This window comes from Humulus lupulus, chromosome 9, assembly GCF_963169125.1.
Source record: "Humulus lupulus chromosome 9, drHumLupu1.1, whole genome shotgun sequence".
NCBI classification, from domain to species: domain Eukaryota; kingdom Viridiplantae; phylum Streptophyta; class Magnoliopsida; order Rosales; family Cannabaceae; genus Humulus; species Humulus lupulus.
Window position 1 is genome coordinate 17813125 of NC_084801.1, and position 72089 is coordinate 17885213.

The 72089-nt window shown below is 38.0% G+C and overlaps 2 protein-coding genes across 2 annotated transcripts; one reads left to right on the top strand and one right to left on the bottom strand.

The window, feature by feature from the left end:
* Positions 1 to 40069: 40069 nt before the first annotated feature.
* LOC133801852 (major pollen allergen Ole e 10) lies at positions 40070 to 43848 on the top strand. The gene is made up of 4 exons (XM_062240084.1): positions 40070 to 40568; positions 42436 to 42777; positions 43312 to 43342; positions 43457 to 43848. Exons 1-4 carry the CDS (start codon positions 40508 to 40510, stop codon positions 43566 to 43568), a joined length of 546 nt encoding a protein of 181 aa, XP_062096068.1. The 5' UTR covers positions 40070 to 40507; the 3' UTR covers positions 43569 to 43848.
* A 1248-nt stretch (positions 43849 to 45096) lies between these two features.
* On the bottom strand, positions 45097 to 49054 carry LOC133799480 (uncharacterized). The gene is made up of 5 exons (XM_062237493.1): positions 48117 to 49054; positions 47561 to 47894; positions 47005 to 47292; positions 45787 to 46538; positions 45097 to 45649 (listed from the first exon to the last, which is right to left on the bottom strand). Exons 1-5 carry the CDS (start codon positions 49052 to 49054, stop codon positions 45097 to 45099), a joined length of 2865 nt encoding a protein of 954 aa, XP_062093477.1.
* Between the last annotated feature and the right edge of the window lie 23035 nt (positions 49055 to 72089).

Consider the following 72089-nt stretch of genomic DNA (forward strand, 5'->3'; position numbering starts at 1 on the left):
GAAATATTTACAACTCAAAATATAATCAGAGTCGACTAAACGACAAAATTCGGGTTTTGTACAAACATCTCCCAAAAACACCCCTGGCTGTGACAGCCAGACAGACCGGACATGTACGCGCTGCTCGTCCCGCTCGCCATACTCAAGGTTGATCGACTCTCCATTTGCCTCTACTTGCACCATAGAGCACTCGTGAGCCGAAGCCCAGCAAGAAAACCGTCACAAGCAGATAATAAACGCATATAAAATCAAGCCAACACCAGGTCATACAAGTACGGCCATGCCGTCCCAGGCGCTTTACCAGGCCCTGGGTTCGCGGTCTAAACCGTAAGGATATCTCAGGTATCCCTTGGGATCTCACCCTAGCAACTCGCACTCCGCGTGCTAAACACTGCACCCGGCCCCTTGCTGTTCTCGGCCTTCGTCGTTTCCGGCCATCGTCGGTCCATCATTAATATATACACATAATATATTAAACAGATATTAAAACACACATAAATTCAGTCAAAGGGCCATGCCCCGCAACACAGTCATATAGGGTCGGGCCCTGCAACACTATCACATAGGGCCGAGCCCTGCAACACAAGCTCTATGGGAACAGTAGTTTTCTTACCTGTGTCTCGAGCTTTCTAAGCACCAATGTCCCGAGCACAGTTCCCTAGTCCGAGCCTCGCCAAAACCCTAGTCACAATGCATTAAAAATTTCATCCATCAAGTTCTAATCCACTAAATAGCTTCAAGCCATAATTCTAATCTCCGGGACCTTGAATTCTATCAATCCGGGTGATAAAATCCATCCCGAGCCTTAGCAATTAAGTTCCTAAGTCAAAACCCATAAGTCACCCTACACCTTGGGCTAGGGTCGCGGCCCAACCCCTCAAGGGTCGCGGCTAGCCTCAAAACAGAGGCTAAACACCTCCCTGGAAACACACACGGGTCGCGGCATGCTTGGCCAAGCGTCGCGGCGTGCATTAAGGCTAGTGGCCTCCCCAGGCCTTGCGTGAACACGGGCCGCGGCATGCCCCTCTTAGGGCCTCGACCCTCGCCTCCAAACCCAGAAAAACACCATTTTCCCTGCATTTCCTTCGAGCCAACACTTTCAAAGTCACCTCAACCCAACACTTAAACCCAAAATTCATACTTAAGCAACCTAAACATACCAACCAACTCAAGAACCAATTCCTACACCCATCAAGCAATCAAAACCAATCCTAGAATCCAAACCATGCACACCCTAAGAAAACCAGCAGAAATTCAAGCAATATATTTGTAATTTGAAGCTTACCCTTGCTGAATTATGTCTCTGAGTTGATCCTCTAGGTTCCAAGCTTTAATTCCCCAAGACTACCAGCCCAATTTCTTAGCTTCTAGTTAGTTTCACCAAGATTTCCTTTGATGTGCCTTAGAGAAAATAGAGAGAGAGAAGAGAAAACAACTTCAAGAGAGAGGGAAAGAAAGAGTCGGTTTCTAATTTTCTAAAGACTTCCTAGATTTTGTTTTATTTAACTTAAGCTTTAAGGTTACCTCAAGGCTTGGGATACCAAAAACATCCCCGAGGGCAAAATGGTAAAGTTCCCCCATATTCCCTCCTAAACATTCTAACCTCAAATATATCTCCAAATATTTATTTCCATAACCCGATAACCCCATAAGACATCTGATACCCGTATTACCCCTCGACTCGCCCCGAGTCGGATTCTCAACCCCGTTGTGACTTTCTGACTAACGGCTCCCTAGGACTGTCTCGGATCATGCTACATAGATATATCACAAACATATCACATTTATCACATTTATGCCCTCAACGGGCTAAAATCACAAACATTCCCCCAATATCCAAACGGAGCTCACATGCATATTTAATTCAGCTAAACATGCATCTCTATCACATATTCACATAAGCTCACATGTTATAACAATAATTCACTTATTTCCCTCCAGGCACACTAATCAAGGCCATAAGCCTTATTAGCGAATTTGGGTCGTTACAACTATCCCCTCCTTACAGAAATTTCATCCTCGAAATTAATTGAATAACTCGGGATACCACTCCCGCACCTTTGATTCTAATTCCCAAGTTGCCTCCTCAACCTTGTTGTTCCTCCACAACACTTTCACCAAGACGATGGTCTTGCTTTGCAAGACTTTGTCCTTCCGGTCGAGAATCTGAACTAGTTTCTCCTCATAAGAAAAATCTTGATCCAGCTCCAAATTCTCATAACTCAGAACGTGCGTCGAATCTAACACATACTTCTGGAGCATGGACACGTGAAACACGTCATGGACCCCTGATAAGGCTGGAGGCATTGCCAATCTGTAAGCTACCTCTCCAACCCGTTCCAGAATCTCAAAGGGGCCAACAAACCTAGGGCTTAGCTTGCCCCGAATACCAAACCTTCTCACTCCCTTCAAGGGCGAAACCCTAAGAAACACATGGTCACCAACCTGGAACTCCACACTCCTGCATTTCAGATCTGAATAACTCTTCTGGCGACTCTAGGAGGCGAGCATTCGAGCTCTAATCTTCTCAACTGCCTCATTGGTCCTCTGAACCATCTCAGGACCTAAATACCTCCTCTTACATGTCTCATCCCAATGGATAGGTGATCTGCACTTCCTCTAAAGCATCTCATACGAAGCCACTCCGATAGTCGCCTGATAGCTGTTGTTGTACGAGAACTCAATCAAAGGAAGATACTTACTCCAAGATCCCCCAAAATCTAGCACACAGGCTCGTACCATGTCCTCTAATATCTGAATCGTCCTCTTGGTCTGTCCATCTGTTTGAGGATGATAAGCAGTACTAAACCATAACTCTCTACCCATAGTCTTATGCAGACCTTCCCAGAACTTGGAAGTGAAGGTGGGGTCCCTGTCGGAAAATATCGACCTCGGAGCCCCATGCAATCGAACAATCTCCTTCACATATAGCTCAGCATACTGCTCCATAGTATAAGTCGTCCTGACTGGTAAAAAGTGGGCGGAATTGGTGTACCTATCTACATTCACCCACACTGAATCATGATGTCCCATGGTCTTTGGCAATACAACTACGAAGTCCATGGCAACATCTTCCCACTTCCACTCTAGAATCCCTAGAGGCTGCAGCAACCCTGCTGGCCTCTGATGTTTAGCCTTAACCTGCTGACAAGTTAGGCACTTGGCCACATAATCCACCACATCCCTCTTCATGCCTGACCACCAGTACAAAGCTCTCAGATCCTGGTACATCTTCGTCGTACCCAGGTGTAAGGAATAGGGAGTGGTATGCAGTTCATCCAGAATCTCTCGCCGGATATCTGCATCCATCGGAACGCAGATTCGACCCTTATACTTCAATAACCCCATCTCCGAAATAGAAAAGTCCTTAGCCACTCCGACCAAGACGTTCTCCCTGTAACCCCTCAACTGGGAATCATTCCCCTACGCCTCCTTGATCCGCTCAAGGAGCGTAGACTGAAGAGTGATGTTGGCTAACCGACCAACCACCAACTCTATACCTACTCTAGTCATCTCCTCCGCTAGTTTATCGGATATCTATCTCGAATTGAATAGCTGTTCTGGGCCCTTCCGGCTCAATGCATCAGCAACTACATTAGCCTTCCCTGGGCCCTACTGCTGCTGCTACTATTAATGCTACGGTTGCTGCTGCTGCTACTACTACTACTATAACTGCTGCTACTGCTACTCCTACTACTGCTACTACCACTACCTCTACTGCTACTGCTACTGCCACTGCTATTGCTACTACTGCTACTGCTGCTGCTGCTGCTACTGTTACTGCTGCTGCTGCTACTATTAGTGGTAGTGGTACTGCTACTGCTGCTACTACTACTGATGTTGTTGCTGCTGCTGCTACTGCTACTGCTACTGCTACTGCTACTACTACTACTACTACTACTACTACTACTACTACTACTGCGAACTACGACTACCACTACCACTTCTGATGCTGCTACTACTACTACTACTACTACTACTACTACTACTACTACTACTACTACTACTACTACTACTACTACCACTACTACTGACTACGACTACCACTACCACTACCACTACTATTGCTACTACTACCACTACTGCTACTACGACTACGACTACGACTACGACTACCACTACCACTACTACTGCTACTACTACTACTACTACTGCTGCTACTACGAATACGACTACCACTACCACTGCCGCTGCCGCTGCTACTACTGAGTACGACTACCCCTACCACTACCATTGCTGCTGCTACTGCTGCTGCTGCTACTGCTGCTGCTACTACTACTACTACTGCTACTGCTGTTGCTGTTGCTGTTATTGATGTTGTTGTTATTGCTACTGCTGTTACTGCTGCTGCTACAGCTACTGCTGCTACTGTTACTGTTACTGCTACTACTACCACTACCACCACCACTACTGCTACTACTGATGTTGCTACTACTACTACTACTGCTACTATGACTACGACTACGACTACGACTACCACTCCCGCTGCTACTACTGACTATGACTACCACTACCACTACCACTACCACTACCACTACTGCTGCTGCTGTTGCTACTGCTACTGCTGTTGCTACTATTGTTACTGTTACTGTTGCTACTGCTACTGTTGCTGCTACTGTTGTTGCTACTGCTACTGCTACTGCTACTGCTACTACTGCTACTACCACTACCACTACTACTACAATCTAGCTAAGTAAAATTCCGAGACGCTACAAGTCTCCCCTACTAAAAATAATTCCATCCTTGAGATTTACTTACCAAACATCTCGGGATACTTCTCCCTTATATATTCCTTTAATTCCCATGTGGCCTTTCTTTCTGTGCTATTGCTCCACAAGATTTTAACCATAGGGACACTTTTGGACCTTAACTCCTTAGTTCCCCGTTCTAGAATGCGTACTAGTCGTTCTTCACAACTGAAATCTTGTTTTAACTCTAGAGCCTCGTAATCGAGCACATGGGACGGATCTGATATGTATTTTCTCAACATTGACACATGAAAAACGTTATGCATTTCAGTTAATAATGGCGGTAAAGCCAACTGATATGCTACATGCCATTCTTTTTCTAATATCTCAAAAGGACCTATAAACCTTGGGCTTAACTTTCCTTTCATACTGAAACACATAATCCCATTCATCAGAGAAACCTTAAGAAAGACTTGATCGCTTACTGAAAATTCAACAGTTTGCCTCTTAGCGTCGGCATAGCTCTTCTGGCAACTTTGAGTGGCAATCATTCGTTGTCTTATCTTTTCTACTGCCCCAGTTGCTTCTCTTACAGCCTCGGGTCCTAAATATCGTCTTTCACCGACCTCATCCCAATGAACTAGTGATCGACATTTTCGCCATATAGCATCTCATAAGGTGCCATGCTTATCGTCACCTAATAACTGTTGTTGTAAGAGAATTCTATCAATGGAAGATACTTGCTCCATGATCCTGAGAAATCTAAAGCACATGCCCTCAGCATATCTTCTAATATTTGTATGATACGTTCTGACTAACCATCGGTTTAAGGGTGAAATGTTGTACTTAGTTTTAACTTGGTGCCCATTACACGCTGTAGACCTTCCCAGAACTTTGATGTAAACACTGATCCTCTGTCAGAGACTATTGTCGTTGGAACTCCATGCAGTCTCACTATCTCCGCCACGTAAAGCTCTGCGTACTGCTCAGCGTTATAAACTGCTTTCACCGGCAAGAAGTGAGCAGATTTTGTGAGCCTATCTACTATCACCCAAACAGAGTCATGTTGCTTGATGGTCCTTGGTAATCCCGTCACGAAGTCCATCGCTATATCTTCCCATTTCCATTAAAAAATCTCTAATGGTTGCAAAGTTCCAGCGGGTCTCTGATATTCAGCCTTAACTTGTTGACATGTAAGGCAATTTGCTACAAATTCTGCTATGTCTTTCTTCATTCCCGACCACCAGTACATTGTCTTGACATCATTGTACATCTTGGTCGATCTCGGGTGCAGTGAATACAGAGTAGTGTGCGCTTCCTTCATAATAGTTTCTCTTAATTCACCACTTTCGGGCACACATACTCGGTTTCTATGTCGTAGCATGCCTTCTTTTGTTAAGGAGAAATCAACATTCTCTTAGCTTTGTAGTGTTGCCTTCATCTTAAGAAGAAACTCGTCCTCTTGTTGTTTCTCCTTTATTTCCTCCATTAAAGTTGAATTGATTGTGAGGCAGCTAGTTGTCCAGTTATTAGCTCAATTCCGGACCTCTTAATATCATCTTGTAAGTGTTGAGCTATCCCCTTAAGTGTTGACAAGCTCCCGTAACTCCGCCTACTAAGTGCGTCTTCCACGGCGTTAGCCTTTCCCGGATGATACAAGATCTCACAATCATAGTCCTTTACTAACTCCAGCCACCTTCGTTGCCTCATATTGAGCTCCTTCTGCGTAAAGAAGTACTCTAGACTTTTGTGGTCCGTATAGATTTCACACTTTTCTCCGTACAGATAGTGCCTCCAAATCTTTAGAGCAAAAACCACCGCTGCCAATTCTAAGTCATGGGTCAAATACCGCTATTCATACTCCTTTAGCTGTCTTGAGGCATATGCGACCACTCTTTTGTCTTGCATCAAAACGCATCCAAGTCCCTGCTTCAACGCGTCGCAATACACTGCAAACTTTCCATTATCGTTTGGGACACATAGAACTGGGGATGATATAAGCTTGTCCTTTAACGTTTGGAAGCTTTCTTCGCACTTCTCCATCCATACAAATTTATGTTGCTTCCGCATCAAATTTTTTAAGGGTGTAGCTATTTTGGAAAACCCACAACAAATCGTCTATAATATCCTACCAATCCCAGAAAACTTCTCACCTCCGTGGGACTCTTGGGTTTGGGCCAGTCCTTCACTGCTTCGATCTTAGCTGGGTTTACTTCTGCACCATTTTTAGGCACAATGTGTCCTAGAAATGCCACCTTCTCTAGCCAGAATTCGCATTTCTTAAACTTAGCGTATAATTGATGACTTTTGAGTCATCCCAACACTAGTCGCATGTGCTCTTCATGCTCGTCTTTCATCCTTGAGTAAATCAATATGTCATCTATGAACACCACAACGAACTTATCCAGGTAGTCCTTAAATACTATGTTCATAAGATCCATGAATGCGGCAGGTGCGTTTGTTAAGCCAAAAGACATCACTAGAAACTCGTAGTGTCAATATCTAGTCTAAAAAGCCGTCTTTGAGATATCTTCTTCTCATACTCTTAGCTGATGATACCCTCACCACAAATCTATCTTTGAGAATACCATAGATCCTTGTAGTTGATAAAAAATATTGTCTATTCGAGGAAAAGGGTATTTGTTCTTGATCGTCACTTTATTTAGTTCTTGATAGTCGATGCACATCCTCATACTTCCATCATTCTTCTTGACAAAAAGCATTGGTGCTCCCCAAGGCAAATAGCTCGATCGGATGAAACCCTTGTCTAAAACCTCCTACAATTGTATTTTTAACTCCTTTAACTCGGTAGGCGCCATTATATAGGGAGCTTTCGATATTGGTGCCGTCTCAAGTGCCAATTCTATTTCAAACTCGATTTCCCTACTCGGAGGTAATCCTGGTAGATCTTCTGGAAACACCTCGGGAAATTTGCATACAATATGTACATCTTTTGGTTCGAGCTGCGTCTCTCGTGTTTTGTCCACCACACTAGCTAGAAACGCTTGGCAACCGCTATTGATTAACCATTGAGCTTTGAGAGCTGAGACTATCGGTATGCAAGTTCAGGAAACTTCTCCTTTGAAGGTGAACTGCTTTCCGCCTTCTGTTTGAAAGTTGACTGTCTACCCTTACAATCCATCGTTGCCCCATATTTTGCTAACCAGTCCATGCCTAAAATTACATCATAATCCTTAAGGTCTAACTCGATCAAATCTATTGGTAATTCTCTTCCTTTGATTCAAACTACAACGCTACGCACCCCTCTACTAGATAACATTCTTTCCCCGAGGGTAACTCTGTGACAAACTTATCTTTAAAAGGTTTGCATGGTCTATCTAAGCTATCGATCATATTCATAGAGAAAAAAGCATGCGTAGCTCCTGAATCGAATAAAACATTGCATAGTTTACTAGAGATAGTGACCTGACCTGTTACCACTATATTACTAGTTTCTGCTTCACCTCTAGTAAGAGCAAAAACTCTGGCTGGCACAAGCTTATCATCTTTCTTTTGATCCTTCAACTTTGGGCAATCCTTTTTAATGTGTCCTTCTTCTTCACAATTGAAACAACCTTTTGTCTTATATTGGCATTCTCTTGAATGCTTCCTCTTGCAGATAGAGCACTGAGGATATTCCATATACGACTTCTTATTCCCGTAACTTTCTAATGCATCTTATTCTTCTTGTCGACCTTTTGATTTTGACCACCGTCATGTTTTCATTTGTGGTCATTCTGTTCATTGTTATTCCTTTTGGCATCCCACTTGGTGCACCTTCCTTCCAGATTCTTTCTTCAGCATTCTCAGCTTCCAAGGCTACCTCTAATGTTCCCGCATAAGTGGTTATTCCCCTAATCAACTTTATGTCACGAGCTATCATTGGTTTCAGTCCCTTCACGAATCTTTGAATTCTTAGCATCTCAGTGGGTACCATGTCTGCCGTGCACTTAGCCAGCCTATCAAACTTCCTGGCATATTTTGTCACAGTTGAATTCCCTTGAGTAAGCGCAATGAATTCGTCCACCCTTATGGCTAGAATCGCAGGACTGTAATACTTCTTGACACCTGGATAAACTCATCCCATGTCATAACGTTCACATCTCTAGTCTGCTTCATTATATCCCACCAGATGCGGGCATCTTTCTTTATCAAGCTTGAAGCGCATGAGACTCGATCTTTGTTTCCTAGCCGCATATGTTATAGAATGGACTCCACTGATCGAAGCCATTCTTCTGCTTCTATTGGGTCAGATCTGCCATCAAAGTTTGGCGGTTGCTGCTTTATAAAGCGTTCATACACTGCCTCGTAGCGAGGTTCTGCCATCTACAGTAATTGTGCTAGGGGGATGACTTGCTGTGCCATTTGTTGTTGTTGCCCTGAGTTAAGTTGGAACTCTTCTTCCCTTCTCCTTAGCTTTTCCATAAGGCGGGCATTTTCTCTTTCCAAATTTATTCGAGTAGCAGCAACTGCCGATTCTTCCACTACATTGGGTGCTTCTGGTACTCCTGGGGCTGCTGTAAATTCTTCATATGTGGGGGTGGTGGCTACTCCTCTTCCTTGCCCCCTTCCCCTTCCTCGACCTCTGCCTCGGCCTCTACCTTGGCCATTTAGTCTTTCAGATCTTCTTGGTTCCTACTCCATGTCTCTTTTCTATTTTCCCCAAAAAGGAAAAGTTTGAAAAAGCTAAGACAATCAAAACAAGTAGAGGCTACAACTTAGCCTATTGTACTACTGTCTATTAGGTCCATCTATGTAACGCCCTGGATAACCAAGACTGTTACACTGTGTGTTTAAAATAGTGCAAGACTTGCTAACCAAGTCATTTAAATAAAAATGTGAATCTAAAGACATACACAGGTTAGGTTTAGAAAATTTTGGTTTTAAACGAATAATTTTCATTAAAATAAATGTTTGGTACATGGGATACCAAATCAGGGTTTAAATAACATAATGACAGAGTTTCCAAGTCACCAAATAATCAAGCCACTCTAATGGAAAAATGCACGTTTTAGGTTTCCGTCCCTGTACAATCCCTTGACCGTGGCAGCCGAGCAGCTGACAGTGTACACCTCGCCCCCAGAGCTCTCCAACTCATGGTCAACTCATCTTACCCTTGCCTTTACCTGCACCACGCAGCACTCGTGAGCCAAGGCCCAACAAGAAAACTATAACATCATAGCACAATCAATATCGATAACCAAATAGATCACAGAGCATAACCAAATGATTTACAAGACATTAATAAATTATCTAGCAAGTCATAATATTCACTTAATCAAGAACACCAGTTGACAAACCAATGATCCAACATCCAGATACTCAGCATATCATATACATCAAGCTAACAACAGTACACATGTCATGCAATAACTAGGGTCGACACCCTTAGGCCGCACCCTCTGTAATAATCCACTATCTTTGGCTCACTTAGGCCAAGCCCAGTGTTATATCCACTGACTCCGACCAGCTTAACCGAGCTCAGTGATTAATAAGCTGTCCTCAGCTACCAGTGGCTCAGCCGCACCCTGTGTGCAAGTGTTGATTTCGGCACTCTTAGGTCGTTTATCACATGTCCCCATGGCATAATACCAATTCAAGGAACAAATCTCAAATTCAAATTCAAATCTCAAAGACGCAAGCAATCTCAAAATGGAGGAGAACAAACTTTAGAACATAAGCAGTGATCAAACTGGTTTCTTGGCCTTCCATTGTAGAGTCCAATAACTTTACTTAGCTAGTTAGATAGTAATAATAATAGCTAGTAATAGTTGTAGTATTTTTATGACTGTGGATTTTGGTTCAAGGCGGGATTTAGTTGGACACTCGTAGTAATACTTGTAGATTTTCTAAGTTTAACCTATAGTTTAAGAATATTAATTATAACCTAAGGTTTGATTAATATGACTGATTATGGAGATGATAATTATTATACTATAAGGTTTAGGTAGACCCAATAAGATATTAACACTTGTCATGTGTGTGTTTAATAAGAAATTAAGAATTTTTTAGAAATAAGTTTATTAAGAGTAATATTTGAACATCCTAAGGTCTGCCAGCAGCTTTGAAATCGTTAAAGGGCTTAGTCAAGGCTGTTTACTCAATTCAAATTAGGCTGAAAAAGTGTAATTACGTGTATAATATTTCAGCGTATGCCGATATATCGCAGCTCTAGGGGGCAATATATCACCATACGGGGATACGAAAAACACGTAGCTTTGCACGACCACCTCGACGAGCCTCGGGAGCATCAGTACAGGCGATATATCGGCTGTGGTGCATGGTTTTCAAATGATTTTGAAACAGAGCTCATTTTAATCCTTAACCTCTTGATAAGTCCAGAATCTTTCTGACTGAGTCTTCAGCCTCTGCTGAACGATTATTCAAATATTTTTCAATTAAAAATCCATTATTTTATTCAAGCTGAATAAAGATCTTTTCATTCTTGAACTCTATAAATAGGACCTAGTACCCAGCCATTTCTTCATTCATCAAGCTGAGTTTAGAGTCTACAAGCTGCTAGGTTACTTTAGAGTGTTAAACATTTGGGTTGGGGTTATAATCTTTATCATTATAAGCTTAGTAAACACTTGGGAAGTAAGGTTTATAGTATATTTTGGTTCGAGGTGTAGTTCGGTCATAGAAGCATTCAAGGTATTCCTAATTCTAGTTCCTTTCTGTATTGTTCTTATAGTTTTTCTACTCAAATCCTAACTCGTATTCTCTATTCTTGGTTAGGCATCTAAGATCTTGAACGTAAGATTCTTGTTGGTAAGTATTATTTCGATGGTGTAGTTATTATTTTCATCTCTTTTCCTTAGTATACTTACCTCTCTATTATGGTTTTTAGGAGTGTTCCAAAGTCTCGATCTTGTTCTCATATCCCGGTATTTTTGGTAAGGAAAATATAGGTTAGATTTGTATGCTTTTATGATTTTGATATATGTTTATGTTATAAGTATGTTATGTTTATAGTTGTTTTAGTATAAGGATTGTTTAGATAACAATCGCATAATTTGTTTAGATAACAAATAAATAACTTGTTTAGATAACAAGTCCCAATAGTAGATTCCTTGGGCATATGATTGTTTAGATAACAGGCCCATAAATTTATATGACTTGTTTAGATAACTAGCCACGTAAATTTATGGGCATATGATTGCTTAGCTAGCAAGTCCCAAGAAGTATGATGGCCATTATAATACATGTTGTATTTATATAGTTATATGATTATAGTTTACAGTTTATAGTTTATGTGTATGTATGTGTTTCATGCTTGTAGTATATTTTCCTTGTTGGGCATTAGTCTCATTACCTTATGTTTTATATGTGCAGGAAAATAGTTTTGGCGGCGGGAAGGTTCTTGGCAGCTTGGGGATGTGTATTGAGGGAGAATGGAGTCAGTGGACTGCGCGTACAATTCGAGGATGAAGTTGTTTAAGTCTTTCAATCATATTTTCTATGTATTTTTCCGCATCTGAGTTGTATTGAATTTTAAGTTTTAAGTTATGTTACGCTTTATTTACAAAACAATGGGATCCCATGTCCTACTTATGAATTTTTATGTATTTTTACTTTACATTTTTTAAATAAAGTTATTTCATATGTACGTTTTCTTAAGATTAGTATAGTAGTTTATTAATGGTCCAAAGTCTATAATAGTTGGGTCGTTACATCCATAGCTGTGGCTTTCATGAAGGCATCAATCTCAGAATCTGGTTTAATTCCAGCTGCTTTTTCCCGTCTAGACAACTCTACCAGCAAGTTATACCTTGTACCAACTCCTAAGCACCTCCCCGAAAAATCCAAAGTTTCATGGACTGTAATCTCACCATAGTGAAGGTCATGTTGACTAATATAAGAAAAGGTTCTCTAAGGTACAAACTCTTCAAATTCATGGCCACAGTATGTCACTTTTCTAGATACTTGTTTGTCAAAGTCAAACCCAAGTTATCAGTATAGACGTAATAACCGAACTTGTAAACATTTTAATACATCAGACTAGTATTAAGAGAAGAGCACAAACCCTTAAATCATCATCAAGTTTTGCAGCAAGTGCTTTTAGTAATGTTGTTTTTTCAGATCCAGGCGGACCAAGAAGTAAAGTCAACCTGAAAATAAATCAATTTGAGTTATATAGCATTTCAAGGAGTTTAGATGAAAATTAGTAGAAGTTACCAATGAACATACCTTGAAGGTCTTGCTATACCACTCACACCTTGGGGTATCTTAACCACTCTTTTCTTTGATGGATTGAGTCCAATCATTCCAATGATTCCCTATTCAAATGGGATTATAGGTTAAAGAACTGAGAATTTACACTAAGAAATTAAGAGTAAAAAAATAGAGTTATTGGTATGAGCTGAAATATTTGAAGTTACCTCAATCATGTTAAGACTGGAATTCAACAGAGTTGGAAGAGCTCTAGTTCCTACATATGCATCTCCCTCAATTGACAAATTCTGGAATCTAACTTCAACCTTAGGAATCTCAATCCCAACCCTGTTTTTTTCATAAACAAATATATCACGTTATGGATTTTTAAGATCTGGGACTGGGACATCAATACAAACACTTGTTAAACTCAAAACTAATTTTCGTTTTCGTTTTCGTTTTCGTTTTCGTTTTCCTTTTTCATTCATTTTCTCATAAACCAAACAGTCAATAACCAATTACCTGTCATTTCTGGCCCTGAGTCTCTCCAAAAACTTCTCATTATCATCCTCAACAACTTTCAAAATACTCTCCATTAACTGCTTCTTGTTCTGGCTACCAAGCTTAGTAACATTAACCTCTTCAAGCATAAACCTCCCATTACTCGTCACCAGAGTCAACATCCCTCTCCTCATCCTATCATAAGTCGGCAACTACTCTATGACCGCCCACCGCAACTCCTCCTCATCGTTCTCATGCGTCGACTGCCACCTGCTCCGCTGGAACACGTCCGGCGTGTTCCACATTTCCCTCACATTGGTTGACCGCTAGCTACTACCCTGGCTGCTCGACTGCCAAGTCAAATCGTCCGCCATGGTAATATAGCTCGATCAAACTCAATCTAATCTTATCAACACCAATGTTAATCTTCTTCTTCTTATGTACACTGTTTGATTCTAAAAAAAGAAAGAGATTTATTTTGAGATGTGAATGAAAGCTTTGTTTATAAGAGAAAGACAAAAGCGAAGTAAGCTATAATATATAGACAAGAAGAAGAAGAATATACAAAACGTATGTGTCAGAGCTAACTATTTTTTCAAATCTCATAACATTCTAGAGAATCCCAACACAAAAATATGATTCAAAGAAGAAGAAAATCAAATCTAAACATTTATTTTAATATAGAAAAATCTAATTAATATATACATTTATCAAACTACCTCTCTTTCTTTCTTCTCAACCCTTTCTCTGCAAATTAACCAACCCTCAAACTTCAACCTAGCTCTAAGCTTCAAACCCAGCCCCGTTTCCAGCCTCGCATCGTCGACCACACCACATCCCCGTCGCTAGCCACGCATTGTTGAGCATGTCGAGCCTCCACATCGCAAAGTCCCCAGAAGCCTCCGTCAGTATACCTGCACGAGAAAGGGGTATGTGAGAGCAAGGAAGAAAGAGATGAGAGTTATGAGAGAGTGCGACTGAGGGAATTGGGAGAATGAGGGAATTTTTTCATCTGATGTGAGAGAAAGAATTGAGAGAGAATGAGAAATTTTTGGCGCTCTAGTTTATAGAGCATAACATTACAGAGCAAAATTTCGAAACAAAATATGGGAATAAGAAACTTTGAAAATTTCGAAAGCCCCATTTTTCTTGTTTCCTCCATTTTAAAATTTACTTTACCGCTTTTTAACTTTTTAGCTTACCTATTATAATACTTTTCCAATTAGCTTATAATTATGTATTATAGAAAGAGGTATTTGGTGTAGTGGGGATAGGGTAAGTCCCAAACATGTTTGAGCTTCTCCCGCACTTCTCCGTTGTGGCCAAGTTGCGCATCGGCATTGGACTAGGGAATAGTTTCAGGATTACTTACATCTGATTGACATCTATCTTCACCGCCCAAGGAGACAGTTACCTCCTCAGGGCTTTATACCCATAGACCATGTGACATCCTTTAATGCCAACTGGTTTTGCCAATATGGCACCAACTTGAGTTGTGAGATGGGAGACACGGTTAGACACCTCCAATGCTTGCACCAAGACATAGCTTATGGTGGGATTCTGAGAAGCCTTTAGTACTGTTTTATGTTTTCATTTTGGAATTTGTGCTAACAATTTCTTTGTCCTTGCAAATCGCATGGTGCAAGCTGATATTGCCCGATCAGCCCTAAGGTTAGGTGCACCCCCAAGCTCCTCGGCTGCTGGAGAATCATCGAACCCTCGAGAGGAACCTGACTACTCCCCGTCAGCTAAGAGGCAAAGGGCTTCCATTCCTCTCGCGGGGGTTCCCACGGCAGACTTGCCCCCAGTCTTGGAGGTTTCTTCCTCCTTCGAGGCTGGTAAAGAGGTCCAAGGCTCGGATCACAGGAGTTGGATTCTCGCCCTCGACTCCTGGTATAACCTAAGAGGTATGAGGGGGACATGCTGGAGCAATACCAGGCGATGCTCCAACATTTTTATGCGATGATGGTGGAAGGTAATAGACTTTTTCATGATATTGCGAAATGTTTACTGCTTCGACCTGGCCATTCGCCTGTGGATGGGCCACAAAGGAAAAGCTTTTATGATTCCGTTATTTGTGCAGAAATGTGTGAACAAGTCGCTATCGAATTGGGTCCCATTATCTGACACAATCTTCCTGGGCATCCCGTATCTAAAAATGATATTTTTTATTACAAAATCTATGACTTTGTTAGAGGTGATAGTAGCTAAGGGTTCGGCTTCGGTCCACTTCGTAAGATAATCAACGGTGACTACAATGTATTTTACTCCAACCTTTTCGGTTGGCAAGGAGCCTATGAGGTCGATTCCCCATACCACGAATGTCCATGGGGAGCTCATCATGGTAAGCTCAGTGGGTGGGGCTCGCGGTATTGAAGTGAACCATTGGAACTTATCACAATGCTTAACGTACGCAAATGAGTCTGTCTTGACTGTAGGCCAGAAATATCCTTGCCTAATCACCTTTTTTGACAGATTATGCCCCCCAGTGTGGTATCCGCAAAATCCTTCATGGATTTCTTCTAAAATCTTCTTTGCCTCGGGGGGAGTTACACACCTAAGTAGTGGCATAGAGTATCCCTTTATGTACAACTTTCCTTGCAAGATGGTATATCTTGGAATTTCGTACATAAGTTTTCTAGCTTCGTTCCGGTCGGATGGGAGATTTCTGATTTCAAGGTAGTCAACTATCGAGGTCATCCCGGTGGGTTGCGAGTCAATCATGTTGACATTTTCTTCCTCGAGCTTAGCTATGCTCATGGTTGGTAGGAACTCGACTGGAACCACGTTGAGCGTGTCGGCTTCCTTGGTCGTGGAGACCCTAGCCAATGCGTCCGCATTTGAATTTCGCTCCCATGGAACTTGTTCTATAGCGTAGAACTCAAATTCCCCAAATGCTGCCTTAACTTTCTCCAGATAGGCTGCCATTTTTATGCCACAAGCCTGATATTCACCTAGAACTTTGTTAACAACCAACTGGGAGTCACTATAGCAGTGGATGGCCTTTGCCTTGAGCTCGGAGGCTATCCAAAGACATGCCAATAGCTCTTCATACTCAACCTCGTTATTCGAGGCCTCAAAGCCAAACCTTAACGTTGAATGTAAGTGATTTCCTATCGAGGTGATCAAAATGATTCCTTCCCCTGACCCATTTTCATTAGAGGACCCATCGACGTAAAGTCTCCATTGCTCACACGCTAGGGTTACGATTCCTCGTTAGAGATTCTTGTACATTCGACAATGAAGTCTGCCAAAGCCTGCTTTTTTATCGTTGTTCTAGGATGATAGGTGATCTCGAACTGTCTGAGTTTGATAACCCATTTTAATAATCTCCTGGAGGCTTCAGGCTTGGATAATAGTTTCCTTAATGGCTGATCAATTAATACATGTATAGGATGCGCTTGGAAATAGGGTGGCAGTTTTCGAGATGCGTGCATTAGGTATAAAGCCAGATTTTCCATTAATGGGTATCTCGATTCTTCCCCGAGCAACATTTTGTTGACATAGTAAACGAGTTTTTGCACCTTCTTATCCTCCCGAACAAGTATTGCACTGATGGCATGCTCGGTCGTGGCGAGGTATAAGTACAAGACTTCCCCTGTTATTGGCTTAGACAAGATTGGTGGTTCAGCGAGACGTTTCTTAAGATCTTGAAACGCGAGTTCACACTCGTTCAAACACTCAAATTTCTTGCCCCCTCTCAAAAGATTAAATAATGGTAGGCACCGGTCTGTTGATTTTGAGAGGAACCTACTAAAAGCCGCTATTCGTCCAGTTAGGCTCTGGACATCTTTATGTTTTCGAGGTGAGGGCATGTCAATTGACATCTTAATTTTTTTGAGATTACTCTCTATACCCCGAGCATTCACTATGTATCTAAGAAACTTTCCCAAGGACACTCGGAATGAGAATTTCAGCGGGTTAAGTCTCATATTGTACTTTCGGAGCACAGCGAAGCATTCAGCGAGATCGTCCACATGGTTACAGTTATGTTTGTACTTGACTAGCATATCATCCACATAAACTTCCATGTTATTCCCTATTTTCTCATGAACATCCTATTCGCCAGTCTTTGGTATGTGGCTCCTGCGTTCTTGAGCCCGAAAGACATTAAATTATAGCAATACAAACCTTTATCGGTCATGAATCTCGTGTGTTCCTGGTCTAGCGCATGCATGGCTATATGGTTATATCCAGAGTGAGCATCTATGAATGACATGATGCCATGACCCGCAGTGGCTTCTACGAGCTGATCGATTCGAGGTAAGGGAAAGCAATCCTTGGGACATGCTTTATTGAAATCCGAATAAAAAATGCAAGTTCGCCACTTTCCATTGGGCTTCGGAACCAGTACAGGATTGGCTATCCAATAAGGGTAAAAGGCATATTGGATAAACCGATTTGCCTTCAGCCTTTCAACCTCCTCTTTTAGGGCCTTCTTCCTATCATCGTCCAGTAGCCTCTTTTTTTGTTGTTTCGGAGGGAAGCTCTTATCTATGTTGAGTGCATGGCTTATAACACACGGACTGATCCCTATTATATCTTAGGGACCATGCAAACACATCTTGGTTCTCTCAAAAAGGTTCTTTCCTATTTTCACCACTCTCGTGTATCTTTCTTATCAAGCTTTATTTCTTCAAGCTCCTCTCTTGGTCCGAGATCGTCCCTTTCTTCTTCTACTCTAGGGTCGTTCTCTTCTTCGATTTCGAAGATAGCTCCACTTACTTCCCCCATAACAACAAGTGCTTGTGCACTTGTTTGGTTCTTCCCTCTCGTGGAAATGCTATAACATTCCCGTGCAACGAGCTGGTCTCCCTTCAGTGTCCCAATGCCACTAGATGTCGAGAACTTGATAGCCAAATGTCTGACACACGACACTGCCCCCAGCCCAATCAAGGCTGGTCTCCCAAGGAGTACATTGTAGGCAGACGGGGTGTCCACCACTATGAACTCCATCATCTTGGTCACCAAGACTGGATAGTCTCCCAAGGTTACCAGGAGCTCAATGGATCCCGTGCTGGCAATCCCTTCTGCCTGAAAATCCATACAATGTCGTTGCACAGGCTTTCAAATCTCGAATTATAAGTCCTATCTTTTCTAGAGTGGCCTTATAAAGGATATTAACGGAGCTCTCGTTATCAACTAGGACTCTGCACACCCTTTTATTGGTGAGCTGAAGTGTGATGACCAGAGAGTTGTTGTGGGGAAATTGAACATGCGAAGCATCTTCTTCTGTAAAAGTAATGGGTTGAGATTCAACCCTTTGTTGCTTTGGAGCTCGCAGTTCAGGTTCGTAGGGAGACCCGTCTCCTATCTTGAGCTCGTTCACATATCTATTTTGGGCATTTCTACCCATCCCAGTAAAGTGTGGTCCTCCAGAGATGGTTACCACATCCTCCCTATCTATTAGGGGAGGTCGATCATCCTCCCTTGCCTGTGAGGTGGTATTCTACTGGGTGGGCTACGTAGAAGCTGCCCTTTGTCCAGCCGACGCTTGAGTCAGATTTCAGTTTCTTACGTATTGTCCGAAGTACCCTCTCAAGATCAGGCTTTTGATCTCGTCCTTTAGCTGTCGGCACTCATCGGTGGTATGTCCGACGTCCCTATGGAACCTGCAATACTTGTTGGTGTCTCTCTTTGATTTCTGATTTCGCATTGGGTCAGGCCGCCTAAACGGGACCTGATTCTCATTTGCGACAAAGATATTCTCTCGAGTTTCAGTGAGCTTGGTGTAAACCGTATAAATGGAGAAATACTTGTCTCCCTTCTTCTTTTTCCCCCTTCCGTATAAGTGGTATACAATCATACCATAGGCTCACCCAGTTGTTGTCTAACATTGGTCAAGGTTTAGGCCGAGGGCCTGATGCCTACCATGGCCTTGAATTGTTTCTTAAATTCTTTTTCCAATTGATCCGAAGATGAGATCGAATGTCTTCTGAATTTATCGAACCCATTTTTTGCTAGTCCCGTCAAAGTTGTTGGAAATAGCATGCATATGAGCTCGTAGTCAACGTTGCTGGCACGCATGATAGTGTTAAATGTGCTCAGATGGTTGTACAGGTCTAAGTTCCCGTCAAAAGGAGCTACATGTGGTATCTTGAACCCGTAAGGGAATGGTGTGTTTGATATATGTGGAGCAAAAGGCTCGAGCTCCTCATTGGGTCCTTGTTCCTTTCATCTTGAAGGAGTCTGAACGCTCTTTCAAGCTGATTAATTCTCTCCTGGACCAAGTCCACTGGAGGTTGAGCCTATGCTAGGGATAACTAGTTATTGCATATACAAACTCCAGCCCATACCCTGGTATAGGGTTATACTAGTTCCCATATACTGGTTGCACCGGTTCTTTCGGCTATTTAGATGTACCCGTAAATCAGGGTTCGAAGGATTAGCCTGCCCCCGGTTCTGGTTCAGATGATCCTAAAGATCAAGATTATTGTCATACTTTCCAATATTCCTGGATTCAATATTATATATGCTTACGGACCTAGTGAGGTCCAAAATCCCATTCATAAAACTAACATTTCTTTCTGTTTTAGGGGTTCGATGGTTGCGAGGTGGATCTTCCACCGACCTTCTTGCCCCAATTACCTGTGATCTCAACAGGTGACTTCCTGCTGGTTGGGCTGGCCTATGTCCTCGAGCTTCCTCTCACTCGCCCCCGTGTCCAGGTCGAGCTCGACAGTTCCTATCTCGGCTGCCACTCTGAGAAGGTCTTTGTGGTGCATGCTCTCCCGTCTAGTTCCTATTAGGAGTCGGGTGAGGTGCTTCTCGGACCGGTGATGGGTACCTTATGGGAGACAGAGGATGCCTTATAGGTGATGATGGGGGCCTCCCATTATTGGGCCTGGAAGGTCCATAATTGGCCTGAACTGGCTCCGGGTTATTTCTAACAAGTTCAGGATTAGTGCTCCGAGCTGCTGGGGGAGCTCGGTTATTCCCTGTTCTTGTAGTTGCACTCACCGTCGAAATACCAACAGTATTAGCTTGAGTAATCCTCCCAGGGCGATTATCGCCAGTGTTTGCCCTAGGCCTTGGCTAGGTCTATTCGACATTTTTGGCGGTCGTACTCCTGCAGGGACGCCCTCTAGGCCTCCAGGGAGGCGCCTGGACCTCGACAGCCTGCCTAGCCAGTTCTTCATTTCGTCATGTGGCTTCGGCAAATTGTTGGCGCAGCTTGCAATTCTCTAGTTCCACAATGGGTATGTACCTCTCAGGATTATAAGAGAGGTCCTCGTCAAGCCCAGGGGTTGAAGCAGGTGGCCCCCTAGAGTTAGATGATGCACTCCCCTTGTTTGGGCCGTGGTTGGCCATCGGTTGTTTCCCAGGCCTTCGGGGATAATTCTCAGTTTGAGAAGTTTGTTCCTCAGGTATTTGGGGCAATGGTCGCCCACCACCTCCTGGGTTGTTTGTGGCGACCATTGATGCAATGCAAGAGGTTTCTGATTAAACAATACAGAGATTTGTTTAATGCTCTCAATGAAATCACCAAACTGTTGATGCCGTTTTTCGTCAACTTAAATTTGAAGAGCACTAAACAATATTTTAAAAAAATAGAAGAACACAAGAGCTTTAATGTGGTTCAGTAGTTAAAATTTGTCTAGTCCATAAGTCAATATTATTGATCTTGATACTCTCTCAAAGATTTTTTAGAGCAATTTAGCAGAGTATTCCCAATACAATTTTGTGTGTGAGTACAAATGAAAAATACCAGGCTATTTATAGGCCTGGTTATCAGAATATCCTCCCTTGATTCCGGGAATTTACAACTAATTATTCAAATTTGAAATAAATGTAAATAAATACATTAAATACATAATATCTCATGATAATTAGGATTTAATAACGGATAATGCCAAATCCCTAAGGAATAGGGATTTCCTCAATAGTTGTTGTGTGCAAAACGTGTTGTTGATCTCGAATGCAAGGTTAACACGCTTTCGAGGTCGACATAATTTCGAGCTTGTTATTCCAGTCATCCTCTTCCTCAGCTGGTGGTTTAATCAAACATCGGCTTTCGGGGACCAATGCCCTCGAGCCTTCAACCAAGGCTCGAATAATACCCATAAGCCTCAGAGAAGATTCTTTCTTTCGAGCTTAAAATTTAAGCTCGAGTTTTTCAACTTGTGCTCAACCGCTTACAACAGCAGGCCAGGATTCATGCATATTTATACAAGTGTTCAACCAATACTTGTTAGTTTTGAGCTTACGCTTTACGAGCCTACATTTCGAGGCTCATTTATTCATCCTCGAAATTTGGATGTAACATAATTAAATTATAACTTAATTTATTTGTCAAAGATTTAGTATTGCAAAAAAATATATTTCTATTTTCAATTAAACTTAAAAAATAATCTATTTTATTTTCTGTTCTTTTTATTTAAAATAAAATTATCACTTAATATATAATGTGTAACGCCCTACCTCCGTAGAGTCGTTACTAAGTGAGTTTTAAACGTGCATTTAACTCGCTAATCGAGGTTTTTAGGTCAAAAGTGTAATTAAATCATAAACAGTGAAATAAACTTTGAAAATAATTTCATTTACTACAAATCGTTAAGTGATTGACACTTGGGATCCCAAGATACTGTTTAGAAATATTTACGACATATAATTTACAAGTTTGAGTCGACAAGACGACAAAATCTAAGTTTTAATACAACCATCTCCCAAAACCACTGGTCGTGGCAGCCAGGCAGGCCAAACATGTACACGCCGCTTCACGCTCTCCATACTCATGGTTGGTTAACTCTCCTCTTGCCCTTACCTGCACCACAGAGCACCCGTGAGCCGAAGCCCAGCAAGAAAACCCTCACAAGCAGATAACATATGCACAACAAACACTTAGCATATAATCAGGCCACCAATGGGCTAAACACATACGGCCATGCCGTCCCAGGCGCTTTACCAGGCCCTGGGTTCGCGGTCCACACCGTGAGGATATCCCAGGTATCCTATAAGGTTTCACCCTGGCAACTTGCACTCCGCGTGCTCAACGCTGCTCCCGGCCCCTTGCCGTACTCGGCCTAGCACCCAACGTGCCCAACGCCGTTCCCGGCCCCTACCGACCTCGGCCTGCGCCGTTCCCGGCTCTCGCCGAACATTCATTTAATCGCATTCATAGCCTAACAAACATATACTGAATACTAACAAATTCAATCAAAGGATTACGCCCTGCAATTCAGACATATTGGGCTCAGCCCTGCATACAAGCTCTATGGGAACAGTGGTTCCTTACCTGTATCCCGAGCTTTCTGATGCACCAAGGCCGCGAGCACGGTCCTCTAACCCGAGCCTCTCCAGAGACCTAGTCACAACACATATAAAACATCCTTTAATACTAACCAATCAAAAACCACTTCCCACACTCTCGGAATCCCCAAACTCCTAAAACAATTCATCGGAAACATCCCCCGAACCCCCAGAGCAAAAGCTCAAAATTGCAAAATCCCATGTCTTGAAAATAGCCTAGCGCCGCGGCGCTGCCCTAGAGGGTCGCGGTGCCCAGCAAGTCAGAGAGCACTTCCCCTTCCCAGAAACAGCCTCGCGCCGCGGCGCCCAAGAACAGGGCCGCGGCGATCCTTCGCGAACCCAGAATTCTGGGTTTTCTCTTACATTTTCCCCGAGCCAATACACTCCCAAATCAACCCCAAAGCATACCTAAGTCCCAAATTTAATTCAAAACCCCACAAAGACCCTCTAACAACTCAGAAACACCAACAACAAGCCTAAACACACAATCAAATCCCCAATTCACAAATTGGCTTAAAACTTCATGAAACTTAAGCTAATAAACCAGAAACTTGAATCACAGCAGCTAATACATAACAGAGATGCATAAAACCCTTACCTCAAGTAGAAATTCGCCCCTGAGCCTTCTTCAAGTCCAACTCCAAGCAAATCCCTCTTATTCCCAAACTGAACCTAAGCAAGCTTCATCCCCAAGAATCCACCAAACAACCACACAATTCAATTCTCAAACCATGATATTCATAGCTGAATTCCACAACATAATCACATAAAAATTCCCTTACCTCAATATGCAAAACAATCCTCTAGGTTTTCTGACCTCAATTCCTTTCTTGATTCCATAGAAATTCAGAAGCTCCTCTCCTTCCCTTCTGTTTTCTCTAGTTTCCTCTAGAGTTTTCCAACACAATATTCAGACTATACTTAAGTAAAATAACGTAAATGATTCTTCCTCAGCCAAATTCATCTATATCCCAGCCAAATTACTATCCTATCCTCCCATGGTTATCCTCTCCTAACTAAACCTCAAGGGCACTCTTGTCATTTCACTTATATTACAATTCTACCATTTTCCATCTAAACTTGTTACTCTCAGCAGTTACTAATGGTTACTCAGGTTACCTAATCACCAATAACCATTAGCCACAAATTCTCAACTCAACTCACGAAATTCCCCAGAGTACCCCTTGTTAACCCAAGATATGTTTCCAAGAGGGGGGGTGAATTGGAAATTTAAACTAATTTCGGAAATTTAAAACTTAATATGCCAAATTATGCAATAAATCAAATTTATCAAGTATAAGCAAATAATATGGCAATCAAATAGATATAGCAAATAGTTAAACTTGTAATGTAAAGAGTTGAAGGTTAAGAAATCGCAAACTCTCGAATTTTACAAGGTTCGGTAGAACTAAGCCACCTACGTCCTTGGTCTTCAAAGCTAAGGACCTAGCTTTGAGTTCAACTATCGAGCCAAGTTAGCGGGCTTGACTAACCCTTACAACCGGGAATTTTTCACCAAGGTATTTCCAAACCTCTTACAATAGTTTTCCACCACCAAGGACTATCAACCTCTTTTTCGGATTGTTGAAGTGCCAATCTCACTCTAACCGGGTTGTTTACAAAACCGGTGCCAACCTCACCTCAATTTCAATATGGGAATGTGTTTGATATTACAAGCAAAAATCACTCTAGAAGTATGATAGTACAATGAGAAACCTAGAGTGATTAGCAAGCACACTTAGAAGAAATAAATACAAATTTTGGCTCAAGTGTGTGAATATGTGTTTGGATGAGTTAAACTTTGAAAGCTCTTTGAAATCAATGGATTTGGTTTGGTATATGTAATAAATGCTCAGCCAACCACCAATTTGAAGTAAAAGACGAGTTTATATAGAGTTTGGGAAAAAACTAGCCGTTTATAGCCGTTAGGGATTAATTTGCGAAGCTGTCTGCCGCGAACCGGAAGTCCGGATGAGGGAACCGGAATTCCGGTTGCCCATCCGGAATTCCGGATGGCAAACAGAGAGCAAAAACAGTTTTAAGCCTATTTTCCCATTTTTCAATTCTTTATAACTTTTAGCTCGTTTATCCGATTTCAAAAATTCCAATTGCGTTACGACCGTATCGGGATGTATTTTCTTAAAAGTGAATTTAGGATAATTATTTCTTATTTTAAAAAATCACCATTTTTTAGTGCGTGAGTGAGCCAAATTCTATACTTATGACTTAAAGTATACTTGCAATCACTTTACAAGACTAAGAAATGAAGTTAAACCTTTATCTTGAGTTTCTTGAGTCTTGAAGTCCAATTCGGGTCGTTTCCGGAAAACTTGGTAAAATGACCATTTTGCCCTTGGTCATAATTTTGACTTTGAAGTGCTAATTCACTTTAGTTTTTGCTATAAAATCAACAAATCATTAGTAACAAATAATAATCAAATATTTGTTAATCATCAAAACAAGGAGACTTAAGAGTTTGGGTCAACAATCTCCCCCTTTTTGATGATATCAAATATTTGATTATTTTACAAGGGAAAGAAGATATTTTTAAATATGAATATTAGATTAGCTCCCCCTTAATGTGTGCAAGGATAAAAGAAATTTACCTTTTAGTTTTACTTTGCATGATTTTGTAAACTCCCCCTCAATATATCACTTAAGTTCAAATAACATTGTTAGTCTTAGATATTGAGGTTTTGCCAAATATTAAAAAATAATCCTATCACTTCTCCCCCTTTTGATTCATCAAAAAGGATGGCAAAGGAATTCACAAAATAAATTATAAACAAACATAGATTAAATAGTTTAAGCATTCATACATAAGGCATAAAGCCATGCAAACACATAAGTACATAGAAAAATAAAATAAAACATAAAGGAATGCAAGACTAGAAAAACATGCAAATGCCTATGATGGTGGCCCCCCAAACCGCCTCATGTAGGCCCTCATCTCCTCCATTTCATTACGAACATCTTGGAAGCCTTGTGCCATGTCACTCCGCAGGTTGGTAAATTGAGTGTTCATGTCGGTGTGAAGACGAGCAAAGGCTTCCTCAAGGTTGAATTGAGATGCTTGAGGCATTGGAGCTTCTTCTTCATCGGCTTGCTCCTCGTCTTCACTTTCGCTTGCGGGTAGCCCAAAGCTCTCCTCTTCTTCACTTTCGTCGCCTACTTCAAGGCCCTCTTGCCTTCTTTGGCCTCTTTTGGGAGTGAAGACCCACTTATTGTTGATAAGAGCATACCCTAAGCTTGTGAAAGATTTAGGACCGAGCTTATCCCCTTCGGTAGGATCAACCTTCTTTTCACCCGAGAGGGGAACTCCTAAGAGAGGTAGGAGGTAGCTAAGGAGAAAGCCAAATGGGAGGGACTTAACCATGTTGGGTTTATTCACATCAACAATAAATCGAAGAATAAGATGCCCTAGGTTGATTCGTGCTTTTTTGGTGAGGATAAGGTATAAAATGAATATATCGATGTTGTTGACCTCATCCTTATGACCACTTCTAGGAGCAAGATTGTTGATGATAAAAAGTTGGAGAATTTTGGCTTCTAAAGTAAGATTGTGAAACTTTGGTTTGATGAAAATGGGGCCTTCTCCACAAAGGACTCTAGAACACTCATTCATAGCAAAAAGTTCATCATTCTTAAGAGTGGTTTTTGGTTCTAGCAAGAGTCCCTCATTTGGTGCTCCTAGCAAGTTATTGAGAGATTCTACATTAATTTCAAAGGGGACATCTCCAATAGTGCCTCTAACTCCTAGGGGTGCATGGTTAGGTTTGATGCAAGCATAGAAGGCTCTAACCAACCTAGGGTACATGGGTGTCTTAATATTGATAAATGATTTCCACCCTAACATTTCAAAGTGATAACTGAATTTGACACAAGCTAGGCTTGGAAGGTCACAAAACTTACCTTTGATAATAGGCCTAGAGGAGAAAGCTTCATGGAACCTATTGAAGTCCTCTTGGTTGTAGAAGAGAGTGGGTTCATTTCTGCCTTTAGCCCTTTTCTCCCTGATTTGTTCAGCATTGAGAACCCTCTTGCTCTTCCTTGGGTTGGATGATGAGGCCATTGAAGGGAAAACAAGAAAAGAAAGAGAGTTTTGGAGAGAAATGGATGATGAAGTGAGGGTTTGAGGGAGTGATTTTTGAGAGGAAAGAGAGAGGAGGCTTGTATTTTAGGGTGTAGAGTCAGAATGGGGAAAAAGAGTCGTGGGTAGGGTTTTTATTTTGAACAAAATGCATTTAAAAAAGGCAAAAAAAAAAAACTGAAGGGCTGCTGTCAGGCGCCAACCGGAATTCCGGTTGGTCTGTGCACAGCCAACCGGAATTCCGGTTGGTGCACCAGCCCAGCCCACTTTTCGAAAAAGTGCCCAAAAACTTTGTTTTTAACCCAATTGACTCCAAACTTTTTCTAACACCTAAAATATGAGAAAATGAACATGCTCAAACAAGAAAATCTGAAAAATGTTGAAAAATGACGATTTACGGTAAGTTTTAAAAAAGAATTCAAGAAAGCCAAAAACCTACCAAAAACGAAATCTGTTCAACCAAATTGAAAAATTCTTTTTCCAGCAGTTTAATAATATTAAATATGAGGTGTGTGAAGTGACGGAATCGAAAAATATTGAAAATTGAGAATTTTGGGTAGATTTTTCGAAAAATGCCTTAAAAGGCCTTGAAAATGAGAAATCTACCAAAAATGAGTTGTATGCATCCAAATCGAAAAATTCTTTTTGCAACACCTCCATAATGTTAAATGTGAGATGTGGGAAGTTACGGTTTTGAAAAATGATGAAAATTGAGCATTTTGGGTAGATTTTTCGAAAAATGCCTTAAAAAGGCCTTGAAAAGTAGAAGTCTACCAAAAATGAGTTTTATGCAACCAAATCGAAAAATTATTTTTGCAATAGTTCAAATGTGTTAAATGTGAGGTGCTCAAACTGACGGATTTGAAAAATGTTGAAAATTGAGTAAGTTTGGCGAAAAACACTCATTTAGGCAAAAACTAACAAATTTTCAATACTTAGCATACCTAAAAATTGTTCAAAGAGTAATTCAAGCATAGAAACCCTATAGGCATACTAGATAGACTTATTTAGACAAGTTTAAACACATAAACACATATACTAGGCACATATGCAAAAATTCACATATTTACTCAATCAAAAATGAGTTCAAAGTTCACCAAAGATTCATATCATGACCTATAATTTGTTATCCTCAAAGACATATATCTAATAGGTCAAGTGTTATAAGATTTTGCTTATTTATGCATAGAATCATATTATAGTGAGAGTATACATGCATAAGTAAGTAAGGAGAGATATGATATTCAAGTAGCTAGTAAACCTTAAATTTCATTTATGTTGGTCATTCCTAGCTCTCTTCTAATAAAACTAAATCTCTCATCACTAAGAGGCTTGGTGAAAATATCCGCTAGTTGGAAATTGGTGCTCACAAAATCTAGCATAATGTCTCCTCTTTGGATATGGTCTCTAAGGAAGTGGTGCCTTATATCAATATGCTTGGCTCTAGAATGCAAGATTGGATTCTTAGAGAGGTTAATGGCACTAGTATTGTCACACTTTATGGGTGTACATTCAAAATCAACATCAAAATCCTTAAGAGTTTGTTTCATCCAAAGTATTTGAGCACAACAACTACCGGCGGCTATGTATTCGGCTTCGGTTGTGGATAGGGCTACCGAGTTTTGTTTCTTGCTAAACCATGACACTAAAGAGTTTCCTAGAAAGTGACATGTTCCACTAGTACTTTTCCTATCCGACTTACAACCGGCAAAGTCCGCATCCGAGTAACTAATGATTTCAAAGTTTGAGTTCTTGGGATACCAAAGTCCTAGATTCATTGTGCCTATCAAGTATCTAAAGATTCTCTTAACGGCACTTAAGTGGGATTCCTTGGGACATGATTGGTACCTAGCACATAGACCAACACTAAACAAAATATCGGGTCTACTAGCGGTTAAATATAATAATGAGCCAATCATACCTCGATACTTGGTGATGTCAACATCCTTACCACTTTCATCCTTGTCCATCTTTATGGAGGTGCTCATAGGGGTTTTCATGGACTTTGCATTGGCCAAGTCAAACTTTTGAAGTAGATCCTTGATATACTTGGATTGACTTATGAAGATTCCATTCTTTTGTTGCTTTATTTGAAGTCCAAGGAAAAAGTTGAGCTCTCCCATCATGCTCATCTCGAATTCACTATGCATACACTTTGAAAATTCTTCACAAAGAACATCATTAGTAGCACCAAAAATAATATCATCAACATAGATTTGTACTATAATAATGTCTTTTGATTTTCTTTTAATAAAAAGTGTATTATCCGCTTTTCCCATTGAAAAACCATTTGAGATAAGAAAAGTGCTTAAACGATCATACCAAGCTCTAGGAGCTTGCTTTAAACCATATAATGCTTTCTTTAATTTGTAAACATGGTTAGGGTGTTTGTGATCTTGAAAACCGGGGGGTTGAGAGACATAAACCTCTTCCATAATGTATCCATTTAAGAAAGCGCTTTTAACATCCATTTGATACAAGACAAAATTCTTGTGGCATGCAAAAGCTAATAACATTCTTATGGACTCAAGTCTTGCTACCGGGGCAAAGGTCTCCTCATAATCAATTCCTTCTTCTTGATTGTAACCTTGGGCCACTAATCTAGCCTTGTTACGCACAATGACCCCATGCTCATCTACCTTATTTCTATAGACCCATTTTGTTCCAATCATCGATTGGTGTGACGGTCTTGGAACTAACTCCCAAACATCATTTCTAATAAATTGATTTATTTCTTCTTGCATAGCTAGAAGCCAAGATTCATCGAACTCGGCCTCTTTAAAATTCTTTGGTTCAATTTGAGAAATAAAAGCAATGAAATTACATAAGTTTCTAAGGGAGCTTCTAGTTGTGACTCCTTGTGAAGGATCACCTAGAATTTGGTCTATAGGATGAGCACTTTTGAACTTCCACTCATGAGGAAGGTTAGAATCCATACCTTTGCTTTCATTTACCTTTTCCTCGGGTAGTTCCTCTTTGGGAGTTTGTGATGGAGCGTTAGATGATTCTCCAATGTCAAGCTTTTGAACCTCTTCTCCCAAACCTACAACATCATCATCTACACTTTTGCTTGTAGGAGGGTTAGACTCATCAAATGCAACATGAATAGATTCTTCAACAACATTAGTTCTTTTGTTATAAATTCTATAAGCTTTACTATGTGTTGAATAACCTATAAAAATTCCAACATCGGATTTTGCATCAAATTTTCCAAGGTTGTCCTTGGTGTTCAAAATATAGCATTTACATCCAAAAACTCTAAAATATCCAATGTTGGGTTTTCTCCCTTTCCAAAGCTCATAAGGGGTTTTATTCATGTTAGGCCTAATGAAAACACGGTTCAAAATATAACAAGAAGTATTAACGGCCTCGGCCCAAAAATATTTAGGTAATGAGATTTCATTGAGCATTGACCTAGCCATTTCTTGAATTGTTCTATTCTTCCTTTCGACAACTCCATTTTGTTGTGGAGTTCTTGGAGCCGAAAAGTTATGGTTAAAACCATGTTCATCACAAAACAATTCTAAAGCATCATTGTCAAACTCTCCACCATGATCACTCCTAATGGAGGTGATTGAATACCCTTTTTCATTTTGCACACTCTTACAAAATTTAACTAGATTTTCCAAAACATCATTTTTGAGTTTCAAAAATATAACCCATGTAAATCTAGAAAAATCATCAACAATCACAAATGCATAGTATTTACCACCTAGACTAGCAATTCTTGAAGGACCAAATAAATCAATATGAAGCAATTGCAAAGGTCTAGAGGTTGAAATCTCTTTCTTGGAATGAAAAGATGTTTTAATTTGTTTTCCAAATTGGCATGCATCACAAAGTTTATCTTTAACAAAAGGAATAGATGGCAAACCAACAACAAGATCTTTTCTAACCAACTTTGAAATAGAATCCATACTAGCATGTCCTAATCTTCTATGCCACAACCAAGAATTATCATTCATAACGGTTAAACATTTATTTTTGCTATCAAAGGAATCAACATCAATAACATAAACATTATCCTTCCTTTCTCCAACAAAAATAACTTCATTGGTTGAAGCATTTTCAATGGAGCATTTTGAGGATTAAAAAACAACACGAAAATCTTTATCACATAGTTGACTAATACTAAGTAAATTATGTTTAAGGTTATCAACAAGAAGCACATTTTTAATACATGGAGAGTATATGTTACCGATATCACCAATGCCCAAGATTTTTCCTTTTGAATTGTCTCCAAAAGTGACAAAGCCACTTTCCTTGCTCTTAAAACTCGAAAATCTTGATGGGTCACCGGTCATATGCTTGGAACAACCACTATCCAAGAACCACAAGCTTTTGCTCTTCCTTGTTGATTCCTACAAAAATAAAATCATTTGTTGGCCTTTGGTACCCAAACAACTTTGGGTCCTTTCTTGTTAGTTTTGGAACCCTTTGGTACCCATTTGGTCTTGCCTAGATATGCATATCTCTTTACATGACAATATGAAATAGTATGACCATCTTGGTTACAATATGTGCATGTAAAGTGTGGTAGGCTAGTTGGTTTTACAAAGAAGTTTCTCAAAAAATTTTGTTTCCTACTAGGATCATATCCAATACCACTTTTTCCAAAACCACAAGATTGACTCCCTAGCATAAGTTCATAGCCTTCTTTACCTTTTGTAAAAGTATATATGTCATTCTTAAGGCTTTTTATGTTATCATGCAATTTTCCAATTTCTTTCTTATAAGAGGAGCAAGTAGTACATTGAGATTTAGTTAAGAGTTCTTTTTCATTTAATTTCAAAATCTCAATTTCTTTTAATAGCATGTTGGTCTTTTCTCTAAGAGTTTGGTTTTTAACAAGCAATTTTCCAAAATCATTAAATAGATCCTTAAATGAACTAGACAACTCATCATATGGTATTTCTAAGTTATCATCATCATTTTCACTATCATAATCACTTTGGCTAGAAATGCTTACCCCATCATCAAGAGCCATCATGCACATGTTAGCTACTTCATTCTTCTCCTCATTGTCGGAGTCCTCCTCATCACTATTTAGCCAATCCGCCAACATTGCCCTTCCTTTGTATTTATTTTTCTTTCTCATTGGGCAATCCATCTTCATGTGACCGGGCTTCTTGCATTCGAAGCAAATTGGTGGATCATCTTTGCTCCTTCTTTCTTTTTCTTTTGAATCACTTCCTCTTTGTGGCTTCTTCCCAAAGTTCTTCTTGAATTTCATGAACTTTTTGTACTTCTTTGTGAAGAGTGCCAAGTCCTCCATGTCGCTACACATGCTATCCTCATCGTCCTCACTAATGGCACGGGAGGAGGAAGACTTGAATGCAATAGTCTTCTTTTTCTTCTCAACTTCCTCTTCATCTTGTGCACTCATGAAAATTTCATGGTTCATGAGTGAGCCAATTAGTTCTTCCAAAGGAAGTGTTGAGAGATCCTTGGCTTCTTGAATGGCAATCACTTTTCCTTGATAGGCTTTGGTGAGACTTCTCAAAATCTTGGTCACCATCTCCTTTTGTGAAAGTACCTTGCCAAGAGAATTCAAACCATTAGTGATAGTAGTGAAACGAGTATACATGTTAGCAATAGTTTCATCCGCTTTCATCTTAAAGTTCTCATATTGAGTAGAATAAATTTGAATTTTAGTTTCCTTCATAGCATTTGTTCCTTGATGAGTGACTTCAAGCATTTTCCACATATCATAAGCGGTAGAGGCTTGTTCAATATTTTTGAACACATCTCTATCCAATCCACATATAAGTGCATATTTAGCTTTAGCATTCTTAGAAAGCATTTTCTTATCTTCTTCGTCATATGCCTCATATGTCTTAATAACTTCTTTATCATTAATGACATGTTTAGGAATGTAAGGACCATTAGACACTATATGCCACAAATCATAATCGATAGATTGAAGATATGTTTCCATCCTAATTTTCCAATAGGGAAAGTCTACTCCATTAAAGAATGGTGCTCTAGTTGTGCTTAGACCTTCTAACATGTTATTTTGTGAATTACTTGGAAACGCCATGCTCTAGATTGTAAAATCTAATCAATTAAATGAGCCCTTGCTCTGATACCAATTGTTAACCCAAGATATGTTTCCAAGAGGGGGGGTGAATTGGAAATTTAAACTAATTTCGGAAATTTAAAACTTAATATGCCAAATTATGCAATAAATCAAATTTATCAAGTATAAGCAAATAATATGGCAATCAAATAGATATAGCAAATAGTTAAACTTGTAATGTAAAGAGTTGAAGGTTAAGAAATCGCAAACTCTCGAATTTTACAAGGTTCGGTAGAACTAAGCCACCTACGTCCTTGGTCTTCAAAGCTAAGGACCTAGCTTTGAGTTCAACTATCGAGCCAAGTTAGCGGGCTTGACTAACCCTTACAACCGGGAATTTTTCACCAAGGTATTTCCAAACCTCTTACAATAGTTTTCCACCACCAAGGACTATCAACCTCTTTTTCGGATTGTTGAAGTGCCAATCTCACTCTAACCGGGTTGTTTACAAAACCGGTGCCAACCTCACCTCAATTTCAATATGGGAATGTGTTTGATATTACAAGCAAAAATCACTCTAGAAGTATGATAATACAATGAGAAACCTAGAGTGATTAGCAAGCACACTTAGAAGAAATAAATACAAATTTTGGCTCAAGTGTGTGAATATGTGTTTGGATGAGTTAAACTTTGAAAGCTCTTTGAAATCAATGGATTTGGTTTGGTATATGTAATAAATGCTCAGCCAACCACCAATTTGAAGTAAAAGACGAGTTTATATAGAGTTTGGGAAAAAACTAGCCGTTTATAGCCGTTAGGGATTAATTTGCGAAGCTGTCTGCCGCGAACCGGAAGTCCGGATGAGGGAACCGGAATTCCGGTTGGAAGCAACCGGAATTCCGGTTGCCCATCCGGAATTCCGGATGGCAAACAGAGAGCAAAAACAGTTTTAAGCCTATTTTCCCATTTTTCAATTCTTTATAACTTTTAGCTCGTTTATCCGATTTCAAAAATTCCAATTGCGTTACGACCGTATCGGGATGTATTTTCTTAAAAGTGAATTTAGGATAATTATTTCTTATTTTAAAAAATCACCATTTTTTAGTGCGTGAGTGAGCCAAATTCTATACTTATGACTTAAAGTATACTTGCAATCACTTTACAAGACTAAGAAATGAAGTTAAACCTTTATCTTGAGTTTCTTGAGTCTTGAAGTCCAATTCGGGTCGTTTCCGGAAAACTTGGTAAAATGACCATTTTGCCCTTGGTCATAATTTTGACTTTGAAGTGCTAATTCACTTTAGTTTTTGCTATAAAATCAACAAATCATTAGTAACAAATAATAATCAAATATTTGTTAATCATCAAAACAAGGAGACTTAAGAGTTTGGGTCAACACCCCTAGGCTCCTCCCGAGCCGGGTGTGAAATCCCGTTGTGACTTTTGAGTTATCTAGCTCTCTAGGACCGTCTCGGCACGTGCATTACATTATTATCACCACACTCACGTGGTACAAATCACATAATACAATTATCACTTTTATGCCCTCAACGGGCTAAAATTACCAATTTACCCTTAACATGCGAACGGGGCCCACATGCATATTTATACCACCTAAACATGCATTCTAATCACATATTCATTTAAATTCATATATTAGCATATTAATTCACTTATTGCCCTCCAAGCACGCTAATCAAGGTCCTAAACCTCATTAGCAACTTGGGGTGTTACATAATGGGTATTTAATATGTATGATTGATTGAGCATAATTGTAACACCCTAATTTCTCATAAATTATCGAGAACACAGCGTTGGGTCATAATCATAAACATTGCTCTTTTATTGAATAAAACTTAAAATAAAATATATGGATCCATGGTTTTACAAAAATAAAATAACTGTCTTTATATAAAAATGAGCAACATTAAATAAAACTTTAAAAGAAAACATTCTTTAATAAAAATAAATAAATAGGCCCGCTTGATCTTCCTCGACTATATGGTCCCCACGAGTACATCACGAAGCTCCTAGGTCCCACTTGCCACCTACCTTTCTATCATCAATTTTCTGTATAACAACATCATAAGGGGTGAGCTTCTAAGCCCAGTAAGGAAAATACAAACAAAAGTTAGTCATATAATCATTTAATCAACATATCCTAAATTACACATGTGTCATAACAAAAACTTATTTATACTAATCATATCACAGCACAAAACCATAGGTCATATAATAGCCTAAGTCATAATCATAGTCATAAGTCATAATCGTAACTATAGGTCATAGATCATAATAACAAGTCAGATATAATTAAAAGATAAGTACTTATATAGGGGGTGGCAATTAAGCCCTGGACAAAAGTCAGTCATACACCGGACATCAACTTAGGTCCGTCATAAAATTTTGGCAACCAAGCCTACCGAACATAAGTCAATCATACGTCATTGGACACCTTAGGTGACACACTTACCCCATTTATTGTACCCGAAATGTTAGGTCATACAAAACATAAACTAGATCATAAACTAAACTACCTAATTTTCCTTGCCAAAAACCGGAATATTGGGGACAAGAGTGAGATTGAAAACTCCTAAAACCAAACATAAGAAACCATAAGTCATCTAAAGAAAAGAAGATGAAAAGAAAATTTAAACCATCAAGATAGTAACTTACCGAAGACCTTAAGTTTCAAGAAACTCAAACACCTAACCAAAATTCATTATAACGAATTAGTATTTGAAAAAAAAATAAAAAAATAAAAAGAATAATGGAAATGGACTAAGCCTGAAGATTAATGGTACCTTAGTTAACTTAGAGCTTCGATCTATACCTCAAACATCGAAATCACACGAAAGCTTACTTTCCAAGTGTTTAGAAAAGCTTTAGATTGAAAAATTTTAACCCCCAAACCCTGGTGTTTCTCTCTAGAACGAACTTAGCAGCTTGGAGGCTCTGAACTGTGCTTGAAAGATGATGAAAATGGTTGAGTGAATGGTCCTATTTATAGAGTTCAAGGAGTGAAACTAACTCCCATTTCAATGAATAAATAAATGATTAAAAATAACATTTTTCGCTCAACAGATGCCCAGAACTCAGTAAAAAATGATCAGGAACGAGTCAAAGTTGTTGAGGGTGGTTTCTAGTTCAGGATTCTACGAAAATTAAAAAATGGCCACTGGAACTGATTATCGCCTCCCCTAGGCGATATATCTCCCCTACATATGCCCCGAGCTTCTGTGGTTTCGTTCGTGGGGAAGTCGACATGTTTTCTGTATCAATCGTAGGCGATATATCGGCATACGCTGATATTTCAAACACGTTTTTGCACACTTTCAGCACACTTGAAGTTTGTTTAAACCACTTTGACTGAGTAAAACGTAATCCTAACAGCTGCTGGAAGGTTCTAGACCTTCTAGATCTATCCTTTATTAATTTATTCATCTAAAATGCTTAAATCCTTAATAAACATACATGTAACAAGTGTCACGTTCTTAATTATTCTATCTAATCCTTAGGTTATAATAAATAATATTTCTAGGACCAGCTATATTAAACAAACCTTATGTTAAAATTAATATTTCTAAATCATAGATTAAACATATAAAATTCATAACTATCTCTACGAGTTTTCAACTAAATCCCGGCTTGAACCAATAACCACGAAAACTAAAATAGTAAGCTACTACTACTACTATCTAGCTAAGTATAATTCCAAGACGCTACAATAATACATATTCTATATCTATAATAACATATATAAAAGAGTAAAAAGAACTAAATTTTTATATATATTAAATAATAAATGTATAAATAATGTTATTTATTATATAATTAAATTTATTACTTAATTTATAATAAATATTTAAATATGTAACTCTTTATATATGTTATAAACTATCAAATTATAACTTAATTTATTTCTCAAAGATTTAGTATTGCAAAACATATAAACATATTTTTATTTTCAATCAAACTTATAAAATAATCTATTTTATTTTCTATTCTTTTTATTTAAAATCAAACTATACTTAATATATAATGGGCATTTTTTCCTTATATACAACAAAAGTAAAGAATTTACTATAATAATATCACATATATTATTTACAAAAGTATATACAATATATACCATTTTATTAAACATAATTATATAAACACCATCCCACCTATTAAGCCACCTTCCTAATTTATTTATATATATATAACTTCCCATATTTAACGTTATAGGAATTTAATTAATAAATCAAATAGTAATTATATAATATACAAACTATTATCTCAATTAAATGAGATATTACAACCAATTGGCGACTAATTCTTTGAAATTTGAATAACAATTTTCAGAAAAATAAAAGAAATAAAATTGTTTAATATGATAAACTAATATAGTGAAAAAATAAACAATTCAATAAAAAAAATAAACATAAAAATATTCATTATAAAAGTACACATTGAACAATGAATTAACAAAAACATTTATATAACTATAACATGCTATTCTAATGTATTCTTTTATTTATTCTCTTTATTTACAAATGTTTTAAAAAATAGGACAACTATGTATAATTATAACCTACTCATCTAACTATAATATTTTTATTTATTTTTTCTATAGCATGATAAAAATAAATGAAAACGGTGTTTAATAATAGCGTTATTGTCATATATGTTGCTATTTATTTTATTAAAACGAGATACACAAATATAATAACTATATACATTTACTACAATAATATTTGAGAAGATCATTGTATTTATAAAAAGTAAACTAAACATAAACATAACAATTTATAATGAAGGTTGATATCAACAAATTTTAAAAACCACTTCTACCAATTTAAAGCAAAAAATAACAATTAAAAAATAATTTTTTTATAGTATGATATATTCATTTAACATTGACAAAATAAACATTATTTTTTTAAAAATAAACATAAACTTAATAGTATATTCATAGCAAGAAAAATCCATAACAATAAATATAATAATAATTATATATTCATAAAAGGAAAAAAAATTAACATACAAAACAATCCAAAAAATTAAAAATGACATTATTGGAGATTGAAAATAAGGGCTTGGTATGAAGGAAGATCGGGGAGGAAGGCACATATGGCTCTACTTGACGCGGCTATAAAGAAGTAGTATTCACATATAGATGGTTGGATATTAAAGAGAATAAGGGATAGGAGACGGGTGGTTGGCCATATATTGAAGAGAACATGGGTGGTCGGAGATTAAATGGAGATGAAATAGTAGCAAAAGTGCTTCTCGGATCAAAGAAAATGAAAAGGAGGATGAAACAATAGCAATATTTGTTGCCATTCATTTTGTGCTTCAAAAATAGCAAGAAAGGAAACTAATCATTAAAAAAAGGATTTTGAAATCAGTGGAGTAAAAAAGGAAGTTATTATATCAAAGAAATAAAACTAACTCGGCCTATTACATGTGATATCATTATATTAAATGTGATATCATTATATTAAATATGAAACAAAAATAAAATTACAAACCAAAAAAGGTTACTGCTACTAAATATTTTAATTATTGGTTAAAATATGTATAGATTAATGTAAATAAAATTTAGTGTATTAATATTGTATATATAAAATATTATGTAATAACTAGAACTGTAAATACGGGCGGGGCTTTTGAGCACGGCACGAAACCGGCACGAGCCCGGGAGGCACGAGCACGACACGGCACGAAAAAATATGGGCTTGGGCCAGGCACGGCACGAAAAAATATGGGCTCGGGCCAGGCACGGCACGACACGGGCTTAGCACGGCACGGCACGACAAGCCCGAAGGCACGACACGAAAGCACGAACAAACTAGCCCGAAAGCACGACACGATAAAAAACCCGATATTTTGACATTAATAATCATAATAAATTTTTATTTGTCAATAATTAATAAATTAAAATGATAATATATGTCTTATTTTTTTCAATGTTTATATTTTTATAATTATATTAATTTATTTTAATATTTGTTAGATAAATTTTTAGCATTTATTAGGAGGTATTAAAATTCTAATAATTATCTTTGATATAATTTTGTGTAAAATATTGTTAAAAAGTATATAAAAATATCTAAAATTATAATTTAAACAAAGAAATGTATTTGATTTGGTGGTAAGTCCATTGATGGTGAAAGAGGAGGTGGAGGGTTCAATTCTCCATCCTCACATTTTTTGGCAAAAAAAAAGTGGGCCCAAATTTGGGCCCGAATATAAAAAGTGGGCCGGCCTGACTTGGGCCCGGCACGAGCACGGCACGAATTGAATATGGGCCCGGCCCGAATTTACCGGAGGCACGAAAAATGTGGGCCAGGCCGGGCGGCCCATATTTACAGCTCTAGTAATAACTAATATAAATTTACCATATATGGGTATTTAAATATGTATGATTAATGTGTCAAATATATATATATATATATATATATATAAAAGAGTGGAGTCAACTAAACTATTTGTGAAATTATTATTTTCTCCTTTAGTTACTATTTATTAGTAAAGTTATTTTGATATTTTGACTCTAATATTAACATAACTATAATTAAATATAATGTATATTTATATATATGATTGATTAACTATATTTAAAATATATATTAATTAAATGATGCACATATAAGTAATATTATTTATTATAGTAAAATTTATCATTAATATATAATGTGTATTAAAAAATATGAATGATTGATTATAAATGATCCATATATATATGACACTATATTTTCTTTTAATAAAAAAGAATTTAAATTTGAATAATCATATACATTATTCAATTTTTATTCTTATAATATTAAATAAAATAAATAATATATTCATTTGATACTATTTGTTTTAACGAAATAAAACTTTAGTATCCTAATAAAAATAACTAGTGATTATTATTGAGAATTATCTGGAATTACCTAGTAATAATATAAATAATGAAATTAAATTGCTTTTTCACTCAATTTTAAGTGGAATAATAATTCCATCAGCGTAATAAGATTTCTATTCCAAAATCATTTCCCACTTGATTTTACTAAACAAACAATGAAATGGAATATTTCATTCTATTCTATTCCTTTTCATTCAAACACTATCTAAATCTAATTAATTTTTTTATTGTGAATGATTGACTCTGGTCGTATCTTTATGTTTTAAAAAAAAAACTTGAATATACATATTTATATAATTTCTTTTATGAAATTTAGGAAAAATTTGTTGTATTTGTTTTTTCCTCCAAAATTATTCTATAGCAAAATCCAAGTAAAAGGTGAGAAGTAAAATAAAGAGGTGGAATATATCGTGATATATTGAGAGAGAAGCAAAGCCGAAAGATTGGTTCTTTTCTTTGAAAACCCAACCAACTTCTTAATAAAGCCTCAATACATGTAAATATTTCGAATTTTTTTTCAAATAAAACTCTGAAAATGTAAAGAAAGAAAAAAAAAAACTTCACCTCTCTCTATAGACTGCCAAAGCGATCAGTAGTAGTACATAGCTTCTGAAACATACATCATCACTCTCTTGAAAACTCAAAAAAGAAAGAAAAACTAAAAATAAAAGTGAAAAAGAAGTTTTATTTCTCTTCAAGGAACTTCAGATTCTTGAAACTCTCTTCTCATATATACTCAACTCTCTTCTCACATTACATCTCTCTCTCCCTTGGTACCAAAGAAAAAGTGTGTTTAAGTTTAAGTTAGAGGTAAAAGATAGTGTATTATTTTGTTCTAAGTATAGTTTGTTAGTTGGAATAAGTAGAGAAAGTATTAAAGGTCTCATCTTTTGCCTTCTTGGAGAGCCAAAATGAGAAAGAACTACTTGCTATGGTTTTTGCTCTGCGTTTTGGTCATGAATAGCTATCTGGGTATGTCTCTTTTCACTTTTTTATTTATGATTTTTTTATTTTATTTTTTGTGTTTAAATAATGTTTTGGACTTTGGAATATATGTTTTAGTGTTTGAATATGGCTCTGTTTATTGGTTTATTTTGGTGGATCTTCTTATTCAGAAGCTGACACTGTCAGGGTTAAGAGGGTTTTGCTCTTCTATGTTTTTTTGTTTAAAAACAAAATACAGAGGAAAATAAGTGTTTTTTATTATTATTTTTAGATAGGGAAGGAAAATATTATCAATATATTTATTATGAAGTTGAGATGAACTCTTCATCTTAGAACTATACCTTGTCTTCAAGCTTGTTCTTCTCACTAATTTAGTATTAATGTAAATCTTTCTTCCCTAGAAGAGTATGATATGGAGTATTGGTGCTTAGAGATTAATGAGAATGAGGTTTAAAAAAGGGTTTTTTTTTGTATTAAAAAAAATTAAAAGAAGTTTATTTAGCCATTTATTTTACAGCGTATATATATTTATATAATATATATAAATCGTATGCAATGTCATTTTGTTCTGTGTTACATTCATAATAATGAGAAGCTGATCTAAGAACTTGTCATGGCATGATATTATTAAACAATAAAATGATTTCCATTAACTTCTTCTTCTTCTTCTTCTTCTTATTTTTTTATATATATTTATTTTTTATTATTTAAACTTTAAAGATCAACATTTGTAGGATAGTCACAAATTATCAGATTTAATACCACCAACCCAAATTTTTTGCCAAAGTTCATTGTTTGATAGCTGATTAAAGCCAATGTTGTACTTGTAAGGTCAGGTCCTACTAGATGTTCCTAGCTTTAATACTATATGCTATTTTTAGTTCTTATTTCCATTTTGCTGATTTAGATATGTCTATGTACAAAGATTGATAAAATTGTTTTGCCTCATTGAATAGGTTGTTTGACTTATTTTCCCTCTCTTTTCAATTATGACACTATCTACCCACTTTTTCTAATGTGAAAAACAAAAATATATAGTTGTATTATACATCACTTCATATATTCTCATAGTACATTGCTCATATACACGTTAATATATATTTCCTCCATAAATTATATCTTATGGCTAGTCACCTTTCGAATTGTCCTATGATAGGAGAATATAAAAATTATAAAATACAAAGTCCACTTTACTTCTTAAGTACTCCTGACTGGATGCTATATATTAATGGAATCAAATTAATTAACTTATATGCATACGTTAGGCATCACTAAAATGTATCAAAAGTACATTTAAAACAGTGAAAAAGTCCAACATTTGTATAGTATAAAGAAATATACCATAATCTTGTTCTATGCTTTCCTTTTCTTTTTAAATAGTTGTCTAGTTGATGAATCAACATAAACCATATATGTCAGTGTTTAGATTCATCTTGACTACTTTTCAACTATGTCATATTTTAAAACTTAGTTTTGCCAGGTGAATTCGCCGAGTGACTTGTGTTCATGCGGTTTTTTGGTAACTATTTTTTGTACTTAACCAACCGAAGCCGAATAATTTGTGTTCCTAATAAAAATTGAAATGCATTGTTAAATTTCTTTTTCTTTTTATAAAGAAGTGATTGAATCATCGTAAGATTGAAAAAAAATACAAAGTAGTAGAGGGATTGCATCCATTTAAAAAGGTCCATTGTTTAGCCAAAGGGCATATAAAGTTAAAATATGTGTAGCTACAAAACAAAAACACTTATATATGTGTCTTGGAAATTTAGACAATAAGCTTCTAAAATACACCCAAAAAAGTAATTCCAAGCAATTAGTTATTATTATAGTGATGAAACATCTTCTATTTTCCCAATGAACAATTATGTTTATTGTTTATGAATTTTTGTAGTTGTGACAAAAGGAAGTGTGGTGGTGCAAGAGAAGGCAGATGCAGCCATGCCAATAACTACATTATCACCACCAGAAGGCAACACAACATTTCTTGATGGCATAACATGGTGTGTGGCCCATGCTGGGGTCTCTCAAATTGATCTGCAGAATGCATTGGATTGGGCCTGTGGGCTTGGAATGGCTGATTGTAAGCCCATCCAAGAGGGGGGCCCATGTTATCAACCAGACAATCTTGTCTCTCATGCTTCCTATGCTTTCAATAACTATTATCAACAAAATGGGAATTCTGATATTGCTTGCAATTTTGGTGGAACTGCTGTTTTAACCAAAAACAATCCAAGTAAGCTAAGCCTTCACGCTTTTTCTATTCATATTATAAATTGTTTAATAATAGATCCAATGAGATTTACTTTTTATATCTTTTTTTAGGTGGTTTTCTTCAAGTATATAAATAAATAATGAAGTAGGCTATACTTGGTTGAACTATTCTTTTGTTTTATTACTTTTTTTTTTTTGGGCTGGAACTTTTGTTTTATTACTTAGAAAAGTAGTTTTTTGATTTCATTAAAAAAGTTAAGACTCCATTGCTCTCCCACTTATAAAAAAGCAAGAAAGTACCATTTGAAACTTTATGTGATATCTTGTTACTTTCCATGAACAACTTAAGATGCACTTTATGGAATATATATAATTGGAATTATGACTCAATTTTGTTCTCATTGAAAAAAAATATATATATATAGCATATTAGTAACATTATTGTTAAGTTAAAAAGAATGGTATATCAAACAAATAAGGAAAAAGTAAAAATAACTTTGCAATATATGGTTATATATAAACACTGATTTAGCTTTATTATCATGTATTACTACAGGTTATGGAAAATGCAACTATGCAGGACCAGGGTAATGGGCCAAATATAGCATTTTCTTTTTCATGTTAGTTGTTTTATTTTGAATTATTTTTTCCTTTTTTTTATATATATTAATCAAAAGAGAATATTGTTGATGTGTTTTCAGATCTGTAAGTTCAACCTCAGCACCCTCACTTTTCATTTTGAAGAACTCTCAGAGCTTTGTTTGGTGGAAACTTGCAGGGACACTTCTATTGCTTTTGTATTTGGGAAGGTAACATCCTTTGGGAAAAGAAAAAAGAACCAAAAAAAAAACACAATGTTGGGATCCAATCCAAGCATCTGATCTGATCATTAGAGATTATTGTGATTTTTGTATTTGGGATTTGCCAAGTTATACCTTTGCTCTAGGTTTAGGAATCTAAATATAGCTATGCAAATCTCACCTTTTCTTTATTTTATTTTTGTAATCTCTTGCACTTTATTTTGTCAAGGAGTTGTAATAATGCATCTCCTCCTTATTTATATAAATATATATGTTAGCCCTAGTTGTTTAAATCTAGCTGTGATTATCTATATGTATATTTAATATAATTCATTATCTCTTTTTTTTTTTTTTTAAAAAATAGTAATTAACTCTATAGTTATAATTTATTTATTTATTTTTGTGCCAACAAAAAAAATTGTGATTAATTGTGATGGTATTTTTGTAGTTAATTGTAGTGAATAAAATGTGACAACAAAACCCAACAAGCTTTTGATTAGTTATTGACATTCATTGCACGTTTGAATTACTTACTAATTTCTTGCCATGGAACTGGTAGATAATTCCTGCAATCAAACAGTTCCAGCAAAAAGAAACAACCCAGAATACAGCAGAATGGTTGAAATGTAATGAAATTGCATTAAGTCTCAATAGGACACTAGGAATTCAAGAGCCTAGCCTCTCCCAAGTTTCTGGTTACACAATCCACATCTTATACACGTCATGTTCTCTCCTTATATTCTAGTTCCCAGCTTGGAATCTTACACCTCCCCTCACCATAATTTCCCGCTGCCCCTCATCCCAGCTTTGTTCCCATGTTTCCTAGCATAAACAAAAGTTATTGGTGGCCTATCAATACCCCCGCTAGAAGTTTCACCTTGTCCTCACTGGTCTTGAATCACCGAAAAATCTTCCCAAGTGGCTTCAAAATCTGGCAAATTACTCCACTTGATGAGCACTTGTGGGGACTCCGTATGTGTGCCTGGCCGAACCTCCAAGAGCTCCTCCGGCTCCAGCAGCCACTCCAAATCATTCGTTAATCCAGGAGGAATTGAGCTAGCCTGCTGATTGGGTCCCAATGCCCTCCTAAGTACTGAAACGTGAAAAACTGGGTGTATTGCGGCATCTTGGGGCAATTTTAAACGATAGGCAACAGCTCCAATTCGTGCCATGATTGCAAACGGACCAAAATACCTGGGAGAAAGTTTCTCATTCAACCGTTTAGCCACCGAACGTTGTCTATACGGTCTTAGCTTCACATACACCATGTCCCCAACTTCAAAAGTGACATCCCTCCTCTTTTTATCCGCTTGGGCCTTCATTTTCTGCTGGGCACGATGTAAATTCAGTTTTAACAGTTCCAAAATGTCATCCCGTTCCATTAAATTTTGTTCCACTACCGGTACTCTAGTGATGCCATGCTCAAATCTAATTAAAGGAGGAGGATCCCTGTGATACAAGACCCGAAAAGGAGTCATTCCAGTGGCTGTATGATAGGAAGTATTGTACCAGAATTCAGCCCATGGCAGCCATTTTGCCCACTAGTTGGGTTTGGAGCTTACAAAACAACGAAGGTACGTCTCTACACAGCGGTTAACCACCTCCGTTTGCCCATCGGATTGTGGATGATAAGCTGTACTTTGCTTCAATGCAGTCCCTTGGAGCCGAAACAACTCTTTCCAAAACAAGCTGAGGAAAATTTTATCTCTATCCGACACAATGGATCTTGGGATCCCATGAAGTTTGACCACTTCCTTGACAAAAACAGCCGCCACCGATGCTGCTGAATATGGGTGTCTCAAGTGAATAAAATGACCATACTTGCTCAACCTATCCACCACCACAAGAATAGAGTCAAACCCATTCGACAATGGTAACCCCTCTATGAAATCCATTAAAATGTCCTCCCAAACTTGTTCCGGAATGGGTAATGGTTGCAATAAACTCGCTGGCGATTGAGCTAAATATTTGTTTTGTTGGCATACCGCACACTCCAATACGTATTTCTGCACATCCTTTCTCATTCCCTTCCAATATAGATCCGCCACCAACCTTTGGAATGTTTTAAAGACCCCCGAATGCCCACCTATCTTGCTGCCATGATACTCATTTAATAACAGTGGAATAAAAGGGGACGAAGATGGTAAGACTAACCTGCCCCTAAACTTGAGACAACCTTGTACCCATGAAAACCCACCACACGACTTGCCCATTGACAGCTCCTCAATCACCTTAGCTTCACCTTAGCTAAAAAAGGATCTGTGGCCACGTGTGCTTGTAAATCCGGTATGGAAATAAGATGTGGGACTGAGATGGCAGCAAGAGTAACGTCCCCTTGTAATCTAGATAAGGCATCCGCCGCCTTGTTTTCCAAACCCGGACGGTATTGGATCTCAAAATCGTACCCAAGGAGCTTGGTGAGCCATTTTTGGTGCTCCAAAGCCACAAGCCGCTGCTCTAACAGAAACTTCAAACTCTTTTGATCCGTTCGCACCACAAACCTCCTCCCAAGTAAATAAGGACGCCATTTAAGTATAGCCAACACGATAGCCATCAATTCCCTCTCATAGACTGATTTAAGACAGTCCCTAGCGGATAATACATGGCTGTAAAAAGCGATTGGCCTCCCATTTTGCATCAATACCGCTCCCAATCCACTACCCGAAGCATCGGCTTCCACCACAAATGGTGCAGAAAAATTTGGCAGCGCCAAAACCGGGGTCGAACACATGGCTTTCTTCAGCTGGAAAAACGCCTCTTGTGCCTCTATTGTCCACCCAAAAACGTCTTTTTTCAGCTGGTCCGTCAATGGCTTTGCTATCCGTCCATAACCTTGCACAAACTTCCGATAATAACCTGTTAAACCCAAGAATCCCCGCAGCTCCCTAATATTTTTTGGAATGGGCCAATCCTCCATAGCTGCCAACTTATTTGGGTCAGCTGCCACGCCGTTTCCTGAAATTACATGACCCAAATATTCCACCTGTTTTTGAGCAAATAAACACTTCTTTTAGTTGGCATAAAGTGTATGTTGCTGCAGTCTCTCCAAAACTAAAGAAAGGTGGTGAGCATGGTCCTCCATGGAAGAGCTGTAAACCAAAATATCGTCAAAAAAAACCAGCACAAACTTGTGTAAAAAGTCACGAAAAACCTGATGCATCAACGCTTGGAAGGTGGCTGGAGCGTTTGTCAACCCAAACGGCATGACAAGAAATTTGTAATGTCCCTCATGTGTACGAAAGGCCGTTTTCTAGATATCCCTTGCTGCCACCCGGATTTGATGGTATCCCGACTTCAAATCTAACTTCGAAAACACTTGTGCTCCATGGAGTTCATCCAACAGCTCATCAATGACGGGTATTGGGAACTTATCCGCCACCATTTCTCTATTCAAAGCCTGATAATCAACGCAAAACCTCCAGCTAATCCTTCTTTTTAACTAGAAGAACCGGGTTCGAAAAAGGGCTAGTACTTGGCCTAATAATCCCTGCTTGTAACATCTCCATAACCAACCTTTCTATCTCATCTTTTTGGGCTTGAGCGTACCGATATGGCCTCACCGACACCGGCTCCGTTCCCGCTTTAAGTACTATGGCATGTTCCCTTCCTCGGCTTGGAGGCAGCCCTTGTGGTGACCCAAAGACAGCAGCAAAACGCTGTAAAACAGCGGTAATTTGGGCGGGTTGAATACCATTATTCACGTCCTCTTCCTTAGATAACACCCCAAAATCCTTGTGCTTCTTTTTCAATTGAAAGTATCATCGCCTTCAACGAAATCGGTGACTTACATAGGCTTGGATCACCTTGCAAAGTTATCCACGTTCCCGCCATTTCAAACTTCATAATCATGGTTCTCCAATTAACTTGCATGTTGCCCAACGTCTCCAACCACTTAATACCCAATATCACATCAGCTCCCCCTAACTCGCGTGGCAGAAAATCTGTGATTACCCGCAACGCCCCTAGATCCAACTCCACTTGCGCACATATACCCTCCGTTCTTACTTTTCCACCCGTGCCCAACAATACTCCATAACAAGTGGTGGTTGTAATAGGAAGGCCCGCTGCTGAAACAACATCCATGGAGATGAAATTGTGGGTTGCCCCACTGTCGATGAGAACCGTAACTGGCCGCTGCCCTATATGCCCTGCCAACTTCATTGTGTGCGCCGATGATATACCTACCAGTGAATTAAGTGATAAGGTAGCTAAGGTTTCCTCAGTGACCACCGTTTCTTTCGACTCCGGCGAGGGTGGAGGGGACTCCTCTGTAAGTGGAACATCTTCCTCATCTGATAATAACAACACTTGCAATGCCCGCTGATCACATTCATGCCCTCTGAAAAAAAATTTGTCACACTTAAAACAAATGCCTCGGGCCCGTTTCTCCTGATATTCTGCTTCTGTGAGGCGGCGAAACGCCGGAGTTTTGCTCTGCTGACCGGCGCCGTACGCCGGAGAAGCTGCGCGTGGCTAAGGATGCGAAGTCGTGGACGAGGGAGCTGTAAACGTGGTTTGCTGGGTGCGTGAAAGAACATGGGCATTTCGAATCTGGGCCGACTGTCCATGAGCAGTCTTCTGTGAACTGGGCCGAAAAAATGGGCCTGAATAAAAGAGTTGCTGCCCTTCTTCTACTCTCTGGGCGGTGTCCATGATGTGGGCTAACCCAATAGGCTGAAGGACGTGAAGAGCAGCCTTGATCTCATCCTTGAGGCCACGCATGAAGCTTCCTTCCAGAATGTGTTCCGGGACGTCGAGGACCCGAGCGGCAAGCATTTCCCACCTGACCCGATACTCCTTCACTGTAGTGGTCTGGTTAATGGATAGCAATTCTTCAGATATGGAGCCAACTGGAGATTCCCGGAACCGTTGTAATATCAACCTCTTCAATGATGCCCAAGATGTAATCGGTCGGCGATGATGTTCCCACTGGAACAATGTCAAAGCATCCCCCTCCAGAGCCACAATAGCCGATTCTAACTGAAGCTGCTCAGTCATCCTCATCAACAAAAAATAGCGTTCCACTCTAGATATCCATCCATCGAGTTGCTCTCCCGAAAATAGGGGCAGCTCCATCCTCACAAGCCGAAAATCATGGCCTGTGTTGATTTCCCCAAACGAAGATACCCGCTGCATCGAAGGTGGCGGTGGTGCCGATCCCGTGGCCGGCGGAATACTCCTGGCCGCCGAAACTGGAGGAATCTGTTCAGCTGGGCTTTCCTCCAAACTCCGCGGAACGTGTTGGTCGGTACTCCCCGTTGCTGCAGCTGGCGTATGTTGCCCCTGGGTTCGCAATAAAGTCGCTAGATGAGTGACAAGATAATCCATCTTCTTCTCCATTACTGGCAACCTCTGCATCTCTTGTTTCAGCAGATCAAGTTCTTTAGGAAATTGCTGAAACTCAGATTTGGCTTCCTGTAATTCTCGGTAAACCTCTGATTGAATCTCCTCCATCTTCCCTTCTATCGATTCCAATTGCAAATCCTTCTTTGGTGCCATACGGATCGTAGTGCTCTGATACCACTATTGGTAGATAATTCCTGCAATCAAACAGATCCAGCAAAAAGAAACAACCCAGAATACAACAGAATTGCACAAAATGGTCGAAATGTAATGAAATTGCATTAAGTCTCAATAGGACACTAGGAATTCGAGAGCCTAGCCTCTCCCAAGTTTCTGGTTACACAATCCACACCTTATACACGTCATGTTCTCTCCTTATATTCTAGTTCCCAGCTTGGAATCCTACACCTCCCCTCACCATAATTTCCCTCATATAACTAACTATTCGCTGCCCCTCATCCCAGCTTTGTTCCCATGTTTCCTAGCATAAACAAAAGTTATTGGTGGCCTATCAGGAACTTGACTCTAACTCCATTTCAAAAATATATATATCTAACTCTATATTGAGATTAAATTGAAACAAGCACTAATTATTAAGGTAATATTTATTACAATATTAATATTATAATATAAAAGTATTTCATCTCATATCTCTTTTATATAAAAAAAAGTTGGCAAATAACGAAATTTTTTTGTTTTAACAGTTTGTTTTATTAATTTTAACAAAATATATTAAATACCTAATGAAATATACATTTAAAATTAATTAAAATAGATATTTATTAATTATATTAATATAAATTCAAATATTATGATTATAAATATAAATAATATAAAACTGCATATTTAATAATTATATTAATATAAGTTCAAATGTTATAAAATATCATTATTATGATAATATATAATACAAGACTAGATATTTAATCATTATATTAATATAAATTCAAATGTTATAAAATATTATTACTAGAATAATATACAATCTTAATTTTTTACTAATTATATTAATATGAATTCAAATATTATAAAATATTATTATTATAATATAATGTTTAAAACAAGACAAGATATTTAATACCTATATTAATATAAATTTAAATATTATAAAATATCATTATAATAATAATATATAATACATAATCTTAATTTTTATTAAAAAAAATTATTATTTATATTTTAAAAAAAACATGTTATTTTCTTAACATTAATCTTCTATAAAAAATAAACAAGCTTATTCTCCAATCATTTAGGTGTAATTTGAATAATATCATAAATATTTTGTACCTTAAATAAAGTAGTTTGTGTTATAAAAGGTTATCATATTATATATTTATTTTTAAAAAAAACCATAAACAATGTTTTGGTTTAATTTTTCTTTTATTGTGTTTATGTCATTTTTTATATATAATATTGTTTATTTATTTGAAATTTGTATGACAATTATACAAATTTAATAAAAATAATTAAAAAAATTTTAAATAAAACTTAGCAAATATGCATTGCACGTTGCTTGTAAATTTTATTGGTTTTAACGGTTTATTTTGTTAACTTTAACATAATATTTCAAATATTTAACGAAATATACTTTTAAAGCTAATTAAAAATAGATATTTATTAATTATATTAATATAAATTTAAATGTTATAAAATATTATATTATAATAGTATTTAATACAAGACTAGATGTTTATTAATTGTATTAATAAAAATTTAAATGTTATAAAATTTTATTATTATAATAATATATAATACAAGACTAGATTAAATTCAAATAGTATAAAATATCATTATTATAATAACATTTAATACAAAACTAAATATTTAATAATTATATTAATATAAATTCAAATGTTATAAAATACTATAATTATAATAATATATTATACATAATAAATACATTATATATAAATGTCGTGTATGTACAAATAGTATGACTACATAACTAAATAAGAAATTAGAATAACATTTATCTTCTGTCAAGAATAAACAAGTTTATTCTTCAATAAATGAAATGTGATTTAAATAATATCATGAATGTTTTGTATCTTAAATATGTCATTCTTTTATATATAATATTTTTTAATTACTTAAAATTTATTTGACAATCATAAAAACATAATGAAAATAATTAATAAATTTTGTCAATAAAACTAAGCAAACGTGAATTTTACATTGCTTGTGATTAGTTATTTATATATATATATAGGGAGCGACTACAACGCATCTTTTTTTTTTTGCAACAGCGGTGCATCATTTTTCTATTTCAGCACCTGAATAGTTATAATCCCAATTTTTTTTTATATGATGGTGTACATTATAGCTATCTAGAACATCCTACAAATTTTCAAGAAATTATGAATAAATTATGGTACCGAAACATGGCTTAAACTGTTTGTTGCACACATGCTTGTTTTTTTGTATACGCGTGTAAAATTTGACAGTTTGAACTCTGTTTTCGGTTTTGTAAACTATTCAGAATTTCTTAAAAATTTGTAGGATATTCTAAATACCTACAATGTACACCGCCATATAAAAAAAATTGGAATTATATCTATCCAGGTGTCGAAAATAGAAAAAGAATGCACCAGTAAAGAATCCACCAGTATTGCAAAAAAAATAATGCGTTGTAGTCGTTCTTTATATTATATATAATAATTTATTGATAATGAGAATTAAAAGAAAACACTAAATAGTTGATCTTGCTGTAATGATTTATATAATACGTGTCATGTTCTAATCCGCGATGATACTATTATTTTTATTATATTTAAGCTTTATTTATTTTATTAATTTTTTTATAGGTGTACATAAAAGAAAGAAAAATACTAGTTTGGTCTATGTGTTTTATCTGAATGCTTTATTGATCCATGTGTTTTGTTAAGTGATAATTCAAATCATTGGTTTTACAAAACGGATCAAACTAATACCATGAGTCTAATTTTGGTAAAATATTTTTTTAATATAACTAAAATACCCTCAAATTTATAATTAATTAAATAATTTAAAATAGAAAATAACTTAAATTTATTTTAAAATAAAAATTTAGGAAACGACTACAATACATTCATTTTTTTTACAACACCGGTGCATCATTTTTCTATTTTCGGCACCTGGATAGATGTAATTCAAATTTTTTTTTATATGATGGTGTACATTGTAGCTATCTAGAACATCATACAAATTTTCAATAAATTCCAAATAAATTATGGTACCGAAAATATGGTTCAAACAGCTTGTTGCACTAGTGCTTATTTTTTGTATACGAGTGTAAAAGTCAACTGTTTGAACCTTGTATTTCGACACTGTAAATTTAGAATTTCAAATTTGCAGAGTGTCTTAAATAATTACAATGTACACTATCATATAAAAAAATTTGAAAAAAAATTATCGAGGCGTAGAAAACACAAACTGGCTGCACCAATGTTCTCAAAAAAGTAGATGCTCTGTAGTATCTCCCTTAAAATTTATTACTTAACTAAAAAATTAAAAATAATTTTAGTTTTAAAAGTAAAATTATGATATAAAGTTAAGAAAAAAACTAAAACTAGACCTTTCTAAAATATAAAAACAAATTAATCAAAAACCATAAAATTATGGTTTGTTTTTGCCCTTTGTTTTATGGTTTTGTTCATGTGTTTTATGGGTTGTTTCATGTTTTTACTGGTACTTCTGGTTTTGTTCATGTGTTTTCTGGGTATTTCTCATATTTTTCTGGGTTTATCTCAACTGAGTTTATGTGAAAATTTATGTATAAAATTGGGTATAGAAGAAAGAAAAATGATTCGATTTCATATACAGGTTTTGATTCTTAATTTGTGATGATGGTGAAATTTTTTGTTTACAAATTTGGGTTTCCAAGAAGAATGAACTCAAGAACAAAAATATAATTTGATTTAAGTTGATTTTGGTTTGATTTATGTTCTTTTTTTAATTTTGGATTTGTGTTATTTTAATTTTTAAAAAAAAGTTATTTTGAATTATGTAGTTAATTTTAAAATAATTTAATTTAATTTTTATTATTTAATTAACTATAAATTTAAGAGTATTTTAGTTATATTAAAAAATTATTTGACTAAAATCATTCTTAAAGTATCATTTTAATTCGTTTTGTAAAATAAAATTTTTGAATTATTATTTAACAAAATACAGAATGAAGTTCATCAAGGATTTGAGCAAAGCAGAGAGACTATATTAATATTTTCCCATAAAAGATATATTTATTTATGGGAATTTACTCATTTGATACCCTATATCTTTGCAAAGTATCATTTTGGTATCCTCTGTTTTCAATAATATTCATATGGTACTCTATATTTTAAAATTATACATATTTGATATCCTATACTCAGATTTGATAGATAAAATTTTGTCAATATTATCAAACTGTCATTAGTTATATGTAATTAAGTAATTAAATTTAAATTTTGGACCTTATATAATTGATTAAATTGATAAAATTTTTATTAATTAAATTTGAGTTTAGGGTACCAAATATGTATGATTTTAAAATACAGGGTACTAAATATATACGATTTCAAAATACTGAGTACCAAATGAATATTATTATAAACACAGAGTACCAAAATAATACTTTACAAAAAAAACACAAAGTACCAAATAAGTAACTCTCCTTTATTTATTTATATATGATAAGATGTAGTAACGAGATATTGGTTATATTTCGAGATATTGAAAGAGATGATATAATAAAACTATTCAAAGTCAAAGGAAAACGATCCATTTAAAAAAAAAAAAAAAGTCAAAGTAAAACGATTTATTTATCTATTTAGAGATAAAAATAAAAAAAAGTTGCCTAGTGTTGAAACCGACTTGAATGAATGACCGTGATATGATATGTACATGAAGTTAGAAACGGTGCATAAATAAAAGTGAAAAGAGAAAAAAAATATAGTTGGGTCTCCTCTTTTATGGGGTTGGAGTGGAGTGTTGTTGGGCAGTGTTTTTCTGATCAATTAAGGTGTCAGCTCCTTAGAACTTCAAACCCTCCCTTCGATTCATTGCACTTCATCTCGTACCAAATTGGATTATTTTTTATTTATTCGAAGGCAATATATGTATTTGGTACTTTATATTTTTACAAAGTATTATTTTTGTATCTTTTATTTTTAATAATGCTATATGGTATTTTATATTTTAAAATCGTACATATTTGGTACCCTAAATTCAGATTTGATAGATAAAATTTTATCAATTTAATCAAACTGCTGTCAATTCTGTAAGTTGCAAATTTTTTATTATATTGACAAAATTTTATCTATCAAATCTGAATTTAGGATACCAAATATGTACGATTTTAAAATACAGGGTACCATATGAGCATTATTGAAAACAGAAGGTAACAAAATGATATTTTGCAAAAACACAAAGTACCAAATGAGTATATTCCCTTCTTTTTAACTTATTGCAAACCCGTCAAAATTTAATAAATAAATAAATAATTTAGCATAAATACTCCCTCAATTTCATCTTGTTTAACAATTTAGACAAATGATTAGATTTTTCTATATGTGAAAATATTTATGTATATATAATACTTATAAAAATATCAAAATTATTTATAAAAAATTTGTAATTTTATTAAAAATTAACTAAAAAGAATCAATTGATATTATTTTTTCTACTCAATTTGATTGTCAGAAATAATTTATTTTTTCTTAATGAATTGCCTAACAACAAAAAACTCAAAAGGATATTTATATTAGAAAACCAAATAAGACACATGCAAATTTATCTTGGTTCGGAGTTCGGACCAATTCGGTCTTATTTCAATCTAAATCTAAAATTTTCTTATACACAATTTTAAAATCAATATTATGTTCAAAATCGGTCTTTAAAACTTAAGATAATAATAATTATTAATCCTCGATAAAAATGTGTCGGTATTAATTTTAATTATATGTGGATTTTTTATTTTAAAGTGTAGAATTTCCACCAATTTATTTTATTTAAAAAGATTAATTGCTAAAAATAATTTATAAACATAATTACTAAAAGTGAAATTTTATAGATTGTTTATGGATTCATAACCGGTACTTTTTTTTTTAAGAATCCAGTCGAGTACCACTACAATAGTTGAAGGAAAACTTGCTCCTTATGCTTCTTAATAGCCGGTAATTTTTTTTTATGACAGTTAAAAAACATCACATTTATATGCCTTCTACTATTTTGTGGTGAAAAAAACCCCTTTCATCAAATTTCCATCTCTCTCTAATTCTAGTTTTTTCTCTATTCTCAAAATCCCCAATGGTATAGTACAAAATCCCCAATTTTTATCCCAAATTCGAGTACCTCATCGCCCAGACTTTCCCCCTTTTCTTCTTTAAGGTCGTTGTCAACCTCATTGTCTTCTTGATGGAAAACACATGTAGGTAGATTTGTTTTCTTTTCTTTTTTAGTTTTGATTTCTTTAACGACAAGATTAAGCAATTTATGAAGATGGGGACGGTTTTTAATGCTTTTTGTTTTTTAGATTTCCATTAAAATAAATTAAAGGAATTTTTGATAAGATCGAAGAATGGGTTTGAAAAGCCTGGGTTTTCTTCTAGGTTTGGGAGGGATAACAATGCTTTAACGATAGGTTAGCAATGGTTTAACGACGCCCATCAGTATCAAAGAACAATAGATATGTTAGTGATAGGGTAGAATTACAGCAGCGATGGGATAACGATGAGGGAATTCGTTAGTGGGTTGAACTTGGTTAGCAAAGGGTTAGCGATGGTTTAGTGATGAGAGAACAATGGTAAGAATCGTGAGCGGGTTGAGCTGAGTTAGCAATGGGTTAGCAATTGTATAGCGATGCTAAATGGGACTATGAATGAATAGGTTGTTAGCAATGGCTTAACAACAGGTTAGCGATGCTGAATTGGATAATGAATGAATTAGGTTGTTAGCGATGGGTTGTTTAGATTTGAGCAAGTTAATAGCGATGGGTTGGCGATGCTATAACGATGGTTTAGGTTAGAAATGAACAATTTATTAGCGATGAGATAACGATGGTTCAAATTATTAGTGAGTTGGGATGTGTTAGCAATGGGTTAGCGATGACACAACGATGGTTCGAATTATTAGAGAGTTGTGATGCGTTAGCGATGGGTTAACGATGCTTACGCTTTAGGCGTTAAATGAAATTATGGTTAGCGATGCTTACGCTTTAGGCATTAAATGAAATTGTGGTTAGTGATGGGTTAGCGATGGGATAACGATGGTGGTTGTCTTTATGACTAACGATGCGTTAACAATGGAATTGCGATGGTGTTAACATTTTTAAAATTTTGTGTTTTTGTAGTTTTTTTATTGGATATCTAATTTGAATGGTTTTTTTGTATTTTTTATTTTATATATGGCACCTAAAGTAAAACGTCTGATGCTCAATATCCCTATAGATGGGCATTATGTCGATCGTGTTCCTTACAAGGGTACGGGAAGGTTGTAAAAAATAAAGGAAAAGTTTGAGAAGCATGGATTGTTGGCTAGAGCGAACGAGTCTATGTTTGGATAGTTTTTCATCGCGCCTAAAGTCGAATTCTCGGGGGTGATGATGCATGATAACTCTACAAAATAGAGTTATTTTATCATATTTTATATACTAATTGTTTCTTAGTTCTTGAGTTTTTAATTGATTTGTTAAGTTTTTAAGTAATTTTGAATTTATTGGGTTTATTTTGATTTTATATATTGTTGTGTGTTTTTATAGTTATTTTGTTGTAAAATGTTGTAGTTAATTATTTAAATTATTGTTGTTTAGTTTGAGGTAAAAAAAAAGTTGTATTATTGAACTTAAATGTTAAATATAAATTAAGTTATAATTAATTTTTCAAAGAATTAACTTGATTTATTTTATAATTGAAAATATTTAATTATGATTTAATTTATGTTTATTTTGTGAGAATTTGTTGCATTTTTACTCTTGAAAAGAAATAGAAATGAAGGAAAATGTGGCATTTTCAAGGAAAAGAAAGGAAAAAAATGGCATTTTTCCAAGTGCCTTGCTGAAGACTCAGCCTAGCACTCCAGCCCACTAGGCCCCGCCCGTTCCTAGCTGCCCTCTCCCAGCCCTGGGCCGCACCTACCCAGGCCCACTCGTTCCTGAAGTGCCTCCAGCCACCCGAGGTCATGCACTCCTTCAGCCCTTGCACCCCACGGGAAACAAGTCACCTTCTTTCCTCTCCAAGCCTAGCACCCTTCCTCAGCCAGGCCCAACCGAGTCTAACATCACCTCACAGCCAACCCACCAAGCCACCAACAATTTCCCTTGAGCCCATCATTTGTACCTTTGTCCCCTATGTCCAAAAATGCTACCTTTTTTACCCAATTTTTTTATATATTTCACCACAACATCATCATTATACCTTACAATTTACCTCTACATACCATATTTACTTTATTTAATTAATTTAATCAATTTAAGTTGATTATTTTAATGCTCTCATTTTGGCTATAAATATGGAATTTCAATACCATTTTAGGTTGCTTAATTTTTTGTTACCATCTTCTTTTCTACCATTTTCTCTCTACCATTCTCTCTTCTATTTTGGAGTTTTTCAAGAGCATTTTCACGTATGTATTTTATTTATTTTGTAATATCTATTCTAGTTATGTGCTTCTAATCTTTTTCATAAAATTATTAAGATCATGAAGCAACTTGTAACTAGATAATGTTTATGTTGTATGTTGAATTCCCTTGTAATGCAACAAAGTTTATGAATTCTTCTTCTTCATATATGTCTTTCATCTTTAATATCTCATATTTTGGATTGTTTGATAATATTGCACTTTGTTCATCATTTTTGCAAAACATAATATTCTTTGTGTAAGATGTGTCATTAAATTGTACACATCCAATGCTTAGAACAAAAATATTATGTTTTGCCTTATAAATAATGTTATTTGAGTTTTTTTTGTTTCATTAGGTTGATTCACATTAAATACTTTGAAATTATACTTTTTTGAAAAGTGAAGAAAAATCCAATATTTTTATAAATAGACTTAAAATTATAAATCTATTTGGAAAATGATAGTTTGACTTATTTTAACTATCACTAAAACTTGAGAATCAATATACTAATAAGTATTATTAAACTTACATTTTGTGGATTCTAGTATCTTAATAATCTTTCATTTTAACACTTATTTTCAAATCATTATTGGTTTATTTTCATTATCTTAAATAGCTTTATTTTAAATATTTTATTTTATGTTCATGACATTAAATCTCATCAATCTTTGGAACTAGGTTAGACTTTATTAATTTTGGTTTAAAATAGTTTTCTTTTTTATTTTAGACAACTCCTTTGGGTTCGATCTCGTGCTTACACAAGCAGTATATTTCATATACGATTCGTGCGCTTGCGAGTTATAAATTTTTAAAACATACCCGTTTTTGGTCCATCAAGTTTTTGGCACCGTTTCCGGGGAGTTGCAAGAAAAGAAACGAAATTTGTTTCAAGGTTAGTGAAATCTTCTACTAGTTATTTTAATTTTTGCACTTAAAAAAACTATATAAAGAAATATATATTTATATCAAAACTAAAAAAAAAAGATAAAAAGAAAATTTGGGACGGTTTTACCACCCATAAAAAAAACTCACTTATATAGTTATTTTTATTGTTTTTTTAGTTGACAACACTTGTGCCTCCTTTCTATCTTTTGAATTTTTATAGTTGACAACACTTGTGCCTCCTAGCTTTTGTGTTATTATTATTTTTATTATTATTGTTATTTTGTGATAGTCGATGGCATTTGTGCCTCCTAATTTTTTATTTTATTATATTATTATTAGTTGATGGCACTTGTGCCTCATAAATTTTGTTTTAATTGTCATTTACAAAAAATAGTTTGTCATTTAGTTTTTACCATATGAATCATTTTAATTATAGTTGGAATTCTGAGTACAACTATTATGCACAATCTAATTTAAATTATGGAGAAACTAATGATATGCATGAATCCCTTGATATCCCTTTTACCCCCGCCTATAATCCAACTTTTCATGGAGTCATACCCAGTCTCCAATAAATCAAGGGCATGAATTCAACATGCATAATCAAAGTCATGCCCAATCTGACCTATCATATCCCATTCAACAAGAAACGAGCCCATCTTTAGAGGATACCCTACAACAATTCATGCAATCAACCTACCAAATCTTACAAGCCCAATCTTAGTCAATCTAAAAAATTGAGACAATAGTAGGGAAACTTGCAACTGTTACGGAGTCGGAAAAACAAGTTTATCCCAACCAAACCATTCTCAATCCAAATAGTCAAATTGAAAATGAAAAGGAGAATGAAGTTGTTGAAGAACTTGTAATATGCATCCAACCCCCTAATGAAACAAAAAAGTTGGATGAAATAATTCTTGAAGCTCATGAGGAAAATGAAAAAGATATAATTATATCTCACGAGCCCATAAATGAACAAATTTGTATATTTACTCAAAATGAAAAGGAGTCTAATATATATGTATATGTAATTTTCTTATTTTATTGATATTCCATTAAAATTGCATATTTCTAATTTTCTTGTAGGTGTGATGTTATCAATTATTATTTATGGAATTTGCATCAAAGTTGTAACTCACCCTACAAATGAAATTCTACACCATCGATTGGGTGTAGGTTAAAAGAAAAAAAATTATAGTCGAGCTAAAGACTATAAACTAAAGTGCTTTGTGGGAGGTAATCCATACTTTCATGTTTCATTTTATATTTCACTTTTGTTGTGTGTTTTGTTTCATGTTTTTTTTTCTTCAAAAGTTTGAAGGAAACTTCTTGCCCAAAAAGAAAAGAAGAGAAGAAAACAAAGGAGCCAAATCAAGGAAGCATACATCCAAGGGAGTAGTTCTTAACTTTTTCCATTTGATTACTCATTGAGGACAATGTTTCATTTAAGTTTGGGGGTAGTGTGTATGTGTTTTTCTTGGTGTTTATGCATGTTTTTTTTTTCATTTGTTGTAAAATTCAAAAAAAAAAGGTGATATATTTTTTTTAATTATTTTACAGTTCTCTTAAAAATATGAATAGTTCTTAAGCTTTGTTTTTAATTATTGAGTCAAGTTCTCTAAGTTTTTTTTTTTTTATATATATTTTTCATAATAGAACACTTCTATTTCTTATAAGTTTATATGAAAAATAATAGTGCTCAAATCTTCTTAGAAATCAAGATTGATTATTTGATAAACTTAATCTGTATTTGTTATACCCAAAAATTGGAGATCAATAACGTGGCAATAGAGGTGACAAATGGCAGTACATGGTCCGTAAAAGACACATTAAATAGTCAATAAATACATTGACTCCTCAGAGTTGTGATACAGTGGCCCGTAGACTGACGAAGAATTTGGACTGCTTGAAAGATGTCATAACCAAGCCAAGTGCACCTTGGTCCAAGGAAAGCTAAGGAAAGTGCATCCTAGGAGGCTAAGGAGAATGCATCCTAGGAGAGCTAAGGAGAGTGCATCCTAGGAGACCCTAAGGAGAGTGCATCCTAGGAGACCCCAATTCGAGGAGAACTCAAGAGAGTGTTCCTAGGAGGCCCCAAGGATTTGGTCCGAGGAGAAACATGGCATGCTAGAGGAGAGTGCCATGTTAGAGGAGAGAAATGCATGTCCTACCACCATGCACGTCCGACCAACAAATGTTTGTCCTACCACCATGCACATGTTCGACCAGCACTTGCATGGGTGGTCAGTAGGAGGTGGATCAACTAGCTAGAGGAGACTAAGTCAAGATTCCCAGAAAAAACTTCAACAAGATATGCGGGAATCTCTCATTCTTCCCACAAATGGGGGATTTGTTACATTTTAAATATTGAATGTTTCTTTGTAATTTAAATATAATAAAATATCCCGGTTCTAAGGGATACCGTATGTATGACCCTAAGCCTATAAATAGAGGGCTTATGGGATGAGAGAGGGGCTTCTTCTGCTTCTTCTTTCTAGAGAGAGAAATTTGGGTCTGAGTATTCTAGAGAGAGAAAGTGCTGATATTGGAAAGAACTCTTGTATTTTTGCAATTTGTACTGAAGAAACTCAGTTGGCTCAGTCCATCTAATCTTGAGTATGGATCTATAAATCACAACTCTAAGTGGATTAGGCTATTACCGACAATCGGGGCTGAACCACTATAAAAATCTCTTGTGTTATTTACTTTTTGTTCATAAACTGTCTGTGTTATCTAAATTCTCTTGAAGGCTATATCGTTTTTGACGTTCTCACGTCGTTGGCTAAAAACATAGTCAACAATATTCATAAATTTTTTTAGAACTATTATCTTTGAGCAATTCTTGATGAAATACTTAAGATATCACCAATAAAAATATATATTGTGTTTTTAATTTTCTTTTGCTTGAGGACTAACAAAACTTTAAGTTTGGGGGTGTGATAATTCTATAAAATAGAGTTATTTTACCATATTTTATATGCTAATTGTTGCTTAGTTCTTGAGTTTTTAATTGATTTGTTGAGTTTTTAAGTAATTTTGAATTTATTGGGTTTATTTTGATTTTAAATATTTTTGTGTGTTTTTATAGTTATTTTATCGTAAAATGTTGTAGTTAATTATTTGAATTATTGTTGTTTAGTTTGAGGTAAAAAAATATTGTATTATTGAACTTAAATGTTAAATATAAATTAAGTTATAATTATTATTTTCAAAGAATTAACTTGATTTATTTTATAATTAAAAATATTTAATTATGATTTAATTTATGTTTATTTTGTAGATAATTTGTTGCATTTTTACTCTTGAAAATAAATAAAAATGAAGGAAAATGTGTCATTTTCAAGGAAAAGAAAGGGAAAATATGGCATTTTTCCAAGTGCCTTGCTGAAGACTTGGCCCAGCACTCCAGCCCGTTCCCAGTTGCCCTTTCCCAGCCCTAGGCCGCACCTGCCCAGGCCCACTCATTCCTGAAGTGCCTCCAGCCACCTGAGCCCGTGCACTCCTTCAGCCCTTGCACCCCACGGGCCACAAGCCACCTTCTTTCCTCTCCAAACCCATCACCCTTCCTCAGCCAGGCCCAACCGAGCCCTGCATCACCTCACAGCCAACCCACCAAGCCACCAACAATTTCCCTTGAGCCCATCATTTGTACCTTTGCCTCCTATGTCCAAAAATGCCACATTTTTTGTTAGAAATATTATAGCGGAGAAGAACAAAATATATATTAATATATTTAATTGAAGAACAAAAATGAAAAAAAAAGGGTAGTATAATATATTTTCTATGAATTTATTGGATTACAAATAGGAAGAATAAACCAAAGCTGAGGCACGCGAAACACACTTTCCTTAAAGCAGATTTGCCCCCTCTACCTGAACGGTGCTAGAGAATTCGTGAGCAACCACTTCCCAGGATACAACAGCTATCAAGCAGGACGAATGAATCACTGCGTCTGCTTAGGCAAACTCAAAACAAACATTCCATCCATCACTAGAAAATATTACAGAGTGATTTGCTGAATCATTACCATTTTAGGCATCAATTTCTCATTCACTCAATTTTTTTCAACATTTTTTACCCAATTTTTCCACATATTTCACCACAACATCATCATTACATCCTATAATTTACCTCTGCATACCACATTTACTTTATTTAATCAATTTAATTAATTTAAGTTGATTATTTTAATACTCTCATTTTGGCTATAAATATGGAATTTCAATACCATTTTAGGGTGCTTAATTTTTTGTTACCATCTTCTTTTCTACAATTTTCTCTCTACCATTCTCTCTTCCATTTTGGAGTTTTTCAAGAGCATTTTCAAGTATGTATTTTATTTATTTTGTAATATCTATTCTAGTTATGTGCTTCTAATCTTTTTCATAAAATTATTAAGATCATGATGAAGCAACTTGTAACTAGATAATATTTATGTTGTATGTTGATTTCCCTTGTAATGCAACAAAGTTTTTGAATTCTTCTTCATATATGTCTTTCATCTTTAATATCTCATATTTTGGATTGTTTGATAATATTGCACTTTGTTCTTCATTGTTGACGCGGTTCTTTGGCAACAGATAATTAAGAAATGAAGAGAAAGGGATTAGTGCTAAATGTGAACCGAAACAGATATAAGATCTTGGAAAAAGAAAGAGGTGACACAAGACACGTTTTTTAAGTGGTTCAAAGGTTAAAATCCTTCTACTCCACTAGTCTGTATTATTGCTCTATACTGGATATTTGATTACAGGCCTTTTTTTTACAATAGGGAATCCAACCCTTATTAAGTCCCAGGGTCTCCATATTTATAAGAGAAGGCACCTGGGAGTTGGTAAGAAGGTCATCCCGTGACCTTCTTATCTATCACATCAACTCTTGTGACATTCATGATTAATTCCAAAACCTGACACATAAGTATGGTCAAATCAATAGGTAAGGAGATAATGGGCTGCACGGCCCAACCTAGTCGTGGGTGTCTGAATACGCACGTTCCTGCTGCGTGTTCAAGAAGTCAGGGGCATATCAGACACGTGATGTCTGATATATGCACGTTTACCTTGCGTGTGTTGACTTTACAAAGGGTCATAGCCTCCATACTCTGTTCGTACCGCGAGCTGGATACTTAACTCGACCATAGGCCTTCAGAATCCGGGGTCGAATCTTGGGCAATCTTGGCGAACCCTTGAGTTTCCTCGATCTAAGGAGGTACGACCTAATGACATAAGCTCCGGTCTGTGGGATGTCCACGAGATAATTATGATTAGGCTGCAGCTCGACTCGCTAACCAGCCCGTGGGAAAAACAGGCGTACATCTGCCCCCGAAGCCCCTGCTCGTGGTATGCCACGCCGGGTAAGACCACAGTAGGGGCTTTTAGGCTTCCCCATGAACTCTTCATATTCCCCCTCTTACGCAGGCGCCTGATACGTGGAATATCGTGGTTGGTGACGGTACATCTTACGAGAACCGCATTTAATGGCCTAGCCTATGCCCAGCCGTCATTTCGTATTTTGAGTGGAGAGCCTCGGATCCCTCACCAGGGCCATCCAACGGCCCTCTACACGTGACCCTTCACATATATAAAAAGGGGGTGGCCACCCTACGAATGGGCCACCCTTTCATTTGAAATTTTTCCGAATTTCTCTTCTTCTTCTCTCTTCATCTCAGACGAAAAAAAAAACCCTCTTCTCTGTGACTGTTATACTCAGCGTTCAAGAGGCTCAGACGCAAGGATTTCTTCAAAGCTTTGGAAGCCGATACTCCGACGAAGCTTTCACCCAGGCAATACCTCCATCCACCCCCCAGTCAAACACTGTAAGTTTCCTGACCATGTGTGTTTTGAAAATATATTTCACTGTAGCTTAGGTAAATATTTTACTGTAGCCGCATGCATGGTATTATTGGGTTTTTTGGATATGGAGGGTGAAAGCCCCTTTTTAGGCTAGGGTATCTTTGCTGTAGGAAATCATTTAAGAGCATAGTTTACAGGATGCTTTTTCTGGGGAAAATGTCTGTGTAGGAGTTTTGGAACTTTTGGGTGCAAAACCGGGTAGCTTAGGGAACATGCTTCACAGGCGGTTTTGCAATTTTTGCCTACTGAAACTTTCCCCCCAAGGCAAATTCTATCCTGACCCTCCTGGCACACGAATTCTGAGTAATCGGGGATCTATTGGGAGAACAGGCGCGTGTTCATCGAACCGCGTGGTCCCACTCTCCACGGGCTGGGCTTACCTCAGCTCGTGCAAATAACATTTGATTTTTCCTCATGCTTGGGTCGCCTTTTCTGAAATGTTTTCTTTTGTTCGTTAGGCGACCAGATGGCACCGAAAAGGAATGCTCCCAAGAAGACCGTCAGCAGCTCGGCCTCACAGCAGGACAAAGGAAAGGCGGTGATGCCAGACTCCCCAATCCCCACCTTTGGGCCGGCGGTGGAGCAGGAGGTCGAGGTCGCCCCCGATGCCTTCTTTGAGGCGGAGAGGATCATCTCAAAGGTCACCGACCAGACGAAGATCAACAAAATATTTCTCTCCCACAACATCGCCCTAGGGAGAGCATCCGTGGTGGCCCGACCTGCCGCAGAGGGCGAGCGGAGCTGTGTGCCGCTCGACGAGTCGTTCGCGGCCTGGAGCGGCGAACATTTTAAGACGGGGGCCTTCCTCCCGCAGGATCAGTATTTTGCTGATTTCCTTAATTACGTGGGGTTGGCCCCATTTCAGCTCCCCCCCCTCCCCCCCCCCCCCCCCAACTCCTACCGCTTGCTGGCGGGGTTGAAATACTTGTTTCAGAAGCATGAGTGGGAGGTCCCCACTCCTGCGGACATCTTATACTTTTTCTGCCTCAAGGCCAGCCCGGATCAGCGGGGGCGAGGCGACAAGTTTTACTACTTAACCCGATTTCCCAATACGGCTGCGGTCATCGAGCTGCCCAGCCACCCCAATGACTTTAAGGACCAGTTCTTCATGTCGACGGGGTTCAGAAACTGCGAGCTCCACTACTTCAATCTCCCTCGTAAGTGTGTTTTTTTTTATCCTTAGCTCGGAAGTTAAGTGTCGTTTTTGCTCCTCCCACATCCTTTTCTGACTTAGACCAATCATGCAGCCATCTTCGCGAGGACAGAGAAATCTGTGACCCTCGGGGCCCAATATGAGACACTGGCAAGCTTGCCCCCCAATGAGAAAGATTACCATGCGCTCGTAACGGACGAGACGATGGTGGCCTGCAAACTGATTTTCCCAAATCAGACTTTGAACCTCAGGAGGCCCCGGGGGCTTCCCCCAGCTCGCGACACCAGACCCATCATCGTGGAGGATGTCGCGGAAGACGAGGATGAGGAGGACGAGGGCGACGAAGTTCCCCTCGTGAGGAATAGGAAGCAGACCTTGGAGGTCGTCCCGGGGACGGGCGAGGAGAGGATACAATCTGGAGCAGCCGCGGGTCCTTCTGGCCAAGGTAACCCTTACATGTTTAGGAGTCTAGATAGGGCCACAACAGACCCCCGGCTGGCTAAGTTCAATCCTAGGCAGCTCGTCCATCGTCACCGAAGTGATCCGGACCTGAACACAACCCTGCTCCATTGCGTCGACCGCCTTGTGCTGGACTACCAAAATAGCCGGCCTAGGGGTACCGTAGTAGTAGATAACACCCTAGCCTTTAGGTCGATCCTATTCGAGGAGTATGGGACCAACCTTCGCACATGGCCATCACTCCGGAGGGGTGTCGTAGCCCTGGGGATTAGGCAATATGTAGAGGAATCTAGCCCTGAGTCAGAACCGGACCCAGAACTTGCGCCAGCTCGGGAAGTAATCGACTTAGATTCTTCTTCTAGCTCGGGGGGTAGGATTCCCTTAGTACACATACTTGAATTTTTCTTTACCCCTTCGCCTTTGTTTTTGCATGATCATTAATTCTCGTACTAACCATGTTTTTGCTTTGGCAGAAGAGATGTCTTAGCCCGAGGAGAGCCTGTGAGGTGCGGTCTTCGGAGGGAACGCCACCACTGGGCCAAGAGCGAAGAGGCTCCGGACGTCCAAGAACGCCGCCGGGACCCCCACCAAGTCTCCTGCGAAGGAGAAGGATCAAGCCCCAGCTACGCAGGTCGCGGGAGTGGTCCTTCCTGCTGCAGGGGGAAGAAATATGCCTCCACCGGCTCCACGAGCTCCACTCGCTGCCCGGAACGCAGGAACGGAGGTCGGGACTTCGGTCATCGTACCCTCCGATGTACGTATCCTAGTCAATCCCCAGGACCTGGAGAAGATCCCTGAGGCCTTTCAGGGAACGGTGTATGAGTCGGCGAACTACGTCGTCAACCACATATACAAGTTCACCGAGAAGGAGCTTCGGGCCATCGAGACAATGAGCCCGGTGGGCGTCCTGGAGTCGTCACTAGGTATGGCCATGATGGTAAGCTAACCTTACCCTTTTTGTGGTTTTTTACATTGTCATATTTTGCCCTGCTTTTTTCTAAGGCAATTGTCTTTCCGTCCTCGCAGAGCGTTGTTGCCCTTCATCGGAGCATCATCAAGACCAAAACTCAGCTCGGGGACATGAGGGACGAGCATCAGACTACCCTGCAAGCGACCAAGGATGCCCTGGCGGCCTCGCAGGTCGAGCTGGAGAAAACTCGTTCGAAGGTCCAAGAGCTCAAGACCTCCCTTGCCACCTCGAGGGCAGACCTAGATGCCGCGAAGACTGAGGTCCAGGTCGCCCAGGCTGCCCTAGAGGCCGAGCGGACAACTTCGGAAAAGTCCATGGAAGATCTATTCTACCATTGCTGGGTCTACAATCCAGATGCAGACTTCTCTTTTATGTTAGCGAGTCTCTGGGCGCGCTTGCTGGTGATGTTCCAAGCTCGCCTTGATAAAGAGGCGCCCTCGGAGACCGGGGAAGGTTCTGGTGCCGCCAAGCAATGCGAGGCGGCGACCTCCAAGGGACCACCTGGCGGAGCTTAGGGCATTTCTTTTCTTGTGCCCCCCAATATTTTTTAAATAATTTTTATGTAACCTTTGCATGAGGTGCTTTCACCTCGAGACAGTTCGCATTAACTTTTATCCATATCTCGAGCTCTTTAAGAAGAACAATGATCAATAGATTTAAATCAACTTCTAAGTTTTATGACCCGGTTAAGACCAGGAACTTAATTTGAAAACTTAGTTCGCGTTAACTTTTATCCATATCTCGAGCTCTTTAAGAAGAACAACGATCAATAGATTTAAATCAACTTCTAAGTTTTATGACACGGTTAAGACCAGGAACTTAATTTGAAAAATTAGTTCGCGTTAACTTTTATCCATATCTCGAGCTCTTTAAGAAGAACAACGATCAATAGATTTAAATCAACTTCTAAGTTTTATGACCCGGTTAAGACCAGGAACTTAATTTGAAAACTTAGTTCGCTTTAACTTTTATCCATATCTCGAGCTCTTTAAGAAGAACAACGATCAATAGATTTAAATCAACTTCTAAGTTTTATGACCCGGTTATATCTAGGATAGGATTTAGTTAGCGTTAATCCTTATCAATATCTCGCGTTTTTTAAGAAAAACAACGGTCAATCGATATGAATCAACTTCTAAGTCATTAAGGAGACCTGGTTATATCCAGGTACCATATGCCCCCCAAGTAACTGAGAAAGGGTCTTTCGTTGTTACTTTAGATTACACTTGAAAACATGTACAAATATAAACAAAAAGCTGATTCTCATTGCTTCATACACAAAAAAAAAAAAAAAAAAGTGGCCTTCCAGGCCTTACAAGTGAATCATTGATAATACTTCTTTAAATGGATGGCGTTCCAAGTCCACGGGACTGCCCCTCCATTAAGCCGGGCTAACTTATAAGTTCCCTCTTTAATGACCTCGATGACTTGATATGGTCCTTCCCAGTTCGGTCCTAAGACTCCATCTTTGGGGTCCTTACCTGCCAAGAAGATTCTCCTTAAGACAAGGTCGCCAACGCTGAAGGCGCGCTTTTTGACTTTGGAATTGAAATAGCGGGTGATTTTTTTGCTAATAGTGGGCGAGCTGGAGCTGCGAATCTTCTCGCCTTTCATCAGCTAGGTCAAGGGAATTGCACAAGAGCTCGTGGTTTCGATCTTGGTCGTAAGACTGGACTCTATGCGAAAGCACCTTAATTTCCACAAGGAGGACCGCCTCACTCCCAAAGGGTAGGGAAAAGGGAGTATGACCCGTAGGAGTCCGATGTGAGGTCCGGTATGCCCATAGGACCTGGGAGAGCTGTTCTGGCCAGACCCCCTTCGCTTCATCAAATCTCTTCTTGAGGCTCGTCTTTAGGGTCTTGTTGACAGCTTCGACCTGGCCATTAGCCTGAGGATAAGCCACGGAGGAGAAACTTTTTACGATTCCGTATCTTTCACAAAACTCGGTGAACAGGTCGCTGTCGAACTGAGTGCCATTGTCGGAAACGATCTTCTTAGGCAGGCCGAACTGACAGACGATGTTTTTAACCACGAAGTCCAGCACCTTTTTGAACGTCATCGTTGCCAAAGGCTCTGCCTTAGCCCACTTAGTGAAGTAGTCGATGGCTACCACGGCGTAACGAACCCTGCCTTTTCCAGTGGGGAGGGCGCCAACTAAGTCTATTCCCCAAACTACAAACGCCCATGGGGACGAGATCATCTTCAGCTCGACTGGAGGAGCTCGGGCAACTGCGGTGAATCGCTGGCACTTGTCGCACTTTTTCACGTATGAGATCGAGTCTTTGGATAGAGTTGGCCAGTAATACCCTTGCCTCAGGACTTTTAAGGCCAAGCTCCGCCCCCCAGTGTGGTCTCCGCAAAATCCTTCGTGCACTTCCTGCAGGATGGCCTTTGCTTCGCCTGAAAGAACACACCGGAGGAGAGGTAGGGAGTGCCCACGTTGGTACAACACCCCATCGACTATCGCATACCGAGGAGCTTGATACAGGACTTGCCGTGCATCGTTACGTCCTTCAGGCAGCTTTCCTTCGACGAGGTATTCAATGATGGGGGTCATCCAGGTCGGCCTGGCATCGATCATCTCGACCTCCATCCTGACATCTTCTACGCTTAGTTTCTCCAAGAATTCGACTGGTACTAGCCCCAATGTCTCCGTTTCCCCAGAGGTGGCGAGCTTGGCAAGAGCATCTGCATTAGCGTTCCGCTCCCGAGGTATCTGCTCGATCGAGCCTCGTTCAAACGCGGACAACTCAGATTTCACCTTTGCCAGATAGGCGGCCATCTTGGGTCCCCGTGCTTGATATTCGCCCAGAACCTGGTTTACCACAAGCTGGGAGTCACTGAAGCACTGGACGGAGCTCGCCTTCAACTCCTGGGCTATCCTCAGCCCGGCCAGCAAAGCTTCGTATTCGGCTTCGTTGTTGGAGGCTTTGAATCCGAATCTCAGTGCCGAGTGGAATCTATGTCCCTCGGGGGATATCAAAATGATTCCAGCTCCGGAGCCATTCTCGTTGGATGAACCATCTACAAAGACCCTCCATGAAGCCTGAGGCGAGCTTATTTGGGGTGAGCTTTCTGCGGAATCCACCTGGAATCCCGTGCATTCCGCCATGAAATCGGCCAGGGCCTGACTTTTTATAGCAGTTCGCGAAGTGTATAGTATCTCGAACTGACTAAGTTCAATGGTCCACTTTAACAAACACCCCGATGCTTCAGGTTTTTGCAAAACCTGCCTTAAAGGTTGATCGGTCATGATGCAAATCGAGTGGGACTGGAAGTACGACCTGAGCTTTCGCGAGGCCGTGATAAGGCAGAACGCCAATTTCTCCATCAGCGGGTATCGGGATTCAGCCCCGAGAAGTCTCTTGCTGATGTAGTAGACTGGTTTCTGAACTTGGTCCTCCTGTTGTACCAGTACGGCACTAGCTGCGTCCTCAATGACAGCCAGGTAGAGAAAAAGAGGCTCTCCTGCCTTGGGTTTGGACAGCACGGGCGGCTCAGCCAGATGTGCCTTCAGTCCGAGGAATGCGCTTTCGCATTCTACTGTCCATTCGAACTTTTTGTTTCCTCGGAGCAGGTTGTAGAAGGGCAAACACTTGTCGGTGGACTTGGAAATAAATCGATTGAGGGCCGCCACTCTTCCTATCAGGCCTTGGACATCCTTTCGCGACCTGGGCGAAGGAAGCTCGAGCAATGATCTGATCTTGTTGGGGTTCGCCTCGATTCCTCGGGTATTGACTATTAACCCCAAGAATTTCCCTGACGCGACTCCAAAAGTGCATTTCTGTGGATTTAGCCTCATGCCATATTCCCGTAGTATCTTAAAACATTCTTCAAGGTCGGAAACATGGTTATCGGTAGTCTTCGACTTGACTAGCATGTCATCAATGTACACTTCCATGTTTTTTCTGATCTGGTCCGCGAACATTCTATTTACTAGCCTCTGGTAGGTAGCTCCGGCGTTCTTCAGACCGAACCGCATGACCTTGTAACAATAGACGTTCGTCGGGGTCATGAAGCTGGTGTGTTCCTGGTCTGCTGGATTCATCTTGATATGATTGTAGCCTGAGTACGCATCCATAAAGGACATGAGCCCGTGCCCTGCCGTGGCATCCACCAACTGGTCGATCCTGGGCAATGGAAAGCAATCCTTGGGGCAGGCTTTATTCAGGTCGGAGAAATCGATGCAGGTCCGTCATTTCCCGTTAGGCTTCGGGACCAACACGGGGTTGGCAACCCATATTGGAAACTTGGCTTCACGGATAAAGCCACATTTCTTGAGCCGGGCTACCTCTTCCTTTAGGGCTTCAGCTTGAGTTGTTCCTAAACGCCTCTGCTTCTGGGACTTGGCAGGAACGTTTTTATCTAGATGAAGTGTGTGCATGATGACACTCGGGCTAATTCCCACCATGTCCTCGTGCGACCATGCGAATACGTCCAAGTTATCCTGCAGAAACGTAGTCAACTCCGCCTTCCTCTTGCTACAGAGGTTTTTCCCGAGCTTGACCTTCCGACAAGGGTTCCGCGGATCGATACTCACCTCCTCGAGCTCCTCAATAGCCTGGAGCTCGGATTTGTCCTCGCCTATTCGGGGGTCAATGTCCTCACTTAAGACGACATTTTCCCCCTCGGCGCTTTGAGGTTTTTCAATCTCAGGATCAGCTAAGGGTTCATGAGATTCCTCTTCACCTTGAATGGCCATTGCCAGCTGCCCAGGTTTAGACTTTCCCTTCATGGAAATTCTGTAACATTCCCTGGCAGCGAGCTGATCTCCATGGATAGTGCAGATTCCCGTCGAAGTAGGGAACTTCATTGCGAGGTGGCGAATGGACGTGACGGCCTCGAAAGTTATGAGCGTAGGTCGGCCCAAAATGGTGTTGTAGGCAGCGGAGAAGTCAATGACCACGAACTCGAGGAGTTTGGAGACTGTCCGAGACCCTTCACCTAGGGTGATCACTAACTCGATTGTCCCTATCACTGCTGATCCTTCTCCCGAAAAACCATACAACATCATGGAGGTTGCCTTTAGCTCGGCGACCGTCAAACCCATCTTCTCTAGGGTGGATCGGAATAGGAGGTTCATCGAACTCCCATTGTCTATCAGTACCCTCCTCACTCTCCGGTTGGCGAGCTGGACGGCTACGACCAGAGGATCATTGTGAGGGAACTGGACATGGCCCGCATCTTCCTCCGTAAAAATGATTGGTTGCCTTTCCAATCGCTGCTGCTTTGACTGACGATGTTCCGGGACGAACTCCACTTCGTTATGAGCCTTTAGTTCGTTCACTTATCTC

Bases quoted from the DNA above. Each gene is read 5' to 3' on its own strand.
- LOC133801852 (XM_062240084.1), top strand. From the start codon at position 40,508: ATGAGAAAGAACTACTTGCTATGGTTTTTGCTCTGCGTTTTGGTCATG. The intron at 42,778-43,311 runs GTAAGCTAAGCC...GTATTACTACAG, and splicing joins TTTAACCAAAAACAATCCAA to GTTATGGAAAATGCAACTAT. The intron at 43,343-43,456 runs GTAATGGGCCAA...ATGTGTTTTCAG, and splicing joins TGCAACTATGCAGGACCAGG to ATCTGTAAGTTCAACCTCAG.
- LOC133799480 (XM_062237493.1), bottom strand. From the start codon at position 49,054: ATGGCACCAAAGAAGGATTTGCAATTGGAATCGATAGAAGGGAAGATG. The intron at 47,895-48,116 runs GTCGGCCCAGAT...ATTTTTTTTCAG, and splicing joins CAGAAGACTGCTCATGGACA to AGGGCATGAATGTGATCAGC. The intron at 47,293-47,560 runs GTAAGAACGGAG...TTGAAAAAGAAG, and splicing joins TGTTGGGCACGGGTGGAAAA to CACAAGGATTTTGGGGTGTT.